This window comes from Acipenser ruthenus, chromosome 2 (genome assembly GCF_902713425.1).
Source record: "Acipenser ruthenus chromosome 2, fAciRut3.2 maternal haplotype, whole genome shotgun sequence".
NCBI classification, from domain to species: Eukaryota; Metazoa; Chordata; class Actinopteri; order Acipenseriformes; family Acipenseridae; genus Acipenser; species Acipenser ruthenus.
The window spans coordinates 17,802,363-17,866,330 of NC_081190.1; the positions used below are offsets into that span (position 1 = coordinate 17,802,363).

At 37.9% G+C, this 63,968-nt stretch overlaps 2 protein-coding genes across 5 annotated transcripts; one reads left to right on the forward strand and one right to left on the reverse strand.

Moving 5' to 3' along the window:
- The first annotated feature begins 6,456 nt into the window (after positions 1 to 6,456).
- LOC117400844 (interleukin-6 receptor subunit beta-like) lies at positions 6,457 to 40,856 on the forward strand. 2 transcript variants are annotated; one of them, XM_058990380.1, is made up of 19 exons: positions 6,457 to 6,508; positions 6,601 to 6,647; positions 21,841 to 21,965; positions 22,152 to 22,217; positions 24,259 to 24,339; positions 24,919 to 25,224; positions 25,717 to 25,852; positions 29,834 to 29,991; positions 30,332 to 30,486; positions 30,721 to 30,880; positions 31,133 to 31,215; positions 31,692 to 31,908; positions 32,766 to 32,957; positions 33,313 to 33,414; positions 35,510 to 35,656; positions 36,061 to 36,201; positions 36,858 to 36,954; positions 37,494 to 37,575; positions 38,068 to 40,856. In XM_058990380.1, exons 5-19 carry the CDS (start codon positions 24,273 to 24,275, stop codon positions 38,734 to 38,736), a joined length of 2,712 nt encoding a protein of 903 aa, XP_058846363.1. In that variant the 5' UTR covers positions 6,457 to 6,508; positions 6,601 to 6,647; positions 21,841 to 21,965; positions 22,152 to 22,217; positions 24,259 to 24,272; the 3' UTR covers positions 38,737 to 40,856. The 2 variants fall into 2 exon arrangements, with proteins under 2 accessions (XP_058846363.1, XP_058846368.1); XM_058990385.1 differs by lacking the exon at positions 6,601 to 6,647 and having other exon boundaries at positions 6,490 to 6,508.
- A 714-nt stretch (positions 40,857 to 41,570) lies between these two features.
- LOC131697988 (interleukin-6 receptor subunit beta-like) lies at positions 41,571 to 59,324 on the reverse strand. Of its 3 annotated transcripts, none has more exons than XM_058990387.1 (17): positions 59,164 to 59,324; positions 57,464 to 57,526; positions 57,274 to 57,321; positions 56,963 to 57,086; positions 56,261 to 56,323; positions 54,537 to 54,694; positions 53,879 to 54,021; positions 53,107 to 53,272; positions 51,035 to 51,111; positions 49,959 to 50,157; positions 49,329 to 49,511; positions 48,055 to 48,156; positions 47,560 to 47,697; positions 46,705 to 46,842; positions 46,072 to 46,156; positions 45,673 to 45,754; positions 41,571 to 43,626 (listed from the first exon to the last, which is right to left on the reverse strand). In XM_058990387.1, the coding sequence occupies exons 2-17, from the start codon at positions 57,513 to 57,515 to the stop codon at positions 43,084 to 43,086; spliced, it is 2,301 nt and encodes a 766-aa protein (XP_058846370.1). In that variant the 5' UTR covers positions 57,516 to 57,526; positions 59,164 to 59,324; the 3' UTR covers positions 41,571 to 43,083. The 3 variants fall into 3 exon arrangements, with proteins under 3 accessions (XP_058846370.1, XP_058846376.1, XP_058846373.1); XM_058990393.1 differs by having other exon boundaries at positions 59,159 to 59,324; XM_058990390.1 differs by lacking the exon at positions 59,164 to 59,324 and adding an exon at positions 58,724 to 58,816.
- Positions 59,325 to 63,968: the final 4,644 nt, after the last annotated feature.

A 63,968-nucleotide genomic window follows, 5' to 3' on the forward strand; every position in this document is an offset into this window, starting at 1 on the left:
TCTGTTTCTTGTCCTGATAACGTGTCAAAAAGGCCAGCTGTTTTGTTAACAATCAGTATTATATGCTGTATTCAGGGAATTCATGTTTCTGAAAACAATTTCCAACAATCAAGTTACAGAGAATGTTTTATTTTGTTCACGTTTTGCATGAAGTTCAGAGAAATGTTAAGAATAGAAGGGGTTCATCTTCTCCTGCAGTTTCCCTGGTTTGCAATGACAAAGGTGCAAAGAGGGATCTAACTGCCTGTAAATGTAAATGGTGTGGATAAGATTCTGGAGAAAAAAAAAAACCACACACACACATGGTGAAGCAGGATCACATTTCCCAAAATGTGGCTCTGTGACTCTGAGACCATAACCCCTAGGTATTGCAGGGTTCACAATTTCACCAAGTCATTGTCTTGGACAGAATTGTAAAATGGTCTAAAATACAGTTCAACAAAACCCGTTTTTTTTTTTTTTTTAATGCAACCTTACACAAAGCGTGTGAGGGTCGGAATGAAGGGATTTGGTGCTGATCGTTGCAAGTTGCTTTGCTCAGGTTAATAGAAATGTATATATATATATACATACATACAGTGTTGAAGAAATCAGAAGTGTCATTTGAATTTCTTTTTTTCTGAAGGGGAAAAACAGCCACATAATAAAACAAATGAAATAAGAAATACTAAAAGAAACAACAAATTAAGTATTTTTCAATGAATTCTAGTTTATTTTACTATTTTATTAACCCTATCTAATCTTAGATTAGTGTGTAGGGGATTACCAAAATGAGTCACTATACAAGATATTTCTCTATCAGAACCTGTTAGATCTGCTGTCCTACCCTCTTACCCATCACTTCTGAACTGACAAAACAAATGCATAACTAATGTCAGAGATTGCATATGGATAACAAATAAATAGTATTACCTCAATAGTTTAGCCAGGTGGCAAGATTATCGTTCAGTGATTTCCATTCATAGTATGCAGTACATTCTTCTAAATACTGACATTTTTTAATTCAGAGCAAGTGGTATGAAGACAGCTTTTATTTGCCAGTCAGATACAAAAGTAATCGCCATTCTTAAATTCTCATTCCCTCAAGACCTCATGTTTTTATAAAGGGATATGTTATTGTTACAAGTCAGCAAAAAGGTAGTGTTAAGGCAGAAGAGGTTTCCTGAATAAATAATATCAGCAGTGGAGTTTTCTTTCATTAATATGCTAATTTAACAAAAAAGAGAAAAAAGCATAAAATGAAATAGAGGGCAGTGAATTAAGAGAATTCTCAAACAGTTAAATAACACAACGGCTCTGTATGTTTATTGGTACAGTTATTATTTTAAACAGTTTCTCAAATAGAAGTGACTATATAAACAAATTGTTTTTTCTTTACAAAATTATATTTAATATATATATATATATATATATATATATATATATATATATATATATATATATATATTAAAGAAATACAACAAACACTGTTCTATTCTACAGAACAAGTAATAGGATAAAAATGATCTAGCATACTTATTGTTCCTCATAACAAAGGAGAATATTCACAGATTATTTCTGAGAACAGGATTTCATGCACACCAGAAGGTCACCCTTTAAGGGATTTCCAGGCAGTGCAGTTCCAGTAAACTGAATCATCTGCGCCTCACAGTGTTTGTGCCTGCGTGGGTGGACGTGTGACAGGCAGTGAACTGCACATGGTGCAATATTCACTGGGGCTGTTGCCGTGATAGTTTGGATTCTCATGAAAGCATTTTAAGTAGTGTGATATGTAGGCACAATTGCCTGGAATTAATATTTTTGATATAAGTACAGATCTGAACTAATCTTTTGGATTCATTCTTGCTCACACAGTATGTAGGGGATCATGTGAACTATTGACTGGAGTAACTTCCGAGCACCCAACACAAAGGAGGGGGTAGGGAGCTCTCTGACCAGTGGACTTTAACTGAACCTGACACAAAGGGGCACTGCAGGATCGTAATTAGATCGGAGCATCCGATCAGAATTTATGGAGGAAACGAAAGCTGGAGACAGCAGAAGGAAGTCATGATTAGATAATGTATTCATCCCATGCAGGGTGAGACAACACATTGTCCAACACAATGGAAGACAGATGTAGGGGTAATGTATAGGTCTTTATGTGAAAGTCCTATAAGAACTGGCAACTTGCAGCCAGAACTTTTGAATTGCTTTCTCATTTGGTTCCCAAATTGGTTTCTGAGACTAATACGGCTCCATAAGAGAAGACAGCGTTAGTTTTATACCTCTTGACTGCAAGAAGATTCTGTACCCTGCAATAAACGAACGTCAAAGAAAGCTCAGTGTTCAGGACTCCTGCTGATTGGAAAAAGAGACGTCTGCGAGTATAAGTATAGGGTTCCCTGACCGATGTGGTGCTGCCCTCAAATAAGGTGAGCCCGCAGTCTCCAAAGCCGGGAGTGGAGGGGCGTGCCGCAGCGAACCTGTGAAGAATGAGAATAGATGGGTTAGTTGGGACTCGAGCACTTAGAGATTAAAGCGGGCCACATCCCGAAATGTTAAACATAGGCTAGAGCCTCACTGCGGTGAGGTAAGATAAGCGCATGAGCTGCGAAAGGATAGTGTTGCCGGGGGTCCCCTCTGACTCACGTGGTGAGAACCTCCTTTTAATGAGGTTGAGGAAGCACAGCTTGACCTAAGGTCGGGGAAGTGAGGCTCACTTACCCCCCAAAGAATTGACCCCCGGCTCCCCGCAGAACCACAACGTGAGACAGACAACAGAGCATGTGCCAATGCATAACATAGATTCAAGGATGAAATGAGACTAACAGAGAGCGTTTAGAAGGGTTAGTGTGTAATGGTTTATGTGCTTACCTGCCCCTCAGTGGAGAGGAAACCAACCCCTTTTAAATAGGGGAAAAACCTCTGGTAGCCCCGGCGGTCAGGTAGCCCCTACTCCGGGCATGCTAACTATTTTCTGATGGGCTGTGGCAATGTCGGTGGGAGATGGGCGAATGTATGTATCTACTGCTGATGAAGTCCAGCACCCCATACTCTTGATTAGGTGGAGATTGATGTTAGCGCCGGCTGCTCCTATCCTAAACAAATGAATGTATAGAATTGAGGTGAAAGACCAGCTCTGGAAACAAGAGTGGCTAAATGTGATGAAAATCAGAGAAGTCATGGGTGATAGGCGAAGCAGGTAGGGTATGGCCGCTTAATGTTGCTTGCAAGCGGGGAGGAAAGACTGGCTCTGTGGATATAGCTTCGCAGTAAGAGTTGAAAAGGGACAGGCGATCGCTGCTGGCAGGAATATTGATGCCTTTATCTCTTTTTCCTATGCCTTTGTTTAAACAAAAGGAAGAAGCAGGTTGAAAAGGTAGATTCCTATTGCAGTCTGAATGTTTTAAAAACAAAAAACACTAGACAGGGAAGGTGTGCGTGATAAGGGTTTAAATAGGAGCTTGGTAATGATAAGCAGCAATTAAGGGTTCCTGGCCCCCCCGCCCCCGAATTCCATCAAAAGGCTAACATTTAAATAAAATGATTATGATGAGGTCTTAATTAACGTGAATGAATATTCAGATTATTTAACAGATAACTAATAGATTGTCTGTGTTTAGTTGGTGATGTATATGGTAATGGTCATATAGTTTTCATTCAAGTTGATTAACGCACATGAATTTGAACTATTGTAATTCTTCAAATTAATTAATTGTTTAAATTAATTATTAAACAAACGTAATTAGCCCCGCAGATATAAACAAGAATACAGTTAAAAGTTTGAGTTGGTGTTTGTGGAAAAGACATACACATATGAAACACACATTATTTATTGAATTAGTCTCTTATGACCATTTATTTTTTCTACCCAATTCGCGTCGCATCCCGTTTGCACCCCATTTACAGATCAGGAGGCCAGCAGATCACCAGACAACCTCCATTCCCATGATCAAGCCAATTGCCTATTTTCAACTGTCAAACCTAAAGCAACAGGTCAAGCTAGTGAAACATGAAGGTAAGGGCCCAGTCAGGTACAGCTCTGCCTGGACTCGATGGATGCCTGAGTCGCTGAAGCGCAACAAGGTGATTTAAGGCCAGTTGATTTTCCTCCCTATTCCACAAGGTCAATGCAGCAGGAGCAAGATTAAAAAAGTAATGAATTCCACCCTGCACTCCCCGCAGTAGTTGATTAGTTCCTGGAACCACTAAAACTTTCCTGCTCACCTACAAGCACAGGTCCCGAGTGCCTCCTCAACCTGCTGACCCTCTATGTACCTGCCCGCAAGCTGAGGTCCTCCGACTCTGGCCTGCTTGTTATCCCCAAGCAAAAGTGCACCACACTTGGAGAACGCTCGTTTAGCTTCATGGCTCAGACTCTGGAACTCTCTCCCAGCTTTGGTGTGTGATGCTCCCACCGTCGCTCACTTTAAATCAACTCTCAAGACCCACCTGTTCTCTCTTGCTTTCCATGCTTTTTAAGCCTTCTGTCTGCTACTAATTCATGTATTATGCATTTTCCACTGTATTTAATGTACTATTTCATGTATTATGCATTTTCCACTGTATTTAATGTATTATGGATGTTCTTGTTGTTACTGCATCTTGTAAAGCGCTTTGTGATAGTGGTCCACTATGAAAGGCGCTATATAAAATAAAGATTGATTGATTGAAAACATATCTATAAACTTTGTTGTAAATACACATCATAGTGAAATCAACCATGAGGCGTGATTGTTATAAAGGTGGTTAGTACCCTTTGTTATTAGGCCCTTAACCCTAACACATCTTATTATCTTTGTCAAAATGCAATTTCTCTCCTGTAGTCATCCAACAGATAATATCTAAATCACTCCTTCAAAATGACAGGGTGCTCTATAACTTGATATCATTAATATAAAACCATTGTGTGCAAAAAGTAAACACTGCTTACTGATGTTTTTTTTTAGTTAGTATGCCTAGTTATATTAATATGGGTATGAATATGTATTTATTTTTGTTCTTTTTTTAAGTATCAGCTGATGCTAAACAGTAAGTCAATTTTTTCAGACAAGTCTTCAGGCTCGTTTTTATTGCTGTGTTTCAATCATCCATGCGAGACAAGTCTTTGTGAGACACATACTTTGTATATACTATTTTCATCAGCTTTTTTTATTATGAAAATGTAGTTTTGATAGGGAAAAATACTTTTGTCTGAGCACAGCATTTACTTTTTAGCTGTATAAAATATAAAATCAAATTTTTTTTTTTTTACTTTTACATGTATCGTGTTTTGAATAGAGCTGAGGAACTTTCTGCTTAACACAGTATGTTTGTGTAAACTTAAAAGTCAGCACACTTACTGCAAGAAGCCTGCCAGTATTACAGGGATTGCAAGGGCTTGTTTTAAGGACCACCCATCCTTTTTCCTGCTAGCTAGTACAGGCGACACAAAGAAAACTGCAGCGATTGACAGGAACTGGAACATTTTAGATTGTAAGTATTGCTCAAGAAGACATCCTTCTCCTCTGATTACAATGGAATAAATCAAGTGACAGCATCCTGACCTAACCCCATCTGAGTTAACTTTCTGTGCCCTGTTCCTGATACAGCTCCCATGTGAAAATACATCGCATTTTCTTTACATAAATATGGGACAAAACAAATATATATCAGCCGTGTTGAAAAATCTCGATCAGATGGACTGCTGTCTTCACTCACAAAGTTGATGTTGCACCAGTTATGTGGAGTTTCATCCCCAAATATATTAAAGGAAATATGTGGAATGTCACTCATCTTTGGCTGTGGTTTTGTAACTAATAACAAATAAAATGGCAGTTTGTCATGGAATTTAGAATGTAGTGGTGCGTAGTGAAGCGGCTCTTTAGTATGCAAGCCATGTTATATGATCATTAACCTGGCAAAGTAAGTATGTGTTTTGGGAAAGTCTGTCTTTACCTTTGACCTGTTGCTGCAGGGTACTTCAGTGCCTTGGTTTTAGGTTAATTCTCTCTCTCTCTCTCTCTCTCTCTCTCTCTCTCTCTCTCTGGATGAAGGCTATATTTGCATCCTGAGCCATTCTAAAAAAAAGGGCATAATACCAGAGTTGTGAAATATAGAATAATAGATGGGCTTCTATTTCCACAGGAAACCTCTCTACCCTGTGTTACTGTCACCTATACAATACTCAAAAACATACACCTATCGTTTTTTGTTTGTTTGTTTGTTTAGAAACACACTGAGATAATGTGCTTCACACAACAGTGTTCATAGTTCATTGTTGCATTCTAGGAACAGCACTAGAAACAAAGTCAACAACGTGTCTGTCTCTGTCACTCCTGTTGTTGGCTCAATGTATTTTAAATAAATAAATAAAATAAATAAACGGGGCGGAGAATAACGGGAAATTTCGCGTAGACTTGTGACGGAACGAGCTTGATTGACTGCAGCACTAACGAATCAGATTCCGAAGAATGTTTTTTGGGACGGATTTACAATACAATGCGCGACATTCTTGCGCATGATAGGCAGACGCCCATAATTGCTGGTGAGCTTGTTTAGAAAAGTCAATGTTTTTCCGTCGTTTATTTATTTAAGTATAGAATGTAATTAAATACAAGGTGTTATTTTTTTTATCAGGAATAGTTTATTTGGTTAATTGAATTTGAAGAACATAGAACGAATTGGTAAGTTTGCAGTCTTCATTTTCAGTACTGTACAATGTACGTAGCACAGACCATGCCACCACCAGACCAGCGCAAAAACTTAGACATGTTATGCTGTGTGTAAGGCTGATATGTTTTGTTTTGTAATTTGTTTTTGAATAACCTCAAGTTAATAACATATTTAAACGTGTACTGTTTGGATTTTGTAATCGATCATATTATTTATCGCGTATTGTTGCAGTTGGTGTTTTAATTGATTTTAGCCTACCGGAGGCTACAGGAGCGACGGGATTTTTTTTTTTTTTTTAAAGGTTATTTTATTTTAACATTTATTTTTAAAAAATCATAAACATTTGACAAAAAATGTCTTCGAATAGATGGAAATTGTGGTGCAGTGTGTCACTGAAATAATGATGTGTACGTCCACTTCGGAGGCTCCGCGTTTTTATTTTATGAAGTATCGCAAAACATACTATAAAATATATAATCATATAAACGCATACACATATGCAACACGAATCAGAGTACATTGTAGTTATGTTACAGGAACACTATATTACGCTAGAATGTACAAATATACTGTACTGTAAGGATTTAGAGAATAAGATATCTTGTATGTAGATAACTTACAAATACCGCATTCACGATAAACAAAAAAAACAAAAACACACACACACACACACACAAAACAACTGTGATAATGTGTTGTATAGATTTAAATATACACACTCACGCACATACACAGTCTATGTATTCCCAGATTAATATACACTTGTTAATTAAAAATGTGTCTGTGGGCAGTTTCATCACAATTTGAAAATGGATTCTAGATACATGAAACAATTTGTGTCACATACAGACAGACAAACAGACCCCACATTCCCCGAGATTATGATACCGTATAACTTGTTCTAAAGAGGGTTCCAGTGCATGCCTGCATAGTATAAACCCTACATGCACACCTGTTCAGGCAGGTAAAGGGTGTGAGTGGGCAGTTCATATTTTAATAATATAAACAAATAAGAGCACCGTATGTCAGTGTGGAACACACATTTCTGTTAAGTGTAGTGTGCGTGTTTCCAATGACTCTGCCATTCCAGTCCACGTCTTTAACTATTTCATTGCACAGTACTACAGAACTACACCCATCCACACTGGCTTTGTTTAAATATTGTAGTTCGGTGATACATTATTGGCTACAATACTGCGATTTATGATTGCAGTGTGTTTGTGTGATTTTTGAACAGTAAAATAGTGTATGTATATATATATATATATAATATATCTTTGCATGTCCTGGGTTTCAGAGTATCCCTGATTACGTATAAAGTGACTGCTCCTGAATCAATGGCTATTTAAATGGATTTGTTTGATATGAATAAAACAGTTGTGTTGCGGGACAGTCTATTCTAGTGTTTCTCAAATGAGGCCATTAAGATGATTTTGTGCAGCCCCAGCAAACGCCAGCTTGTAAATGATTTTCCGGTTCTGTTGGTAAGGTTTTATAATTGCTATGCTTTTATAATTGAGCCCATTTAATTGCTGTTGGTGTGATCTTGGCTTGTGATTCTTCCAGATGCTTTGTTTTATGTACCTTATTTTGGCTTGCCATAATGAAACCATGCTGTGCGGCCACAAAACCGTTTGTTTTTTGAGCCACTGGTCTAGCCTGCGTCTCCTAAAGGCCCACCTGGCACCGGGAGAGAGGCAGCAGGCAGTTGTGGTGTTTAAGAAGTAGAATGACTTCTTGTCAAGTCGCTTCATTTGTACAATAACGGCAGCCACCCCACAGCTGATACACACTGGACATGACAGACCCATAACAGGCCACTGGCACATCCTATATTTATACAATTTGTGGTTTGATACATCAGATTAGGGGTGTATGCATGCAAAAGAAGAGTGGTGCAACCCATGCCGCTGGCGGTCTACCAAAATTGCAATTTCGCCAAAATCGGCAAATTGAGGGGTTACCGCAAAATTCACCTCTTTAGGGGCCAATGCATACCGGACAAGTACGGCGGGAAAAAAAAACGTGTTTAAATGAACTACTCTGCGACGCAAACTACGTATCTTCCTTCTGTAGATAGGCTTTTATTTATTCCTTCGCCGTCCTGTGTGCATTGTACTTAAGCAAAAAAATAATAATAAAGTCCTTAGACAAATAACATTTACAAAAAAATACTCTAAAGCTGTTAACGTTCTTGTTTACTGTTCACATGACAACGATGTTTTAATCACCCTATCAGTGCATCTGTACTGGCTTTTCTGTGACCTGTACTGTATAGTAGGGGGTGGGACAAAGTCAGTGCTGCGTTGTTTTGATTTAGGTTTTCAGCATTGGAGGTGAAATACCAGAAATGGACGACAAAGCAAAAAAAAGTATATTTCTTTAGAGAAAATACGATCGATCGCTATTTAGCTTCAGAATCACACATTAAACTACTACAGAGGCTGCTGAACAGAACGTAAAGCAAACAGCTTTCAGAAAACAAACTGGAAAGTCAGCGCAGACTAAAAGTAATCTTGTCGGTTGCAGCCAAGTTAAATCAGTACTACAGGTATGATCAAGCACAGCCACCTCGCTTCAAACAATCTGCTGCTTACTTTTTAAACGCAGTTAGCATTTTATACCTGAATAGGCATGTTTTCTTTGTTTTGACTCAATACTAATAAAATAAATTATTGAATGGTACAAATAACATGACAACAAACCAGATACCTTTGGTTAACCAAGTTTTGTGACTGTTTCTAATCAATTTCCACATCTGTATAACTTTGCCTTACACTTCCAACCAACTCAGTGGATGCAGAACATGCAGTCTCAGTATGGGCAAGACTCCACACCAGACAGAGAATGTCGGCAGCAACTGCTGGGGGATGTTGCATGCTTGCCTTTAACAAATGAATGCACTCTGTTTTAGTAAAGAAGCACCACTATTTTTAGGCTGTTATAAGACTCTGAAATATTGTCTGCTTAGGTTTATTTAATATTTAAACAGGACCACGAAATCCTAATTTTATTCCATAACCTACCTGCGAAAAATACATAAATACCGCGATTTAAGTAGACCCCTAGTGATAACGTGTCTAAAAGTTGCTTGTCACAGACCTACAAAAATAACGTTATCGTTTTGAAATTTGTTTTAAGGGCTGTCCAACAAAAAAATTGATGCAAGTCATTGACAATAAGGGGTCTAGTAAGCACTTGTCACCCAGCTGATAGGCTGAGGGTGGCACACACAGTGCTTTATCAAAACAGCATCAGATCATTGTCCCCATGCAGTAGAGGCTGATTTGATGGGAAGCCTTTATTGCATGTATATTGTTGCTGTTTTCGCAAGCACAAAATTACATCACAGAATGCCTGAAATACATGGAAACATCAATATGCAAAAACTTCAGAAAAAAAAGAACACATTATTATTGTCAGTTTTTCTCTGTAGACCTGCTATACACAATTACAATTTTTGCTGTCCTTGCTAATTCAGAAACAAATAATTAGATTTTTTTTTTTTGCATGGAAGTTTTATGTAATACAGAAACTCATTTTAGAGAAGTTGTTGCACAGGGCATTTCGTAAACCGCAACATATACATTTGTGAAGGAAATGGCAATTCAGTCAAGCAAGATCTGCACCTGATTTTGTAAACTTTTCTTAGATTATGTATTTTTTCTTATTGCTAACATGAATAAAATTGTATGGTAGGTAAGAGCAGTCCAAATGTGTAAGAACATGCCCACAGTTACAGAAGTCCAATCTCTGTGCAGAATCAACACTTAATAGTAATGAAATCATTAGCTTAGATACAATGAACAACATTAACTCTAGCAGCATTGCAAAGAAATAGCCTACCAGCCCTAGGGGAAGAATATGCCTATTTCAAGGAATATTGTGGAAACATATTCATACAGTACATATTACACATTTCTCATTTTTATCACAAAATGCTGAGTACGGTAGCAGAACATACCCCTCCAGACAGCACCCCACTCTGTTGGGTTGTGGTAGTAGAGGAGCACCTCTTTGAACAACACTCAGCACAGCTGACAGCTGCATTGTTGAATGACTCTTGGAAAAAATGTCCTCAAATTCTGTGCCTTTGATGTTGCCCCTTTTGTGTATGCACTTTGCAAATGGTTTTGCATGCTACTTCAGTTACCATAATCTGTAGTGCACTCATATCTGACACTGTGGCAGGGCAATGGGCAAAGCCCTGCTGATACATGTATTGTTTGGGATTATGTAGAACTGGTGACTGTATTATTTTGGGGTGTATTTAAAATAATGGTTTATGGCGAGATATTGTTATGATTTAAAATGTATTGTTGTGGGTTTAAAAAAAAAAAAAGAACACATTGTGTTATTGTTTAGCAGCGTGGGTGGGGTAAAGCACCATTCTTCTAAATGCAGGCAGAATTTGTCCATCTCCAGCTACCCCCATGTCTTTATTCATTTAAAAAAAAAAAGACGGCCACATTCTGCTGCCAAACAATGGGCTTTAACCCCATCCATGGTGCCAAACCATAACAAAATGTTGTATTTTGTTTTAAATAAACCCACATCAATACATTTTAAATCATAACAGTACATCCCAACAAACCATTATTTTAAATACACCCCAAAATAATACATTCACCCGTTCTACATAATCCCAAACAATACATTTATCAGCAGGGCTTCACCATGCCCCATTGATTTACACATAGGGCTTTTCTGTCATCATCCATTTTTCCCTTTTGTAGCAGTAATGTTACAAAGCTGCCTTTGCCACATTTTCATATTTTGGAGACCATTTCAAGTACCAGTAGTGACTTTGTATTTGCTCGGGTACTGTAGGACCGCTGGGTAAATGTGTCAGCAACCATGACATTGATGTTGAAGGGAATCAGTTTTACTGCTTTTAAATGCTGTATTCCTTCAAATTTACCACCCTCAGTTTTGAGGGGAAAATAAAACATAAAATTACGCTCTTGTATCGTACAAAACTGACACGAAACAGTGTTGTAGATTAACCATGGATCTCGTTTATTGTGCTGCATACTTGTGACAGGCTAGCTGCAGGGATGACGTCAGGCCAGAAAGAATCACACACAGACAGGCAGTACTTGCAGTGAATCTGAGACGCGGCAGCGCTCAGTGTTTTAATAAACAAATAAATAAAAGGTTGAACAAAACACAGGACACGGCACTTTAAGCCAAAATAAATAGACAAACAAAACAGACTAACACTTAAACAAACGGTGGACTAACAGACAAACAAACACGGTGAGTAAGAATAAATAAATAACAATTATTCTTTTAGTATATCAGTTTACTTGTTCTCCTTCTTCACAACCCATTCTCCACTCACCAAACACACAACCCCGAGTGAGTGCTTTGTGCATCTATATATACTGTTGTGCCGGGATTCAATTAGTAATTAATTATTCACTTGAATCCCAGCATGTGAACTAATTATGTGCAACCCCGTGCTCACATATTAAATACTTTAAATGCACGTGAAGTGAAATGCAATCCCTGTGCCTAAATACAGTTTTAAACACTCGTGCTCATTACCCACATTATACCCCGTGTACCAACTACAATACACCAACATTAAGACACGCAACATACAACATAAAACACAAGTGCACACAGGGGCGGGGCACATTGCCACAGCACTGTATAATACTTAAGATGGCGTCTCTGTCGTACACATACCACCACTCACTTACGGCATCACACATCCCGGCAACAGCAAGCACGACACAACACTCAAACGGCATCAGGCAACATGTAACCCAGCAACCACAACAGCATTGAACTGTGGTATTGCTTGGCATGTCGAAAAATATGGAGGTCTGTCCAAGCTGGTACTGTTTGTCAGAAATGCTGAAATTGTTTGTCAGAAATGCTGAAATTGTAAACATTTCTCTTGGAATTCCTCAGGAAGCTTGGTTTGTCTTTTCTCGGCAGTCAGTCCCGTTGCTGTTTGTGTACCTGGATAGTCACGTCTTTTGTTGATGCTTTTAATACATGCATCACTATATTGTACTTGAATTTAAGACGCAGGCTATTTTTGAGAAGCAAAAAATGGTTTTTAAAGCGCATCTTAAATTCAAAGGAATACAGTAGTGTCTGTGTTTAGACCTGTCACTGTTTAATTCCAGGGACCTCAATGGGACAAAATGCCCTGTTTGCAGAAGAAGACATGTTTAATTACAACCAGTTGGTTTGAAACATATTTTACACTAACTACACTAGGAAAGTGGAAACGGTAGTGCTGATGAGAAATTACTTACGAGATTTGGACTGGTAGCTTTCTTTTCTTGAAACTTTGTACGCTTTCCTGCGGTTCGTTGATATAGTTTTTTTTGTACAAAACCACAGTACAGTATGTAACCAAACCACATAGACACTTCATTAGTGGAATCTTTATAGCCAGCATAAAACCAAAAAACTCCTTAGGTACAGTACAGTATGTGAATACTACACTGCTATTTTACACATGGATGTACAGTGCCTTGCGTAAGTATTCACCGCCCTTGGACTTTTCCACATTTTGTAGTGTTACAACCTGGAATTAAAATGGATTTAATTGGGATTTTTACCATTTGATTTACACAACATACTTAACACTTTGAAGGTGCAAAATATTTTTTTATTGTGACACAAAAGTTAATTAAACAAAAAAAAGACATTTGTTGGTTGCATAAATATTCACCCCCCTGAGTCAATACTTGGTAGAAGCACCTTTGGCAGCAATTACAGCTGTGAGTCTTTTTGGGTAAGTCTCTACCAGCTTTGCACATCTGGATCCTGCAATTTTTGCCCATTCTTCTTGGCAAAATTGCTCAAGCTCTGTCAAGTTGGATGGGGACCGGTTGGTGAACAGCAAGTCTTGCCACAGATTCTCAATCGGATTGAGGTCTGGGTTTTGACTGGGCCATTCTAAGACATTCAGGTTCTTGTTTTTAAACCACTCCAGTGTAGATTTGGCTGTGTGTTTAGGGTCATTGTCCTGCTGGAAGGTGAACCTCTGCCCCAGTACCAGGTCTCTTGCAGACTGAAACAGGTTTTCCTTTAGAATTTCCCTATATTTGGCTCCATCCGTCTTGCCCTCAATCCTAACCAATTTCCCAGTCCCTGACGATGAAAAGCATCCCCATAACATGATGCTGCCACCACCATACTTCACCGTGGGGATGGTGTTCTCAGGGTGATGAGCAGTGTTGGCTTTGCGCCACACATAGGGTTTTGCGCTAAGGCCAAAAAGTTCAATTTTGGTCTCATCAGACCAGAGAACCTTTTTCCACATGTTTGCTGTGTCTCCCACATGCCTTTTGGCAAAATCCAAACAGGATTTGATATGGGTTTTTCTCAGCAATGGCTTTCTTCTCGCCACTCTTCCATAAAGCCCAGCTTTGTGGAGCGTCCGGGTTATAGTTGTCCCATGGATGGTTTCTCCCATCTCAGCTGTGGATCTCTCCAGCTCCTTCAGAGTTACCATTGGCCTCTTGGTTGCTTCTCTGACTAATGCCCTCCTTACCTGGTCACTGAGTTTTGGTGGACGGCCTTATCTAGGCAGAGTCGCGGTTGTGCTATATTCTTTCCATGTTTTAATAATGGATTTAACGGTGCTCTGGGGATGTTCAAAGTTTGGGATATTTTTTTATAACCCAACCCTGATTGGTGCTTCTCCAGAACTTTATCCTGGACTTGTTTTGATAGCTCCTTGGTCTTCATGATGCTGTTTGTTTAGATATGCTCTCTAACAAACTCTGGGGCCTTCCAGAAACAGGTGTATTTAATCTGAGATCATGTGACACTTTAATTGCACACATGTGGACTCCATTCAACTAATTATGTGACTTCTGAAGGCAATTGGTTGCACCAGAGCTTATTTAGGGATGTCACAGCAAAGGGGGTGAATACTTATGCAATCAAGACTTTTCAGTTTTTTATTTGTAAATAATTGTGAAAAATATGTAGATTTTTTTCCCCACTTCGACATTATGGACTATTTTGTGTAGATCAGTGGCAAAAAATCCTAATTAAATCCATTTTAATTCCAGGTTGTAACACTACAAAATGTGGAAAAGTCCAAGGGGGGTGAATACTTATGCAAGGCACTGTATATGTTCAGTGAATAATGGTGATAATCTGCTCTAAGAGAACAATGTTAATTTTGATAATTGTACATACTAAGATAGCAAATGATTTGGTTCTTAAACCTCATCAAATAAACTATGTTTATATTTCTGAACATCTGAATCTGTGGCCACTGAACCTCTGAATTCTAAGTTAACAGGTGTGAGGAAAATATAGACTTAAAGTGAACAAGTACTGTACGTCAGTAGCATACACACCCAAAGGCTGTAAATTCAAAGAGCTACAGTGGTAGCATCATGAACAAGCAAACAGTACTGCACCATGAATACTTCAGTACAGTACTTGTCTATGTTTTCCTCACACATGTTAGTTAGAATTTAGAGGTTAGCCACAGATTCTGACGGCAGGTAAACATGTCCCAGGTGTGAAGATAACAGGAAGACCATTTGCTTTAACTGTTCTACTAATGCAGTGAAGTGTGTATCTGGTGCATTTCTTTGCTGTACAGTACCTAGATGAAAGATCAACATTATGTAAGCTATGGAATTAACATTTTTCTTGATCCAAATAGTTTTTGTTTTTATTAGTTTAACATTAAAATGCATTTAAATAACTGTGCATTGTCCTGTACAACCTCTGTTAGTGTGTGTATGTGTGGCATCACTGCTTGTGTAGTTTGTGAGTGAAATAATGAAGGTTTGATGCAGATCTAGAAGATTTGCTGCTTCTTTCTTTCTTCTTTCTTCCTTTATTTATTTTTTTATTTTTTTATTTTTTTAAATGCCACACAAATACAAAACATCACATCACCATTTAGGTCACTGATTTTTTTTTTTACAATTAGGCTGAAATGAACAAAGATTTCTATTTTCATTTTAGGGGATCATACATTTGCAAGTATATTCTAAAGAACTACAGTAATGTCCTATTTTTTACAGCATGCGGTTCTGTGTGGTTTGACTAATTTTCGGACTGATATTTAATTCTTTGAGATTTGTATTAAAAACAGTGTACATTTTTATTCTTAAAAGATGGCTTCAAATGACCCCTTTATTGTCTTGATAATGATCTGTCTAGTGTCACTGGTACTTTGTAAAGGCAGAATTAAATAAATGGGGGGTAAACGGCAGTTTATTATCATTAGCTACAGTAGGTATTATTATTATTTATTATTATTTATTTCTTAGCAGAATTAACCCACTCTAATGTCTAGACTCTAGTGTCTCTTCGCACTATATGTGTGTGGTATTTAGTGATGTGCATGTACTGTAAAAAGCACCCTTTATGAATCACTCTTAGGGGAAAAAGGGTTGCGATTTAGAGGCAAGTCCAGAGGTCACGCTAGCTTTTCTGTTCATGCGTTCCTGAAACGCACATGCAAAAATGAAATGCGAGTTAAAAGTAGGATCGGGGATGAACAATTCACGTAATTTGTCAGCTCTGTTTGAAGTAAAATTAATGGGACCAGAATTAGACTCAGGCAAGATATGAAGGGAAAAGCAAAGATTGTTTTGTAATTAACAGCTTTTTCAGAGTTTAATTATGAAACAGAATCAGCTGAATTTGTTTAAAGGGTCGTCACCTGATTAAAAATAAAAACCCCAAACTTCAAGCCCTACTTGTGTGTGTGTGTGTGTGTGTGTGTGTGTGTCCAAAATACTTCTTATTTCTTAACAATATGGACTTCTGTTAATATGGGGCATAACACATTATTTTACAATAAAATACAGTTTATGGTGGGATACTACCATATTAATTTCCACTGTTAATTGCGCTGCTGGGAACTGTAACTGAACTATTTTAATAGTAATTTGGGACCAGGGGTCACAAATGGAGATTAGATAAAGGGGCATTCAGAACAGAAAATAGAAGGCACTTTTTTACACAAAGAATTGTGAGGGTCTGGAACCAACTCCCCAGTAATGTTGTTAAAGCTGACACCCTGGGATCCTTCAAAAAGCTGCTTGACGAGTGGGATCAATCAGCTACTAACAACCAAACGAGCAAGATGGGCCGAATGGCCTCCTCTCGTTTGTAAACTTTCTTATGTTCTTAATAGTATGTTTACGCGTCATGCCCGACTAAACATGAAACGGTACTTTAGTGTGGACGCTTTGAGCTGGGTTAATTAAAATGTTTTTGAGTACGGTTCTCGAGATCAGCTATGTAGTGTGGACAGGGTTGAAAAGTAAATATCCTTAATATTGCTGCGTAAGCCAAATATGAGTCTTACTGCTGCCACCTACAGGACTGGAGTGTACCATAATCATGCCTGTTATATTGCAGAACAGTTTTTTTAAAACAAGCAAGTATATTACGATAATTTTGCTGCAGTGTAATAATTACCACGAATATGCATGTCTGCGTCCCTTTCCCATTATGTGCGTCCCGTGAACGCAAGACAAAGTATTATTCCGTCCAATGGATACATTTTGCGTTAACGCACCTCTGTAAGTCATAGGTGGGGATGGAAACAACCTCCGATTGCATAGCAGTTTGAGCCAATCCTGGTTTAATAAGTCACACCTGAGGAAGTTGTTACCTGTACACTGTGGCTAATCAATCTTGTATTAAATCCTGGAATGGGTGAAACTGCTGTATTATGCAGTGGGAATTTTCATCCCTGGTCCTGGGTATTTGGATCCACAGCAGTTTAGGCCATTTATTGTCTCAGTGCCAAGTCATGAATGATGCATTTGAATTCTGATTGGTTGGGCTCATGTAGGCTTATCTTAGAGCTGGCCACTTAAATGTCATTGTACTTTGCTTGTACATTGCTGGGCTTAAGAAGTTATTCAGCGTTATTGTGAATTGAACTGTCGGTCATGAATTGGCCATCCCTCTGTATGACAGTGTTTTCAGAACAGACCATTGCTGTAAGATACAGCTTGCATGAATGCGCTCCAGTCGCTTGGTTCTCAGATTTGAGCTCATGTCAGAGGGCTTACACAGGCTGTATAGACATGATTTCTGGCTTTTGGTTGATTACACTTAAGGCTTGGGAAGTGTATCCTGGATTGTTTGCTGCTTTCCATTTACATTTTACATTATTAGACAAACTCCCATGTGAGAAGTCACTTGATTTTATAATATCTTTAAAAAAAAACTTTGTTGACACTGATACAGTGCTTGTATTTTCTGTACTCGCTGTACACTTTTTTATTTGTTTTTTCCTCAGAACTGTGGTTGTATTAGGTCTTCCTCTGTTGTCTATTGATGAGACTAAACTGCATATAGACAAAATAACCGTAATTGAGAATTGGGTGCCCTCTTTATGAGCTTCTACACTACTGTATTCCCCTTCTCTGGGTATTTTTGTATTATTTTTTTATGTTAAGAGTTACAGATTTCTGATTTATTGTGTTAGTCACACATCTGTGGGAACGGCTTATTACACATACTGAAGAGCCTACATTTCACACGTATTGGAGGACGCCTTACTGTTGTGGTCAGAATGGTACATGCAGATTTGAAGTTTAGTTTATTTGAAATGTATGCTTTTTAAAGTTCACTTACAGCCATATTAATAATAAAATGCATAGTACTTACATTTTATAATATTTTTCATTGTTCTGTAATTAAAATTTGATTTCAGTGTAACTGCAACTTCAATAAAAGCTGAGCTTTGGTAGTTGAAACAATACCGCCATTGATACGTGTTTCATAACAACTTTTAAAATGCCTGACATACTTGCATCTGACTTATCCCAACAGCCTGTAGCCCCTTCATTAACACTGGTAACGGTAGCAAACAACAGAGAGGCTGCAGGTTGACAGACTGAGCTCAATGTCTGATCTAAAAAGACAGTTGCAAAGAGACCGTTAACAGGTTTCGAAATTAATCTGCATCGACAATGAAAGTAAAAACCACCAGGTAAAATAATACCTGAATGAAATGACATTGCACATAATGGAACATATGATCAAACCCCCAAAAACGCCTTGGGGCAAGACTATCAATTTGTAATGTAGATTGTACTTTTGGATTGAATCAAACAGGAAACCATAACAGGAAGTTGATTGAAGCATCACAAATGCAGCTGGGCTGATAGTTATGGCATTTTTTTTCTTTCCTGTAAATAGTGTATAAATGTTGGTAGAGGCAAGTTATTTGACAAGTAAATTTAAAAAAAAATGTGCGCGGTTTACCTCATTTATGAAGTATTATGGCAATAGAGCAGATTCAGACAAACTAAACTTCTGTACATGTACTAAATGCCAGTAAAGAATGGCTTCTTTGGTGCTGCATGGCCAAACCTGTGCTGAATTTGGTCCACAAATTGAGCTGGGTTGACACTATATGGACGCCATTTGCCTTGTAGCCCCTCCATGATCTGTGGTGGCAGCCCTATAATTAAGGCCCTGCGTAAACCACGGGCTGCGCAGAAATTGTGAAATTAACCCAATACCACCATTTTTTACAATATTCGCCACGTACATGGTGTTGTGCAGTGTTTATGTCATGTGACTATATGCAGTCTTAAAATACTACACACTGTAAACAAGAAAATGGATGTCTCTAAAAAGGCTAAAAATGTGTCTGCACCAGATCACGTAAAGCAGTATCCAGGCTGGAGTTTTACATAGTGCTGGAGGTAAGCTCTTCTGTACGTCCTGCAACGTTATTCACAGAGAGAAAGGCGCAAACCCAGAGCAGTAATGCGACTGATTTACTTGCAAATAAACAAAAAACGATGACTTCAGTGTTTCAATAGTCCACTAAAAACCGTGAAGCACAAAACACATTAACTTTTGACCTGACAGAGGCATTTGTTTGCACAAATATCCCTCTTGAAAAATTGGACAACCAAAAGTTACCTAAATGAGTGTAGCAAATGGTGGAGTGAAGACTGAATATTGATTTTCTTTATTTGCGATTTCACTTATATTTACCAATATATTTGCACAAATAAATGAAAAAAACATACCCATTTGTTTGAACCAGTCTCTTGGTGCTGGACTTCACAATTAAAACCTAAACTACGTGGGCCTTTTGGTTTTCTCCAGTTTACTGTAATGCTGTTCCTTAAGATGGGAGTTTCCAAACTAATCACAGGTGGCTCCAGTATAACTAAGGTTAGGCTAATGGTAAGTATAAACTTGATATTGAGAAATTGCTGGTATCGTTAAAAAAATAAGCACAAGACAGAGGTCAGATAACTTAACTCCTCAAAAGCACAGGTTTATTTTTCTTTTCTTAATAGTCCCGAACATTTTTTAAATAAAAAACAAGGATGACATACATATAAAGAGAAAAAACATTTGTATTTATTTAGTAAATCGATTTTTATTTTGTATTAACTTGTTGGGGTTTTAAACCCCTATTTATACTCTGGACATTGTCTGAGAAGGACAGGAGCAATTGCTGAACAGTCTGTACGGTGGAGTCTGAACTGCTTGTTACTGGAGCATCATTTGAGCCGACAGGGAGTGGATTGGCTGGTGCGGTCGTGACAGGAACAGGATTCACTGCTTGATTGGCTGGTTTTGAGTCTTGTTTGGAGGATCCAGCCGTGGATAGTATTGTAGACCAATTGTGTTTTTGTTGAACATTTGCTTTCCAATAGTTGCGAATTGAGCTTTCATTATGGTGTCCTGTTACAAATAAGATTTCTTTTGTCTCCAGACCAGGTCAGATAGAAGTTGAACAGCTGTTTCTCTCACACAGTGTTTTGTGTACCTTTTTGGTGAGACTGGCTTTTTGACTGAGTAGCCATTAAGTTTAGCTGTAAGCAGGAATGTAATTTTTAAAAAGCCAGTATACAAGCGGATTGATTTTACATTTGATTCACAGTTGGTGCTGAGAGGTTCCAGCGGGCATCTACTGTCTATTAGAGCCCACTAGAGCTGGAAGCTGATTGGCTGACTGTACTGAATCATCACAAGCCACAAACTTTAGGTCATCTATGGTGTGTCTGTTCCTTGTAAAGTTCTGAACTATTGGTTCATTTACTTTTCTATTTCTTATATTTGATAGGTAGTTCTGTATTCTTTTATATGATGTACCTGTCTCCTACATATTTTATTTATTACATTTTATGCAAAATATACCGTATACAAAGTTGCTATCCTTGCATGATGGATTTTTTTAAGACCTGAATATTTATTTTCTTTATTTGCAATTTCACTTTTATCTTTACCAGTATATCTGCACACTTTACATGTGCTTTTACATGATTCAGTGTCCCTTCATGTATCTATGATCTCTTGTGGACTAAAATGTCAGCCAAATTTGCATCCCTTCTAAAAGCTACGATCGGTGCTTTCATTTTTTTCTGAATTATGAAGTATACGTAAATGCTTCCAAACTATTTTTGAAATGTTGGGTAGTAATTTAGAATATGGTATTATGAATGGTACTCTCTTAACCCTCTCTTCTCTTTTCTTATAATCAAGTAGTTCATTCCTGTTGAGTTTGTCAACATTTCTTGGTTCTGTCTCAATAATTTGTTCTTTATATCCTCTTAATTCCTTTCTCTTTTTTTGTAGTCATTTTCATCAGAACAGATATTTTTATTAATATATTAATATATTATTATTATTTTGGATTTCGTTAGTTAAAGTGGAGAATGAACAAATAAAGTCTAGCATTAGAAGTGCTGTATAGTGTAGCTGATGAATTCTTCTTTTAATGCTGTGGTTGGCAGTCACTGGGTTTCAGTGAACAGTAATCCGCACCACAGAGCCAGCACATGGTTAGATGTTTTTTTAACAATTGTCTTTTGAGGCATTCCTCAAGAATAAATTGTGGTGAAGATTGCTATCTGGGCACTAGACTGAGGTTTGCTTCAAGGTAATTCCACTTCATTAAAGACTAATGCATTTAGAACATTATTATAGTTTGTATACAAACCAGAGGTACAAACTCAATTATAAAAACAGGAACAACCATTTGGAAAGTAATACATTCTACCAGAAATGTACACATTTATTATACATGAAGAAATAATGTGGGTGTGGTAATAATAATAATAATAATAATAATAATAATAATGTATTTATATAGCGCCTTTCATAGTGGACCACCATCACAAAGCGCTTTACAGTGGTAGGCTGTGAACTGTGCATTATATGCAGAGTCACTTACAATAGGACACTGATTTAACATCTCATCCACAGGATGGAAGCACAAGGAGGTTAAGTGACTTGCTCAGGTCACACAGAGACAGAGGTGGGATTTGAACCGGTGACCTTCTGGTTAAAAAGCCCTGGACTTTAACCACTGGACCACACTGCTTCCTGTGGTAAATTAAACATCTGTGCTTATTGTTTATTTGTATTTGCTGTGTGTTTAATGGGGTCAAGTCAAAAGTAATTTTGATGACATTAAAAGTAATATATTATACTTGACCTGTTTACCATTCTTGTTTGTATGCAAACTTGTAACCCTGTTTGGATCTAATGTGTATGCTGTGTTGTTATTTTTTCAGGTGTTCCTTGTTATCACAGTAGGTAGGGTGATTGATGTAGATTTCGCTCATGCTGTTCTTGACCAGGTGAGTTTTTTTGTATTATTCTGCAAGTGGAACAGAATGTTTATTCATAACATGGAGCTTGGTACACAGGACTGCAATGCATTTGCTGGGTTGTGCAATACTGGAAAGCCCTGCTGAAAATAGTGCACAGCCTAGAGTGAACACATAATGTACTTGCCAGTACAGCACTAGAAAAAGACAGCAGCATATCAGGTTGGCTCTTCATCAAAACCATGTTATTGAACAGGTCTTAGAGTCAGGGAGAAGCCAAAAACAAACAAAAAAAACTTTTAAAAAGTAATGTATCAAGATTCTACAGGAAAGGGGTCTTATCAACTTCAAAGCTCCTTTTTTACACACTATACATTATATACTTCTGGTGTGTTATTGTATTTCAAATATTGACTTTTTCTTCTGCTGACATGCAAAATGGTTGGTTTAAAAAAACAAACTGGAAATTTATTACATAAGTTTATACTCATTGGTAAGAACAGACATTTTTTGTAAATGAGTAACAGATACCCTTTATTGAAGTCACACTCTACAGCTGGACAGAAAGCCATTCCATAGTTTTACTGTAAACCCAGATTTGGACCCATAAGTTGCGTAAGTTTAAATTGTTACAATTACACATTTGTATAATTAGACAAAGCTGCACAAAGCTAAATCTGGAAACCCACAAGTGAAAGGCCATGGTGACAGGAAGCAGTTTCCTTTCTTTAATCTTATGCGATAGTAAATGGAACACTGCTCCCCCTGCTGTGCCGTGGTATACATTGCTAATAAAAATGTAAATGTAAATTAGAGTTTCTATGTATCTGCTAATTTTTTTTGTTATTTTACATCAGTTTATTTATAACAAGTTGTTGCTGCTGAGTTTTAAACTTTTTTGCAACATTTATGTTTCAGACTAAAAATGTAAAAAATTATTCACACTGTAGGCATACAAGTGTAGAATCTGTTTGACCGCATTGATATTTTTAAAAATGGTTCAAAAGCTTCAGCAAAATTCTAAAAGTTTTTGTGTTTTAACTCTATTAACACCTGGAGTTGCTGCAGTTGTGATTGGTGGGTCATTCCTCTGAGAAACACAAGGGTCATTCCAGCAGAAGTGGATACCAAGGGGGTCACTCGGCCACTTGCATCAAATAAATACAAACATTTTTTTTGTATTGGAAAGCCCTTGAGACGTGCATTATAGTTAGGGTTTCTGTTTTTCGTTTTTTGATTTCATTTTCCGTGCTTATTTTTAGCTATTCAAGTTTTATGCAAGTCAGTTTTTTGCAGGGCTTTTGCTTTTTATATACTATATGAAATTATTGTTTTCGGTTACTTTCCAAAATGCCTGGGCTGTTTTTTTCTGTCACAATATGTATAGTAACTCGACAGTACTTGCACACTTCAGTTGTACCTTCTTTCCTTTTGCTGTCTTCAACAACGAAATCCTTATGGTCACGGGCACATTGTTCTGGGGTTTTTCTGTGTCTTGGGATTTTTTTTACATTTTGCTACAATATGCTATTCTGTTTTGAATTCTCGCTAACTGTAATATAGTTCAAGCTCACCATGTGAGTTACACAGCTCTCCTTTTGTACATAACACCTGTCCTGGCAGCATGTTCTCAATCACTTGTGGTTTATGCATCATCACCATAAAATGCTTAGTATCAGGTTTTTTGGTTTAAAATGTAATCCTGTATGACATGATTTTTATATATATATGTTTTCTTGAGGGCGTTTTTACCAGCAAAACACAACCAACCATTTCTTGTGGTTTTCTGTAGAACTGCTTTTGTATGTAAACTTGCAGTTGAGTGATGAATTTGCAGCGCACATCCTGTGCTGTACATTGTATATGTTGTAACCAAGCCAAGCTAGTGAGTACAGCCATTTTATAATGTGTGGTATTCATCCTAAAGTCTTGTCAAGCCATTCTAATGTAAAGTAACATTTACATATTAAAATGATGTAGCAGGAAAGGGATAACTTTGGATTTTCCAGTCATTTTAATTTTTAAATGATGTTACATTTATTTTTAAATTGTATATATTTTTTTCCTCCAGAGAAATCAAGAAAGATGCACGTTTCTCAGAACCTGTTGGTGCTGGTCCTCTGTGCTCAACTCAATGTGTTGTGTGTGATGGGTAAGTCATAAGCTACGTATTTCCTGATGTTAAAAAAAAAAAAAAACCCACTAGATAGGTTATTCATTTGACCCCAGTTTAATTACCACAGTGTATCTAAACTGTAGGGATTATGTGGGTTTATATATATTTCTAAATTTATATGTCAGTAATATTTTCTTTTAATTTATGGTATTAAAGTTAGAGACTTGCATTCAAAACCTTGTTACAATGAACTGCCACTGTTGCTGTCAGCAGGAAAGAACGTGGACGCTTGTAGTGTTGTTTCCTCTATTAGAGGTTCTCGGCCATATTCCAGACTCGTACTGTCAGAATCCCAGTTCAAATCATGTTGAATTGATTTGCTGTCGAATCACATTCAGCTCCATCCTAGTGGCATATAGAAACAAGGCATTAGGGTAAATATATGAATAGTTTTTGGTAGCATTGTGTTGTAAATATTCTGAGGTACAATTCACGTTCACCAATCAGTGTTTTGTAATAATTGATTGAAGCTTAATGAAGGTATTCTTTCCCATTCCGTCAGTGTATTTTTATTTTTTTAAATACACATTAACGCCAGTAAACTGTGTCTTGCAGGTGGGCTTGATCTCCAGTGTGGTGTAATTGAACCCGTTCCTTCAGCAGTGGAACTTCACACCGAGTTCACGGCTACCTGTGTTCTGTTTGAGTCCTGTATTCGTCAACATGTGGCTAATGCTGACGACATGTACTGGAAATTTCAACAGCACAAAGTTCCAAAGGAGCAGTACACAAAGATAAACGATACAGCTATCCGCATCACTGTCAACATCACCGATGAATTAAACAGCCCCTTAACTTGTAATGTCATGTTACATGGACAAGTGGAACACAATATCTACGGAATTTTTTTAAACAAAGGATGTAAGTATTTATCTCTATCGTATCAGCAAACAAATCTGATTCTAAAATGTATACACTTTAATAAATGTAATATTAGCAAATACCTTCTGCTATATGATGGATGTTTAGCTTTTCATAATTTTTGTGAAGTACTGTAGCTGGTGGTATGCATATTTTATTTTTATTTTTGTCTTTTTTTATTTGGATCATATGACAGAAGATTCTGCTGACTGACTCGGAAAGCACACTTAAATCCAGATATGAACTACCATTAAGTCCTGTTTCTTTTCTCAAGTGAACTACGCCGAATTATGTGTTCCAAGTCATGTTTGCAAGCAATGTTTATATGAAACACAAGCACACGCACACACACGTTCTCCTCTTCAAGAGGAATAAATAGTAGAGATGTACAGAAATCCATGTGAATTAAAAATGTGTTGTCTGTTAAGGATTTCTTGTTTTTAATTACAAATCTTAATAGGTACAATATTTCTAATTATTTTCTTGTTTCAGTTCCCCCTGAAAAGCCTCAGAATCTGACATGCATTGTGCATCAGGCTGGTAAAAGCCTCTCTGATACTATGCTGTGTACCTGGAATCCTGGGAGAGAATCACACTTGGACACACGATATACACTCAAAGCACAGACGTATGTATTGTCTCGAGTCAAAGTGAAAGTACAGTATTGAAAACTAAAAAGATCAAAAAGTAAAACCATATGAATTTGGCTAGTGTGTTATGATTTCGAATTCATATATAATTAAGCGTTCCGTGAGGGGTGCTTAGGCCTATATGTAATTATCATTGCAATGTGGCTGTTACTTCAACTGCTAATATCTCATAAACCATTTCAGCTTCATACTTTCTATGGGTTATGGTGACACTATGCTCCCGGGGATTTTCGTTTTTGTTCACAAAAAAAAAAAATCTGTTTTTAAATTTATTTTTTTATTTTTTTTAAGTTTGGAATCGCCAATCATTTTTTCTCATTTTCTCTCCAATTTGGAAAACCCAATTCTTCTTATTTTTTTTTTTTTTACATTTCAACCCGGCTCACTGCTGCCACCCCCACGCTGACTCGGGAGAGACGAAGACAGACACGTGCGTCCTCCAAAACGTGCGCCGTCAGCCGTCTGCTTCTTTTCACTCTGCAGGCCCGCCATGCAGCTACCTCAGAGCTACAGCGTTGGAGGACCACCCAGCTCTGGGCAGCTTGCAGTCTCGCAGGGGTCGCTGGTGCACGGTGAGCCGAGGACACCCTGGCCGACCTAAGCCCTCCCCACCCGGGCGCTGCTCGGCTAATTGTCGCCGCCTCCTGGGTCGGCAGTGGAATAGCCTGGACCGGAACCGACGACCTCCAAGCTATAGGGCGTGTCTGCACTTCACGCAGAGTGCCTTTGCCGGATGCGCCACTTAGCAGCTGAATTATTTTTATTGATTACAAAAAGTACATAACTGACATAGAATGAGAAACTTTAACCCTTTTGCGGTCCTATGTCGGACCTGGTCCGCCATTGCAATTATTCCTATCAGGTCCATTGTCGGACCCTGTCCGACATCATCAAAACAACGCAAAAAACGGGTTTCTAGTCGTTTTTTCTCCGGAAAAAGCCGAGAAAACCATTCAGTGGCCGAGTGGGAGCGACAGGAGCCGAGACAAGTCGAAAAAAATAAATAAATAAAAAAGGGCGTATCTCATGAATAGTCATACTTGCCCCTGGCATCCCATATGGGCGGTCATAAGGAAACAAGCTGGCTGATACATTTTAAACCTGTTTGACTGTGGGGAAAAAAAATACTTTTAAACAGCGTGTCTAAAATTAACTGTGCGTGTGAAAATAAATGGGACGTGACGTGCCTGACGCGCACTTAATAAATGGACTGCAAAGGGTTTAAAAAGGAAAATAACACAGGAAGTCTTTTTACTTTTGTTTTATAAGGGAGCTTTGTATAACTTGCACTTGTGTTAATTTCTGCAGGAAAATAGTACTTTGTATCAGGTTCCCAAACTTTTTTACCTGAGGCCCACCTGTTCATTTGCATTAGGCTCACTATTAGCAGATCTTAGGAAAAATGACAAATTTAAAAACAATTTTAAACAAAGACCTTAGTAGGCTAATTCAAAGATAAGGCTGATTCATAGATAACCTATTGTAGTGCGAATCATGTGTGACGTATGCAACCGTTGCCATCTTCACACAAACTGCAACCATGGCAACAGGCATGAGGAGGTAACCGCAGCCATGCAAAGTGTGTGATCTTGGAGAACGCTCGTTTAGCTTCATGGCTCCGACTTTTTGGAAGTCTCTCCCAGCTTTGGTGCGTGATGCTTCCACCGTCTCTCACTTTAAATCAACTCTCAAGACCCACCTGTTCTGTATTAGAAATGTAACTGGATTCATTAACCCTTTGCGGTCCATTGTCGGACTGGGTCCGACATTGCAATTATTCCTCACAGGTCCTTTGTCGGACTGGGTCCGACATCATTATAGCAACGCAATAAACGGGTGTCTAGTCGTTTTTTCTCTGGAAAAAGCCGAGAAAACCATTCAGTTGCCGAGTGGGAGCGACAGGAGCCGAGACAAGTCGAAAAAGAAAAAAAAAAAAAAAAGGCGTATCTCATGATTAGTCATACATGGTATCAGGTATCAGATAACGGGGGCGGTCATAAGTAAACAAGTTGGCTGACTGAATCAGCGCACAGAAAACACGAACATTTGCAGAGCTTTTTTGAGATGTTATAGTAATAAAATAATGACTTGGATCGCATTATTGAGGAGTTTGGTGATAAAACGAGTGATCCGGGGATGATCGATCGGTATGTACGACTATTATTATTATTATTATTATTATTATTATTATTATTATTATTTATTTCTTACATAGGTGAACGCTATAGAAAACGAAAGGGTGGGGCGGGGCTGGAGATGCCTAGTGAGTGCTTTGTTGATATGCAGGGCCATTTAAACCCGTTTGACTGTGGAAAAAAATACTTTTAAACAGCGCGTCTAAAATTAATGGCGCGTGTGAAAATTAATTATACCTGGCGTGCCTGACGCGCAATTAATAAATGGACCGCAAAGGGTTAATGAAACTGTGTGTCTTGAGAAACAGGGCAAACTGCTGTGTCTTGAAGGGGGCCTCTGGCTTGCAAAATATACTGAACTATGTGACCTACTGATTAGAGGACTGGCGCCTGAACTGGATTAGGCTGAGCGGACAGTTGAATTATGTACAGATAATTCACATGTGCAACAACAATCATTTTGACGGAAGGAAGACATAAACTAGCGATGTCCCAGTAGAAAAGGACATTAAAACATCAAAGGACTGTGAGTTTTAAAAAAGGCAAGATGCACAAATGATCTCATGAAAGTGGCTATTTAGCAGAGTGAAAAAGACTATAAATATCCAAGCAAAACTGGACATTTTGCACTCCACATCGAATGCTAAATAAGGTGCTGTCACTCTGCTACGCAAAGCTGCAACTCCGGGAATCTGAAAACGGAACCAAGAAGAGGAAGCAAGCTGCAAGCGTGACAACTAACACAAGCAAGGAGACTGAGGCCCGGCTGGATGACTGCCGTAAAACTTACAGAGACTGTTATTAGACAAACCTGTCTGGGTCTGTGTACACCAAATACCACAGTATCCAAAATAAACTGTGCCCTTCTACCTGCGTAGCTAAAAGATTCAGCAAAGAGGACAGAGCGGACGGGCGCTGTTGTGGATCCTATACCGAGGACTGAAGACTTTGTTGCAGCGGTTTGTTGATTCTTGAAAGCTTTTTTGCAGAGTTTGATCCAATGTGGGATTGAAGACTTTGTTGCGGAGAGGAGAGTTTTTGTACTGGACACTTCAACAGATTGAGTTTCCAAACCAGCAGACCAAAAGTCTAAACTTCAAGGAACCATTGAGTATAACTCCAGTTGCATTTTCCTTTCATGGAACTAAATTAATTAATTGTAACACATTCACATAGAATTGAACAGTTAATTATTTAGCTTGCACACTGCCTGTGAAATAACTTTTAGTGAAACTTGTTGAAGTAACTATAAGTAATCTACCTCATATTGTTGTATGAAGAATTTCTTTAAAAGTACACTTGCCATATACTTACTCTGTATACCACTGATAAGCTTAATGTGATATATTCTGCATTGTTTCAGTCTGAGGCTGTGATTGTATGTGGGGGCGTGTGTGTGAGCGAGCTACTACGTGGCAGCTTGCTCGGGTGCTGTTTGTGTGTGAGGAGACAGGCGGTGTCATATTTCAATTGCCTGTTAGCCAGCATGAGTGTATTGAGAGCTTTTTGAATTGTGTTTGTGCTTAGACACTAAGATGTCTTTTCTGATTTCTGTTTATTGTTTGTGTACTTAATAAAATACTACTATTTATTAAACATTCCTTGTGTCTGCGCGTGAATGTGTGTTCATAGTAAATCCTCGATCTTTGTAACATGTCAATTAAATATTGTTAGTAAGAGAACTAATCAAGTTATCAATTATTGAATTGTTCCTACAGGGGGAGCACTGTAAGTTGTGAATCTCAATTGATAGACATGGGCACTTGTAATTTTAATAGTATTTAGTATATCTGATTCAAAGTCTTCTTCATCTTCCTTTTATAGGATTACTAATACTTATGAAAATATATCCAGAATTGACGAAGGCGAATTAAAAATGACAACCATGCCTGTTTTTGTCAACATGATGATCTGGGTTGAAGCAGAGAACCAACTTGGAAAAAGCACATCAAAACAAAGTTATTTGGATCCAGTAGACGTTGGTAAGTGTACAGTGGAGGATACCTGTCACTGCCTCGTTCACTTGGCTCTTTTGTAAATCTTAAATATGGCTGACCCATTGTTCCACCTAACCTGACATTTTTGTACTAACGTTGCAATGTTTTGACCTGATTCTTTCATACTTATTTTAAATATGATAACTGCAAATAAAATGGCATACATACAAATCCTAGAATCCATATCTTATGATGATTGCATGTTGCGATGAAGTAAATTATTATTATTATTATTATTATTATTATTATTATTATTATCCTTTTTTATTTTTTTTATTTGTATGTAGCATATTCATACATTTGTGTTTTGTATTTGTTTTTACAGTGAAACCGAGTCCTCCAGAGATTGAAAAGATTAGTTCTGAAAAGGAGTTTCCCAACTCGTTGGTGGTGTCCTGGAATCTCATTTTAAATCCGCTTCTCTTTAAACTGAAGTACAACATTCGTTACAGGAGCGCCAGCAGTTCAGACTGGACGGAGGTAAAACATTTTTGTCAAAAATATCTAAGCATTTGGGATGTTTATGTTGTGCAAAAGTAAAGATAAAAAAAAATCCAAAGTAGTTTAAACTGTGAGCAGTATGCTTGTTGCAGTGCATTGATTTATTTGTAAATATTATACCAGTTTTAATGCATTTTATAAGAAGTTTCAGTTATTGAAATAAAAAGGCATGTAATAGTTACTAAAGTGATATTCACTAAACACTGTTTACAGGTTCCACTGAGTGAAACAGGAAGCAGCATTAAGTCATTTAGACTTCAAGACCTTAAGCCCTATACAGAGTACCGAGTTTCTGTCCGGTGCATCAAAGAAGATGGTTTTGGCTACTGGAGTGACTGGAGTAAAGAAATGAGTGCAACAACGCCCGAAGCCAGTAAGCAACTCTCCTTGTTCTTATTTTACATTTTTTCCTTGATTTACTGTTTTTTTTTGTTTGTTTTTTTTGCTTTGTTTTAGCGTGTTCAACAAAAAAAAATATTATCTCCATTTAATGAAATTTGAACTTAAATTTGAAATCCATGAGAGAAATGTGCATGTCTTTAGTTGATTATTCAAAGAGGAATCCAGTGAAATGTATTAAATGTATTTACTTCAGTAATGTTTATATTTATTTTTACTTTTTAAGAACCTTCTGGAAAACCAGATCTCTGGAGAGTTATTGGCCCTTCTGATTCTGACAAAAATCGACTTGTAACACTGATGTGGAAGGTAATCCATCATATGGTACTTTGTTTTTATTAAAACAAGGAGAAACCCCTTCATACTAAAGGGCTCAGATTTGCAACTCTGCTGCGCCTTGTTATGAACTGTCCACATAACTTTAATGGGAGGAGGAAACCATTGTATAGGTGGCCAAGAGTAAATCCTGCCTACAATCTTATTAGTAGACAACCTTGACAATTCAATTCTAGTATTTCTACAGGTCAAAATGACTTCAGAAACCATAAAACTTTTCTTTTTTTTTCCAACACGGTATTTATTTTCGGTCCTTAAAGGGTTATCTAACGATAGTAGGCACTCAGATAAACAATCGTTGAATACATTACTATTAGATTTACATTCAAATCTTCATCATTTCTTTAATTCTGATTCTGATCTGCATCTTGAAAGTTACCAATTAAAAAAAGTTTAATAAAAGTGATCAATGCGATTTTAAATGAAGCATATTTTGTCTTTAATTACAGGAACCAGATCCCTCTGTTGCAAACGGAAAGATATTGGGATATGAAGTAGAGATTGAAGCGGGACGCTATCCTGCAGTAAAACGCTTCACAGTTAATGGAACAAGTGCAGACTACATGTTAACAGAAGGAAGAACCTATCGTATAACTGTCGCTGCCTTTAATTCAAAAGGACAATCTCCTCGTGCATCGTTGGTTATTCCGGCAGACAGTCAAAAGGGTATGTGTGACGAGTTTGTTTTGTTTTTCAGAATGTACAGTAATCCATCGCATATCCGACTGCGGTGGGACCAGAGTCAGGGCGGATATGTAAAAAGTCAGATAAATGAATCCTGTTTTAAATACCGTTATACACAGCTGTAACAATTACTATATTCACACAATTATTGTTTTGAGATTCAGCTTTTATTAGGGAGCTCCCCTAAATCCATTGTTTATAAAGATACAAGGTATTAATGCTTGTGACAGAGTAGCCATCTGCCGTGTGGATGCGTGCATTCGCTGCTGAGTGATAGGCAGGACATCGAGACGGAGGTGGAGGTTGATACGCCCCCCCGCTGGCAAATTTACATATCAACATATCAACACACTGAACAGCTCACGTGACGCTACCAGCAATGGCAACGCATGGAGCACATACAACACAGTGTATGAAAACTTTGGTAGGATCTACAATATCTGAACTAATCTTCTCTGTTCAATAATAAACTAATGTTGCTGAAGAGGTTGAAATGTCCAGTAGAAATTAACCATTTCACTGCCATATTGTTTTAATCTCTGGACATGACTCCTTTGTCATTTTTTGCATTAGTTTTACAATTCACTTTGTATTGATTTCTTTTCCATTTCCTTTTCAGCAAGTTTCTACATGCTTTTGATCATTTATGCTATACTAACTATATGCACTCCCTCTTACATAAACATATAATAACTAGGAGATGCATATCCCTATTGATGGGGATATACCACAGTGGAGGCACTTTTTAGTGTTTGACCTATTCGCTATCTGGAGCTGCTTATCTAATTGTGGTGAAACTTTCTAAGCATTATTATATTTAACTCTCGCTGTTATTTCAGAGCGTCCTCCAGTGGAAGATTTGAAGGCATTTCCACAAGATGGCAAATTGCGGGTAGAGTGGAAGGCCACTCCTAATATAACGGAGTATGTTATTGAGTGGTGCGCAATGATGGAGGAAGGGGGAGGGTGTTCCACTGAATCCATTGAATGGCAGCGTGTGTCAGCATCTTCTATTAATACATTCCTAAAAGGTAAATAATCAACCACAAAAATGACTTTATGTTAGTAACAGACTTGTCATGGGAAGAAGATCAATGTAGTATTGCTTGATTTGAATCCTTTTAGTCTTTTTTGAGGTGGTTGGATTTAAATACTTAATCCTGTTATTGTATTAACTATAATTATTGAAAGAAAATACATTTTCAATGACCGTGAGAGCCTTTTGCATCATTTAATCATAATGTGGAACATTAGAAATATATTCTGTAACTTGGATATATAAAATGTTTTTGATGTTGTATACCATAAGTCTATAAGTTGGTAAGATAGGTTGCACTTAGTAAAGTTATTTTTCACTCAACATGCCATATGTGTGTTTTTCCTTAGGCGATATTAAACCTCTGAAGCGCTACAAAATCTTGGTGTTTCCGGTTTATTCTGGAACTCCTGGTGCTTGCCGTTCAGTTGAAGAATATCTGAAACAAGGATGTAAGTGTTCAAGTAGCCTGTACAGTATATTCCAGTATATTTGATATACAGTCCAAACTGTAACTTCTATTACTGGTTAGAAAATAGCTGGTGTATATTTTCCCTTAACTCTTAAATTGCATGTCCCTTTAACTCGAAGGAGCATTTTTATCCCAATTTAATAAGGGAAAATGAACAATCCTGGTTCATAAGGTCGCTGAATCCTGGTTGCAGCTTTCCTATATCTGTTTTCTTTTATGTTCTCTATTTTACACATGGATGCTGTCCAGACAGCAAGGCGTGTTTCTTTCAAAACTGCACATTTTGAGACCTATATAGTGAATCAAAGTAGAGTCCTGCACGGGTCCGATTTTTACAACTCGCTTCCGACCCAGACCCGCTACTACAGGACCCGACCCGAACCTGCAACCCACTGCAGCACCGTCTTCTTACTCCCGACCCGCTTTAATAAGATCTGTAACCTGACCCGAATCCCCAACCCGCTGCAGCACCGTCTTCTTACCCCCGACCCGACCCGCTTTAATAAGATCTGCAACCCGACCTGAACTTGCAACCCGCTGCAGCACTGTCTTCTTACAAGCAACCCGACCCAACCCACTTTAATAAGATCTGCAACCCGACCTGAACCTGCAGCCCGCTGCAGCACTGTCTTCTTACCCGCGACCCGACCCGCTTTAATAAGATCTGCAACCCGACCCAAACCCGCAAGTTTTTGTCCTTTACCTGTTGCTTGCATCAGCTGACTCTCACACTCTCACATTCACACACATATATCTACCATTCTCCACAGATTGAGTTTATACAATAGGCTATACAGCGTGGTAGCTTTCTCTAGTGGTCTGCATATATTTTAACATTGTAACATTAACTACGTCTACTTACTTTACTATAAAATACCTGTCTCTTACTTTCGTGCCACCAGTTGAAAGGAAGCTACACCTGTGCTTTCGCAGAGATGTACCAGACAAGTGGCAAAACAAACCGAGAACAGTGCTTAATCAGCTGACTCCTTCCTAATCGCCTCCTGCTTTATGCAGGAAATATCGGTACATTTACCACCTTTTTTTTTTTTTTTAATTTAGTAATCGGCAGTTATTTTATTAATTTCTCCCAATTTGGCGTATCCAGTTATTTTTAGGCTCGGTTCACCGCTACCACCCCCGCGCTGATTCGGAAGTGGTGAAGACGAACACGCTGTCCTCCGAAGCGTGTGCCGTCAGCCGACCGTTTTTTTTCACACTGTGGACTCGCACCGTGCAGCCACCTTAGAGCTAGCGTTGGAGGACAACGCAGCTCTGGGCAGTTTACAGGCAAGCCCACAGGCGCCCGGCCAGACTACAGGGGTCGCTGGTGCGCAGTGAGCCGAGGACTGACCTAAGCCCTCCCCCCTCCCCCCAGGCAGTGCTTGGCCAATTGTGTGCCTCCCCCTGGGAGCTCCCGTCTGCGGTCGGCAATAGAATAGCCTGGACTCGAACCGGTGGCCTCCAGGCTATAGGGCGCATCCTGCACTCCACTCGGAGTGCCTTTATTATTATTATTATTTGTTTATTTAGCAGACACCTTTATCCAAGGTGACTTGCAGAGACTAGGGTGTGTGAACTATGCATCAGCTGCAGAGCCACTTACAATTACATCTCACCCGAAAAATGGAGCACAAGGAGGTTAAGTGACTTGCTTAGGGTCACACAATGAGTTAGTGGCTGAGGTGGGATTTGACCCGGGGACCTCCTGGTTACAAGTCCTTTTCTTTAACCACTGGACCACACAGCCTCATTTACCAGATGCACCACTCGGGAGCCCCACATTTACCTTCTAATACGTTATTTGGGAATGGGTTACAGACGAGTACGCTGACAGGACAGAAAACATTTTTGGTGATTCAAATTAAAAAATCTGAGTATTTACATTTTTTTGACCCGCACCCGAACCTGCAAACCACGAAAAAGTTCACATTCCGACCCAAACCCGACCCGATGCAGGACTCTAAATCAAAGTGCACAACATGTAAGATTTATGAGGCTACAACCACTTTGTCTTGCTGTTTGTTTGCTTGTTTTATTTATTTTTTCTTACAAATTTTTTTTTTTTGTTTTAGGTCCTACAATTGGTCCTACTGTTCGAACAAGAAAAAAAGAAAGAAATGGAGCTTTGTTAGAATGGAATTTGATTCCATTTATGTCTCGAAATGGATTCATAAGAAATTACACAATATTTTACCAGGCTGAAGGTGGGGTTGAAGAATGTAAGTAAGGAGATGGCTCCTTTTTACTTTTTAAATTATTTTTATTTTGTGGGGCTGCGATGCAGGGCTATCAGAAGATTGAAAATGAATCACTGGTTGCTACCAGGTAATGGGTTATTAAAGTGCTCGGCTGATCTTGGGGAAATATTTTAGAATTTAAGCGGCATCCTTTGCTTGATCTGCAATTACAGATTAATATCTCGTGTTAATGCAATATTCAATAATAACTTGTTATTATTTGTTATTATTACAAGGATGGCTATTGTTAGCTATTAATGCATGCAAGTGAAAATATCACAGTTTCAGCTACATTTCCTCATGCTAGCCCTGTAGATAGTAACTGCTCTTTTAAAATGTATGTAATTCATCATTTTATTTTCTTTCTTTCTTTCTTTTTCTTTTAGCAATAACAGTTGATTACGCAAACCGTCAATATACTTTAACTTCACTCAGCACTAACACTATGTATGCTGTGCACGTAAGTGCAAATACTGACGCAGGGAGCAAAAACGGATCTGAATTTACATTTACAACACTGAAGTTCGGTAAGTGATTCTACACAGTGTATTAATCAATGACTACAAAACAAACAAACATACAAAAAACCCCTCTTCAAATTCATCTGAAGCGAAGTTCCTGTTCCTTTACCCGGAGCATTTACAACGGGAAAAATCTGTTTCATCACAAGGGTGTTCCCTTAGGAGAAGTGTTCCCTTGGGTGGTGTTCCTATAGGCAGAGACTACTGTATTATCAAATCAAACTAAGTGCGTGTTCTAATTCAGTGTTTCAAACGCTAGTGTGTCTACCATTGGTTTGACAGCTTTAATCTAATTGTTTTGGCAGGGCCAGGCGATTTTCAGGGGCAGTCTATTAAGACAGGGCTGCAGCTATCAGTAACTTGAACAGACAGTACTGAAAATGAACGATTAAGTGGGTTGTTACAGATTATTTTCCCTCCAAACGGTTAGCTGCCATTCAGTGTCAATGTATCTGATCTATTGGGGCACCATATCATATTAACAGTGGAGGTGAGGAAGGGGTTGGGGGTTTGTTATGGCTACCACGATAAAGCAGATACATCTATTTGTATAGTAATGCAGTCTACAGCAGGCTGTTTGCCTGTTAAAGTTTATGGAAGCACAGAACCCCCTTTAATGTCAGACCAAATATTGACTGATTTTTTTAATTTTTATTTTTTAGCACCCGGAGAAATTGAAGCTATCGTCGTGCCAGTTTGCTTGGGCTTCCTGTTCACCGCTGTGGTGACACTGCTATTGTGCTTTAACAAGCGTGACCTGTGAGTCCAGACATTGCAGTCCTATGTGTCTTGAAGAACGTGGTGTGTTTTTGTATCCCTGTGAAGACGCTACAGTCTGCGCATTGGGTGTTGTGTACAAGAGCCCTTTCCAGCCTGTAGTGGTAGTCCTATGATCACCTTGCCTATTTTGGTTTTATTAAGTTTCATTGCTTAATTTCACAGCAGCATCACAAAGTAATTAACTGAAATGTACATTAGCACCCTGTACATCAAGTACCAGTATTGTATACAGTAGTTTCACACCAGTAGGTTGTAATTTGTAATTTGCAGGTTCCTTGGTATTCAGCATATACTGTATGGACACTTCTTGTGTTAACCCAAGTGGCATCAAAACATATCTAAATTCACCTCATCCATAACTTTCAAATGTGATTCTTTTTTTCAATGTCTATTTTTACATTCCCATTTATGTGTTTTATTTTGAAGCCATTAAAATAAAGAACATTTTCTGACTAATGAGTTGATATAGTTGATTTAATCTAAAACATGTTTTTTTTTCTCCCCTTCCTTTCTTTTAGGATTAAGAAACACATTTGGCCACAGGTGCCTGATCCTGGGAACAGTCGTATTGCAAACTGGTCACCTGATAGTCCAGTTCGGGTAAAGAATCCTTTTTATATGTTGTTATCCACAGTCAGTTTGAGTAAGTAAAAAAAATTGAATAAAGGGTGTATGTCATGTTATTTAAACACATAGTATTTTCCAAGAGAGTCCTATTTTCCATTCTTACCATACTGTACGTCCCCTGGGTCACACCCTCAGTAAGGACCCTGTTTTGCAAAGCTCTAGTGCAGTTGCATGTCATGTTTGCACCAGATTACTGGTGTTGCGTAGATGAGAATTACTCAGTGGGTTAATGAATGGATCAGTAAGGATCTGCTCTATCGCCTATCACGACATGGTCCCATCATTTGAACTTGAGTGGTCCTGTTCATTTACACCTGCAAAATGCAGGTCTAATCTGATACATAGTTTAGTAAGGGAAAGACAGCTGAATAGGATTAATTGTGTTACGACTTTTATTTTTATTTGTATTTTTTTGTCCAACCGTAAAACATTGTATAAATGTAGAAACTTTTTTTTTTCTTTCAGCATAACTTTAGTCCAAAAGAACAAGTTTGCCCAGAAGGTATCATTACTGACTTCAGTGTAATAAATATAGAAAATGACAACATTGACGATTACAACAAGGCATCAGATTCCCTGAAGAAGGGAAAGTACACATCGGAGGAGCACAGCAGTGGGATCGGAGGCTCTTCGTGCATGTCATCACCCCGACAGAGTGTCTCGGACAGCGACGAGGCTGATTCAGCACAAACCACTTCCAGTACGGTGCAGTATTCCTCAGTGGTGGCGACCAGCTACAGGGGACAGTTACCATCAGCACCCGTGTTCACAAGATCAGAGTCGACCCAGCCGCTGCTCGACTGCGAGGAAAGGCCGGAAGATCAGCACCTGTATGGAAACTTAAACGGTTTCAATAGAGAAGGACAGCTGCAAAACAGCGAGCAAGGGGTGAGGCATCCTAGCAGACTGTACTTCAAAAGACCCAGAATGATAAATGAAGATGCAGACCCGAGCTGTGATTCTTTGGGGTTTTGCCCAGCCGACGAGGTAACTCTGCAGGACTCTGCTGCCACAGGTACTTCACAGCCTGACCGTGAAAGACAAACTGTCCCCAGGAATGGTATTAATGCCAGCCTGGAAAGAAACGAGACAAAAAGCTACGTGCCACAGCAGAATGGTTACAGGGCACAGTGAAGAGAAGGCCTGTGTTTCTTTTATCAAGTCCGGAGTGCCTCTGTTTAAGAAACAACACACACAGAAAAAAAGCTAAATGAACCCTTGATGTGGCAGGGGGCTTTGCATATAAACCAATAGGACTGTACTGGTGCATTGAGGGAGACAGAATTTGACATCAGGGTCTATTCAATTAATCTAAACAAGGGGTGGTCCTAATAAGGCTACTTTTTACATTATGTTACATAAACATAGTAAAGTCTGCACAACTTTTTCGTTCCTGGTTATCCAGCATTTTCCAACAGTATATTTTTAGCATAAAGTTGAGCTTATTAAGAAAAACTGAGTAGGTGGGGAAAGCTATATAAATCTTCACTGGATCACACTGACAGGAAAAAAATGTGGAATTTTGTTCTAACAGTGAACATTTAAGTGTTTTATGGGTAGCCTGTAATAGGAGTGAACTGATTGTATTGTAAGCTATTTTGATCAGCCTCAGAATATTGACCGGTTTTATGTTGTTTTCTTTATGTAAAGTTTCAAATTTCACTGACAGCTTTTAGGCGTTGCGCCAACACTAATCTTACCAGGGGTGGCTGGTGACCTCCGAGTCAGTACTTTTTTTTTGTTTGCCTTACCCACAGCATTCTAAGGTCATCAATAATCTCTTGTAAAGGGATAACATTTACAATAATATTGAACATTTAAATAGTTTTTTTTGTATTCAGTATTATTTGCATTAGAAAAATTGGGATTTTAAACGTGATTTCTCACATGATTTTCAGCTTTAACATCACAAATTAACATTGACAGTGAATTAAAGCAACAACAGGTTCATCAATAACAGTGAGGGCATTGTCAGAATTTTGTGATTTCAGTTTTTACCGTTTTAAATGTAATTAGGTTTGATTTAAATTAACTTATGTACACCGCAGGCACAGCGAACAACACAAAAGTGTAAATCTAGTACAGGCTTCTATTTTTTCCATTCGGTTTGAGTTCGTGTGTTGGAGTAAGAGTCATTTTTTATTGAATTGTATTGAAAAAATAGTATTTATGACTTTAAAAATGGGTTGTATAATTTAAAAAAAACAACTTTTTTTTCTTTTTCCACTCCAACAAAACAAATCATTGTATATTGTTTTTCTTTATTAGTCATCAGTCATTACAGTAAAACAAAAAAATACCTACAACAACAGGGAACAAACTGACTTTTTAGTTGTAAAAGTCATTTTTGACATTCTGAAAGGCTGTTACTGTTATACTCTAGTATGGGAGACAATTAAAGTTTCACATTTTCCCTTCAAATATGTAATCTCAAACATAATGCTCTTCTGCCAGATGAAATGACCTGTTCTTATTAGCAATTTCAATTTTTGGTTGTGGCTTCCCTTCAGATTTTATCTTGAGTTTTTCGGTATCTAACGTGGCAAATGGGAGACTTAATCAGCTGATCAACTGCGTTATCCTGCATTTGACATTTGACCCCTTCACAAAACAAGCACCAAAATAAAACAATAACAACATATTGTGTGTTTCTTACCACTGATGCGATGCAAAACAAAACAAAGCAATTTCAATCCTCACTCCTACATTAACTGCACATGATACAACTGCTTACAGCAGCACTTTAGAAGGGGGCAGGAGGATGTGGGTCGCTCCTCCAATTAAAACTCGTGCTCAGATCATGTGATCTGCCACTGCTAGTACTGTGTTTAATGGGAGACGGGAGGCTTGCCTCCCTTTGTAAAACAAAACAAAATTAAAACCCCTCCAAGACCAAAACACCATCTGCCACTGTTAGTACTGTAAGCACATGTCTCTCAGCAGCCAGCCTCCACTGAACCTTACTGCTTTAAACCAAAAACCTGTAATATTATAAGTCATCTTTTATTTACAAGTAATCTTTCATTTTCACAAAGCTCCTGTCTTGCCAAGGCATATTAAACAATACACAGATAGTGCATGTTCATAGTAATGTAAATAGAACTTATTTTTTTTGTTTTACACAATTATTTTAACCGAAAACCTGTTTTAACAAAAAATGTACTCAAGAAATAAATACTGTAAAATAACCAATGATATCAGCTATATCCAGCATTTGTCTTTTAAGAATTGTATCAACATTGTTAGTTTTTTTTTTTTTTAAATGTTATGCCCAGCAACAGCAAAATAGTGGAAAGAACTGATCTGCAAATTGCCATGGTGGTCTACTTATTAAAGCATCTGGGCTTGCAATGGGTTGGCTTACGGCTGTTTCTTTACCAAACAGTCGTCTGGTCCAAGAAACTACAGTACTCAACATAATGTGAATGTCAGTCATGGAATACTCCTATCTTCTAGACAATGTCTGTTGGGGCAATTTAAAAATATGGTAAAAACTGTACAGAATTAATCAATGGAGGTTATGATGATTGATGTTAAGAATTTAGAGAATACCACTTTCACTCATCCTCTGGGTAAAGGATATGAGTATTAAGGAAAGGCTGAGGAAACCGAACCTATTTAGCATCAAAGAAAGTGTGTGTAATGATGCTGTTGCTGCTGATTGGTTGGGATTATTCAAAATCTGTCTGGATGCAGTACTGACAGCACTGAGCATCATCAGGCAGAATGGCCTCCTCTCATTTTTAACTTGTCCTTGCTGCTTAAAAGGTGCCATTTATTATAATCTGTTTGATAAAGTACTGTAACATATTAAACACAGTGTCAGACACCAAAAATAGAATGAATCTCCATTGCATATTTGTAAGAATTCACCAGGGACTATAGTGATGTATGTAACATTAAATCAAGATTAACCACAAGCAAGTGTACAATGAACATCTTTGTTTATTTTTATATATTTACACAGTGAACCAATTGTAACAAAATTCTGTTACCCCTTTAATTTGCTAATCTGGCGATGTCCATTTACTCACAATGCATTTGTCTTTTGTCCTTTTCTACAGCTGTACTGGATACAACAGAAAATGAACTGCAGTTAGCAGTGACCACAAAAGTCAGTACACCACGCATTTACCAGACAAGCTAACCTTTGTTCCAAGAGTACTATGTATTTTTTAATATGTACACAAATAGCCAATTGAAAGTTGTAACTTGCTGTAAATTCTTAGTATTGCTTGCTGTTAACTTTAACCTAAAAACTAAAGAAAGAGACACAAGAGGCCACATTTTATAGAAGTTTACCGTTTAACTAACAATCTTGTAACAATAAATGTACGTTTGGGTAAAATAAATAAATAACAAAAGCTGTAAAAGTATAAAAAATATGTACTATTACTGAAAAATAACTAAATTAACATAGTGATACCATTACAACAGCTGTGTTTTGTCCTGAGTAAACTTTAGGAGAACCAAGAGACCACAGTATTATTATTTGTTTATTTACCAGATGTCTTTATCCAAGGCAACTTACAGAGACTAGGGTGTGTAAACTATGCATCAGCTGCAGAGTCACTTACAACTACGTCTCACCCGGAAGACGGAGCACAAGGAGGTTAAGTGACTTGCTCAGGGTCACACAGAGTCAGTGAGTGAACCAGAATTTGAACAGGGGGTCTCTTCTTTAACCGCTGGACCACCAGTATTGACAACATAATACTACACAGTTGTTATGGTAGTATCTATTTTTTGCACAATTGTGATACTACTGGTTAGTCAAAATGTGAAACAATTGTGGGTCCATTCTACCAATATCTCATTAACATTGCCCTTCATATAGAGCCTCTGGATGGGAATACTTAAGCTGGTGCTGAAACACAAACAGACACACTGCTTGAACAGGATCTGTTTATTTTGCACTGCACAGGGCTCTCGGGTGCGAATAATCTTCTAGCATATGGACTGACACAGCATAGCAGTCCAGAGAAATGCAGGGGGACTGTTGAGTCCTTAACAGCTGTATATGGGAATTTTAGCAAATAAAACGGGACTGAAATAACATGAAAGTTCTTATTTTGGCAAACAAGCAATGGGAATCTAGTAATTTTATTATATACAATAAACACCCAGTTTTTAGTTGGTAGCAAAAGTATTTTCACACCAGAATACTTGTTCGGCCCAATTATCCTTCTGATTGCAGTGCACCAGTATCAGGTTTGCCTTTGATTTTTCCTTTTAAAAATAAATACATAAAAATGTAAATGTTATGAAACTAGTCCAGAGAGTTAATTTGATCTAAACCCGACTTGCTAGTTTCATATATTACAACTCTGTCTAATTTAACCGTTCTGCATTACGCACAACAGCATTATGTTTTGTTCAATTTGAAAGATGATTTTCTTGGTGGTGACGTTCCGCTAATGCATTTGTTAATATATGTTTAAACTAAATGAGTGGTAAAAATGATTATAATGTGAAAAGTTTCTACATGGGTAACCGGGTATATGGGAGGTCAGTGCTGTTCTGAAAAGCTGCATTTGTAGTTCCTTGTGTGGCAGTTGCTGTTACCTCATATTCTTTAACATATGGCTGGGTGCTTACAAGCTGAGAAGGGGGCGTATCCCCTCCACTTGTTGCTATGGTGTTACACAGTAGGTCCACCCTGGTTTCTATGACATGCAGTTGACCAGCAACCTGCTTCAGTCCTGTGGTTTCTGTCGCTGTTGGACTCGTAGTTACATCCCAGCTGTCTTTGGGAGCTAAAAACTCAGTAGTTTGAACCATGGATATATAATCCTTGTTAGAAAAGAATTGCAGAAAATTGTTACTCTTAGCAGAATGCTGGTCTATGTCTTCTCCAATGGTAGGCACAGGCTGGTATGGCAGGGGCAATTCTGCAATATATGAATCAAGAAGCTGTTTTTCTGAAGATGAATACGAATGGTCTGAGTTAATGCTATCACTAAGATGTACATCACAAACAGAAGAACCATCATCAGGAATCAGTACTGTCCATTCCAGTATATTCTGAAATAAAAATAAATATAAACAGATTAAAACAAAAAAGCCAATTCATAATTGTAGGCTTAAAACAAATGCAGGTTGTCATTTCATCAGCTACTCTGAGTAGGAAATATTATTTGAGTTTTCCTGCTGGAGGGTCTGAATAATACATTTCCCAATCTGAGGATTTAGTATTAAATTACAGGTCAGCGGTTAAATGGTGATTTATGGTTGAGGATTAGGTTTATGTGCAGATGTTCCTGGAGCATTAGCCTCTGGATGAGACAGCCTTCAAGCCCCCCATGGAATATGGCAACTTGATCACAGGAATAAAGAAAGTTCACCAGGAATTCTGGAAAAAGCATATCTAAGTGGTGATCCAGGTCCTCGGGGAAACGCGAGACTCACCTGCATAACAGTTTTAAGATTTTTTTGGCATTTATTTTTTTATTTAAAGTGCCCAATTATTTTACCACTGATTTTGTCCCCAGTTTAGAATATCCAATTATGTTCCCTCACCGCAGTAATTCCCCACACAGCTCAGGAGAACTGAATATTTCAGTGGGTGTCCTCCGAGCCCACAGCCAAGCCAATTTCTTCTTTTACACCCAGGAACTCGAGAGTGGATGTCAGCGAGCTACCGGTCTCTGGAGGACAAAGGCCAGCCCTGAAGATTTCAGCCTGAAATCACCATGCGCCTGGCGAATAGGGTCGGCTGTATGATTCACCCTGCACGCCACGTGGCCATACTTTACCAGGTGATCCACTCAGGGATCCACACATTTCTGATTCTAATAAGAGATCTATTAGTCTGACATGGCTTCAATTTCTGAACAATGGGGGTTTCATCCCCTGGGTTAAATGGCGACTTGTCTTCTTCATGCACTGATGGTGGAAAAACAATACAATGCCAAGCAGTGACAAATAAATACTCCATGCTGTGCTTTTCTAAACCTGTACTGTCTACAGCAGCCACAATAAAAGTTCACGGGAATAGCTTAATAGTGGGTAGGACGACACAATTCTCCAGGCACACTGTTCAAGTGGAAACAAGTGGCATTTGGGGCCCTGTAGCACGTCTGTTGCTTGACACAACACAGTGCACACACGGTTGTTTTTTCCGTTAGTGGTTTTCTGCAGATTTTGACATTCTAGGAACGCCTGGTACACATTGGTCAATGCAGCAACATCCTTCTGCTTTCTCAGGAGTGTTGCTGAATAGCTGCAAACAACTCATATAGGTCTGGTGGATCACATGACATCTCGTTCACATACATGGCAGATTTTCTAATTCTACATATATCCCAAACAACTGACAGTTACTGCAAGTCTTTATCGGGGGTATTAAAAATAATCTGTGTACCACAAGAACTGTAATGATTTGCAATCGCCACAAGAAGCCACTGGACTCCAATGCAATGAGAGTCTTACTTCCATCCCTGAAACAGCAAAACAAAACCTAACCCTTCCAACAACGATTTCTATAATTGATTCATTGCTTCAAATGAAGGAATTCCTTGGAGCTAAATTATTTATTATGCAACTGTAATGTGTAATGGTGTGCACTGAAGTTTACTTATGACTGTTGTGATGTGTTATTGCTGTGGCACCCTGGACATGTCTCAACTCAATGTGGTTATCCCAGTATATATAAATGGTAAAAAAAAAAAAATTAAAAAGGAAGAACTGTAATGACTTAGCATCTCAACTTATTGAACTGAAGGGAAAGGCAAGGGACGACTTCATGGTTCAAAGTACAACAACTGAGTCTGAAGGGCATGCTCTATAGTCAAATGGGAAGTGTGCGCCTTACACTGATGTCAGTATGCATCTTCAGCAGGCTCTTTAATGGTAAGACTTCTGCCTCTATTCTATGTATAGGCTGAGATGCCCAGCCATACTATATGTGAAAACGAAACTTAATGTAAAACATTGTCCAAACAAACAATCAAGCAACAGGGTATAGCTGATAAACCAGCAACCTCTTGATGAACAGCACATACCGTATAGAAGATACATAGAGATGATACTGTATGAAACTGACTTTGTTAAATAAAACCATTGTTTTACCTGAGGATGGTATTTATCAAGCCAATGTCCCAGAGAGCTTTTGGAAGGGTTTGGAACAGGGGGCCAAAACTGTTCTTTTAATCTGCAGATACAAAAAAAAAAAGAATTGTTCCTCCCCACAATGAAGCTGTGCAGAAATGACCAGGCACACTCGTCTCATTAGGTATGCAGGTCCCATTGTTTGATAGATGAATATTGTTAGTACTGTATTACTACTATGCCCAATAGCATTTTGGGAATGTCTACACTTTCAAACACCTCATACAAGCTACTTATACAAACCATGTAGAACATGTCATAATGACATTCTATACACCATAGTTATTTATAATTCGGGTTGATCAATATTATTCTGTGAGTGATCATGTAAATAGTTATAAGAAACATAACAATACTTACACAGGCTTCTTTACGACACAGACTACTCCCAAGAGGAAAATCATGAAAATAAACGGTAAGGTTACTGACGCAATGGCTTCTGTTGCTGCAAAAAATCATATAAAACATGATTCACTTACTGAGACAATAGTGTGAAATAGCAATAAGAGCTTCATTAAGCCGACCCTTTTATGTTTCAAGCCTAACTTCCTTTAGCACATGCACAAGCTGATGGATTCTAATGGATTCTAGTGCACTTCTGCATGTCCGTTTCGCTGAGACTACACATACATTGAAAGAGAAAACAGGAAGGTCAACACTTACAGAATGGCTTTTTTTTCACCTGAGACCCACCTTTTGATCTCTATTTGAAAACACTATAGAACTCGATATATAAAATATAAACACGTCAAGCTTAATGTACTGTACAGTGTTAATTCAATAACAATAATGCACTAGACACTAGTTTAATGTTAGCTTTTACTGATGCATAATTAAATAGCTTTATAGGTGTATTATAAATCTATAGCCACTCTCTTCTAGAGAAATACACTCAATATTTACTGATTTACTTTTACTTTTTTTAACATTATTTTGAAGATCAATATAAGTTTTAAAAAATGTAGCCTCCAACCCAAAATACAGGTTTCTTACACAATGAAGTAGTGAAGATCACATCACTGCTTTTAATACTTCCTGCCTTGGTGCTGGCTTTTAAGTAAACTCTGTACTGTGCGCTGGGCAGCAGAGACTGCAGAGTGCACTCCAGCACATTTGAGTTGACAGTCTTAACTAGGAAACAAAGAGAGATGTAAAAGCAATAGATTGTGACAGTTACAACATGCAATTCAACGCTGAAGCACTATTGTAGACGTGGACACTGGGTAACCGCTCAAGCACACTGTAACCATCCAGGACGGGTGCTGCTTCTGTTTTACCACCACACCTGACACCTCAATATCCTCTCAAGAAAACAGAGTGTTCTCCCTCAGACACTTGAAACTGCATGCCCGTCACAGAGAGGCGTTTAGGGGCAATACACACAGAAACCACAATATTACACAACACAACTGTGCCACAATAATAAATACCATTTAAAACGAGCAAGGTTTTGTTATTCAGACTGAAAATAACAAAGCCTGAATACCATGGAATGAACCCTGTAAATCAAATTCTACCTCTGAGACAAAGGAACAGTTCTGCCTGACTACAGCACTGCATATAGAAAAATACAAAGAGTATTTGATAATAGTAAGAAAATTAAATTAAAGGTTCTAATTTTGATGAAATTACCAGTCCAGGGGGAAAAATCTAGGCCACAATGGGCCAACACTCACACAGTAGAAAGATAACAAAGAGATAACTGAGAAAGTAAACGTCAAATGTAAGGGAAGGGGGGGAGAAGTCTCATTGACTTTTAAGTAAAACATCGATCAGAGGTAGTAATTTAAAGGAGAGTAAAAACTTAGCAAAGAGTTTTGAACTATCAAAAGTATATTTTGTGCTTACAGTGTTGTTCTTTGTTGAGGAAAATGGTGTAGTTAACGATGAAACCATTTCTTTGGTCCTTTGGAATCTCTTTCCATTTGATAGTAGCCTCTGTGGTCTTAATGTCAGATACTTCTGGTGTATGAATTTTCCCTGGTGCTAATAAAAATAATAGTAATAATAATACTAATAAACAAAATAGTATCTAAAAGAGAAAACAATTGTAAGTTTCATATTTTTATTAAAAACAGTTGTGTAGATAAAGCCAAGGCAACTGAACTGAAGGGTGTAGTCAGTATATTAAGAATGCATTGATCAATTAAGTGAAAATGATGGTCTCTCTTTCCTATCTTACCGCAATTGCTGGCTGTCAAACCAAATATCAGTAGAAGCAGCAGCAGAAAGAAAGGGTGAGTATTGAAAGGCATTCATAGACAATCAGACAACTGGGATTTGGTATATTGTGCAAAGCTTTCTTAAATTCCATTCTTTCAAATGATAATATTGTGTCCTTACCTCCTTCCTTAAGGTACGCCTCAGTTAATATAGGAGTTCCAGCGCCTTGCTCATAAACAGGGTAGACAGAGATGTTGTAACGTTTCAGTGGTTCAATATTACCTGTGAAAGCAATACAGATGATATGAGTGCATTTCATTTCATTATAAGAAGAATCTAAATGTAGAGATACAAGTATTCACTCTTAAGGCACTGCCATGTGAAGTGTAGATGAGTCATGTTAACAGGAGCTTGCTTTTTCAAAGCTAGTCATGGCAAGTTGCTGTTCTTGGCTGGGGGGTGATTAATGAGTACTGACTGGCCTTTGCATTGCTACAGGCTGGGGAGGGGAAATTGTTGGTTTGCCTCACTGTGCAACAATGAACCTCACTGATCACGTACCAGGACAGGCAAGGCAGAAACTAGACAGACTGGACTCCAGGGTTCAGTAGCTTGTAAACATCCACTGCTTAGGTTAGCCGGGTGAAAACGATGTAAATTGGCCAGAATGATTAGCTGTTTTTCACATGATCCCTGACAAGTATTATGAGATAAAAAACCTCACAATTAACAGCTTGCTAACAATGTTTGTATGCTAGCCAAATAAACAGTTCTCCACATTTGCTCTGTTAATTGCATGGATTTATAATAATTTAGGCCCCTTCTCAATGTATGCAATGTTTATCCAAGAGACTTAAATAAATATATTTTACCCTGAAAGAGAACTTTGAGTGGATCTCATGAAGCTGTCGTAGGTTAAAACATTCGCATTGACATGAAGCCGTTTTGTTTCTAAGTGTGCAAGAATGCACTGTCAGTGTGGTTTGACTTTTTAGGAAATACCATGGTTGATACGATACATCTGGGATGTGTATTATATTTCTACTGCGTACTTCCCAAAACGGATGTAGCTTTCTTGCAGCATGTTCCAGACCCGGTATTTGATTGGCCACTAAACCTCACTGTCACACTTAACACATATTATTCATGGTTGCTCAGACTTTGTTTACAACATTTTTCCATAGATCAAGCGTCTGTTAAATTCCTCTTGATCAGAATGCATTCCTCACAGGTTCAGTACTTGATACAACTGGGTTTGCATTATCCATTACGTTACAGGTACTGTAGATAATATAACAATAAAGTAACCAATTAACTTGAAATACTAGGGTCTATTTTAATCTGAATAACACTGTTTACATGAATTTGATATCACTGGTTTTCACCAGTAGTTGTGATTAAAACAGAGCCCTAAGACTACAATGTTCTCATTCTAGTAGTCTAGGGCCACGTACCTGTTAAATAAGTTGTGAGGGTGGTGGTGTTAACATGCTGCCAGTCTCTGTCACAAACGGCCTCTGTACCCACACACCAGTCAATCACGTATCCAGTTACTGCCGACGGAGGAGCTTTCCACTCAACCCACAGCTGATTGTTTTTAGGAAAAGCTTGTACCACTGGTATTACTGGTAGAACACCTAAAAATCAAATGCACAAATTACCAGTCCATGTAAAGAAGTCAACCAAAATATACTGTATACTGTTAGAATAAATGATTGATCATGAACAACCATCACATCACAATGTGTGATTAAAAAGGAGGTTTTGTTACGTAACATTTAACAAAACTCTGTTGTTTTTAATGAGAAATGTAAGCACATGTGTGACTGTTGACTATAACTCAACAAATCCAAACACAAGTTTGTGTTCCAGAGTGTATGATACTGTGAACATTAAATAGATTTTATTTTAAATAAGAGCTCTTTGAGCATTCAGTACTCAGTACTAGTCAACAGAGAAGATCATCACCATCAGCAAGCAACACCATGCAAGCAACACGCTAAGGGGGGTTGTTAATTCACTCGAATCGTTCTTAAAATATTGCAGCTTATTTTAGGTTAAATTGATGTGAAAGACTGGCTTACCCTGTTTGGAAATTGCAGGGATTCTCAGCGTGACTCCAGGAGAGTCCCCAGCGGAGTTATAAGCGAACACAGTAACCTCACAAGCTTCTCTGCTCCGGGGGAATGATATCTTAGCTTCAGTGGTGTTCATCCAAGGCTGATTTCTTCTATTCACTTTGTATCCAAGTATAATTCCATTAGCGTCAGAAACACTTAAAGGCTGCAGGCAAACACAGGAACATTCAATTATCTTAAATATCTGTAAACATATGTTTACAAGTAGGTACTCATAATACCCCTCTGCATCATTCTCTACCGGTAGGGCGTTCATAAGAATCAGTTCAAGTGAACTGCTGTACCTATTCTGTACAGTACTGGTATGTGGGTAAAATAATGTGGTAGTAAAATGTTTTTTTTTTTTTTTAACTGGACACCACCTGTAATAAAATAAACTTAAAAACAGCTGTGTACCACCTGTAAAAGCACTATGTCAAAGCATGTGTCCTGTATCACTGATACAACCAGAGGTTAAAACAGTGAGGTAGTGAAAGGGTTCATTTTTACTGGACGACACCAGTCGAACATAACTGAAAGAATCATAGAATACAGGTGTGTACCAAACAATATAACTGTCTCTAGACAGTCGAAACTTAAAATGTTACATGACATCAATTTGGCAGCCATATTATGTCAGAGGTCAGTGTAGCAATCACCAACACATTTCGCATACAGGGCTTAGCTATTCTTTCAGAAAACAAGTCTCTACCCCAAATAGTTTGAGATAAAAGACTGTCACGAAAGGGTTCATTTTTCTGGTACGATACCGATGATCAAACTAGATAGAGAATCACAGAATACAGCTAAGTTCTGAGTATATAGCCAGTATTAAAGTCAAAGAGCTCTTTAGTTGAATGCTAAGATGTTTGTCTTTAAACCGTCCAGCCCTTGTCTTTCCATTCAATTTTCTGGGATGAGATGCCCATTTTAAATATTATATGAACAGTTGAAGTAGCAGCAATGTCAGCAGTTGCTGGCAAAAACATATAAGCTCCCCTTACGGGAATCATTAACTAGTGAGAAAACAATCTGTGAATTACCTTCCATATAAGATAGATTGTTCCTGGGAAGCCAGGGTCCTCCATGCTCCGCCAGAGATCCACTGCTTTTGAAGGCCCTAGTGGCAAAAATAGGAATAATTAATCGTCTTGTATTTTTTATAACGGTTACACTATTGAACCATTTAAATATGAATGTAAAAAGGACTGCTTATTTTTCAAATTACATTTACATTGCATACACTATACAGGAGTTCAATTGTAATGACATAACAGGACCCAGATGACTACTTCACCAAACCACTAACATCCACTTTGCTGTAGCCAGCCAAGATGGCCCAGCAGGACAAAAGTCTACATTTTCTAGATCCTTCCAGAGCCAGATTAAATGACAAAGGGGGCCCTATGCTAACCCATATTTTGGGGGCCCTATGCACAATAACTTGTGAAACGGTGTTGTAATTAACAGCCTGTAGGTAAAGTGTAACTGCAAGGAAAGCTTTCAGTTCTATGTCAGATGCATGTTCACCATTTAGACCTTGCAAAACAAATACAATGTATAACACATACTGATCTTGGGCATCAGTCGACTCGTCAGTGACCACTGACAAACAACCAGACTGGTTTACCAATTCCATAATCTCCTGCTTGTGATACTCGGGTAAGTATTCATGTCTCAGATGGGCTGATAAAGGAATCGCTCCACCATTTGATACACTCAGTCTGAAGAATTTACGTTACTTTTTAGTTGTCCAATTTTTCAAGAGGGATATTTGCGCTAACAAACGCCTCTGTCAGGTCAAAATGTAATGTGTTTTGTGCTTCACGGTTTTCAGTGGACTTTTGGAACATGGAAGTCACCGTTTTTTGTTTCTTTGCAAGTGAAGCAGTCGCAGTACTGCTCTGGATTTCCACCTTTCTCTTTCGGTGAATACTTGAATCTAAATTCTTGTAAACAGACGATTTTCGGTAGTGATCTACAGTAACATTGCAGGACGTACAGAAGAGCTTACCTCCATCGGGGTGTAAAACTGATACTGCTTTACGTGATCTGGTGCAGACACATTTTTAGCCTTTTTAGAGACATCCATTTTCTTGTTTACAGTGTGTAGTATTTCAATTTCCCGCCTAGATTGCATATACTGTAGTCACATGATATAATCACTGCACAGCACTACATGCATGCCGAATATTACACGCAGACACACAGCAGAGCTGTACAGTTTAGTTAATGTGATTTTTTTTATTTGTATGAAATACAAATAATTATGAAAATGTATTTTTATTTCTTAAGAATATTTTAAAAATCGCTGTATTTGGCTAATTTCATGATTTCTGCTTAGTATATAAAGAAACAAATGCTATGGACTTAAACCCTGCTGCAGAAGGGTGGTCTCCCCCATTAAACACATTTACTTTTACCTGCCTTTTTGTCCTAAAATTCAAACCCCCTAATTAAAAAGGTAAGCTTATAAACATAAAGAGACATACTGTGCACATCTGAGACAGGACAGGTTATTAAATTGGCCCTAAAACTGAAATAAATTAATGCGTAAATTGAGCATGATTCATACATTTTATTCTGCAGACTGACACCTCTGACGTAGGACTAGGGACGGATATTTCCCAAGAGGTAGTGGGCGTAGAGCATTTGGTATTGTACAGTAGCGGGAAGCTGCTTGCGTGAGAGACAGACTATTAATTGAGAAGGAATACCTATCTGTCATAATATAAAATAAAAAATCAACCAAAAACAAGTTTCTGTGTGCCCACACGCAAGTTTTAGAAAATTTCCCAAAAACGTCGACCTCGCGTGGGCCCCAATTCTGCTGGGGGCCATATGCTATAGAGTAATTTGCGCATTGGTTAATCCGGCTCTGGATCCTTCATACCAGTACATACATACATGAACTGTAGCAAATGAGCTTCTTTAAATGCACATCAAGTAAATGTATTAAGAAACAAGAATGATAATACTAAACAGAAACAGCCCCAGAGCAATTGTTCATGGCATGCCAGGTGCCTGGGCAAATCACAAATTGTAAGATATCATCAGTATAGCCATTGTAATGCCTTCTATCTATAAACCCTATTACTGTACTAAATATACCTACTGTCTTCCAAAGTTTGACCGTATACGTCAGCACTCCATTCAGACCAGTAGATTGTATTCCCTTTTCTAATACAGGAAACAGCAGCACTGTAGTTGCTGAACGGCTCCAAACCTCCAATGTGAAAACTTGCTTCTTTTTCATTCTTTTCCATGGGTATGTTCTCAACCTGTTATTAAAATCCAAACTATTAAAGGGTTTGCTTTTTGTGTTTGTTTGAACCATTCTCATAGCTGCACTCATGCTGTTGTTCCAGCAGTAGGATTATACATTTTCTGAATGGCTGCCTCTATCTTGCTTTGAGTAGGCTTTGGTCTTTGGGAATTTGGCTGGTCTTTCAACTCTGTTGCTCAAACCTGATCCAATGTAAAGACTAGCACAGAAGCAAGTAGAGTTGAAAATGTCACCTGAACTCAAACATGGCAAACAAGCCTGTAACCATCGCGTTCTCACGAGTGCTGTCGATACTGAAGCACGAACTGCGTGAGTTTGCATGTGTTCGTTCTAAATTGTTATTCCCGCATTAGTCTGTTTATAATAATTAGGCAGTCATATTGATGGACTGATTTTTTATTTTTTTTTCTCAAAGAGAACATAGGGGTACAAGCAGCAACAAGTTACATGTTACAAACCAAGAATTTCTGGAAGCAATATTCGTTTATTAAATTACGACACTGACTGTAAATGAACCAGCATCACCACATTACAAAGACAAAAAAATGCATATGTCCAACAGACTAGCCAAAAAGTAATAATAATATGAAAATGTAAATACCTGAATCCACTGGCCCGCAGTGACCTTTTTGTATCGGAGTATACATGTTACATCGAATGGAAAAAAATCTTGTCCCTTCCAAGTCAAATTCAATGAATTCTTTGCCGCAATGATTTTTGTAATTACCGGAGTAGATAATTGTACTGAAATTCAGAATATTTAATTAGCTACATTTCATTAAAGCTTCTGGTTAAGCGGATCTTTGATAAACTACTTTTTATATTTTAAGTATTTAAGAATAGATAGTTCAGTGTGGATCCCTTCTAATTAACGTCCGCATGATTATAATTCAATATGAATTGCAGTGATTTCTAAGAAGTTACATTGTAATACTGAAATAATTACCAAATGAATACAGAATAATGAGCCCATACTGTAGTTACAGTGCAAATTCTAAACATTCACTGAAAGCAACCCAACCCCAATCAAAGCACTCTATTGTTTTGTAATACACGCATCCAGGCTGATGCCCAGCTCAATTAACCTATCTATCACCAATAATTAATAAAGTACCAAAGCTTCAGTTATTTTTTATTGTAATGTGTTGTTTGTGCCACAACCACAAAAAAAGACCTGAAACCTTAATATTATTTTTTAGTGTTTAAAGATGATATAAAGATGTGTTAGCATAATCAAATGAGAAATCGTTTTACGTTACCTGCATGCTGTGTGTCAAGATTGTACTTTTCTGAATCTTCTTTACCCATGGTGTTCTCAGCTCTTACGGATATTAAATATTTAGCAGTGAAAATAAACACCCCACATCTAACAGTACACTCTGTCTTTGACAGTCCACAGGGAAATGTAACACTTTCACTAGGAGAAAAAAGAACAGTGAAACTGTAAAAGCAAATGAATAACAGACTCTCCTTGTTTTAAATTGAGCATATTAATACAAAGACATGGGCTGGCATACATGTTCACGTGTTTAACTTACTGTAATTTACTTCAGAAAACACAGCACCAGTGATATTGCAACCATTCCAGAGGCATGGTATATATGCTAATGGTGTGGTGTGATCAGACGGTTCCCTCCTACAGTATGTCTGAAAGTTTGATTAAATAGCACCATAGAACAGAGAAATTATACGGGAGAAACTAATTGTAGCTAACAAAAGAATTCTGTAAATCTTTCTGTAAAGTTCTTATTCTGTAAAGTTTTTTATTACTGTGCAGCTACATACTGTAGGTCTGCAATTTGCAGTTTTGAAAGAAGCACATTATAGCAAACGTGTACTTTATTTTTGTTTTCAAATGTGATGTCTAGTACTACTTTTAGTTTGAAGAAAGTTCTCAGCTTCTATGCCTTATTTTCAAGATATATTACATCTCAGCAGTGTCTTCTGGGTCAAATCATGGCAGTCATTAGGGGAAGTATCTGGTTAGTTAATGACAGGAAAGAAGCCGTTGAAAGGGTAGGGACAGTTATATCCTCTTGATGAAATGACCAAGCAAGTGCAACACTAACTGAAAAGCATGGGTTGCAAACAGAGATGTGTTTAACCAAGTAAAGTACCATGTGTCATGTTTTAATATAAAAATCCATGTTTACCGTAACATGTGTTTCTTTTAAAATTGGACATTAGACCGATATAACAAACTGAAGAGCAAAACATGCAATATTTATGGAATGTTGATAGGTGCAATCTCTTTAAGATGCAAAGGATATGGATATAATTGAACCCTTTCAAACAGTGCTCGTTGCAGAGATCAAATGTACAACAATAAAACATGTATTTAATCAGTTTTTCCTTTAAAAGTCATAAGGAACCAATTTCAGTTGCAGTAAAGGCTAGGGGTGTGCTGATACTCCTACTCCTACTCCTAATTGCCTTTAAGACGCTATTAAATAAATCCATTTATAAATGTAAAAATATCAACGCCCCAGATAAGAGAATAATTCACTTCCAATCAGCTTTTAAAATACTCATTGCGGAAGGTAATTGCCATTGATTGGTACTCAATTGTAAAGATGAGGGGAGGACAGCTTTTCTTGTTTTGAAATCAACACATTAATGAATAGATGTATTTATTAGTTGCCAATAAACACTTCATCAGTTACAAGTACAAGTAATAGTACACATACAAGTATGATCTTTTAACATATTTTTACATCTGCTTGAAATGATTATAACTGAGATTAGTTTTTATTCCTGCATTCAAATTAAATTGGAAATGGTTGTCAAATAGATTCAAAATATAAAAAAAGCAAAATATGCAATTAGCTTCTAAAAATACCTAATGAATGCTGTATAATACAAACTTATTCTAAAATATAAAATAAGAGGAAAAAAATATTCAAAATTGCTGTTGTGAATGTATGTTGTACAAAACAAACTCATTTCATACAGAAATACATTTAATTGTATTGTAAAAATGTACCTTGATGAAATAATGGCCTTTGGAAAACAGTTCTGTACAGGAGTGTCACTGAAGAATTTATTACTGTAAAAAAAACAAAAAAACAGGAAAACTAGTAGACAATGTTGTATCTACAAATGCAGCATGTTAAGCCACTCCTCGTGGTAAAAAGCAATGTATTTTCAATACCTCCTAATCCATTTTTTACAAAATAATGTATGACCAACACATGTTGAAAACATGATTAAGCAGGATAAAAATGTTCATTTTGGTTATGTAAAGCTGAGGGAACACAAAGCCACTTTTTCAGGAACAGTGGCTTGAACCCTGGTTCCAGGAGACTGGGAGACCTAGTTTAAGGCAACTTTGCTCTATTAAACCCCAAGTCTCCCCTGGTGTGCCATGCAGTGACCTGGAACCTAGTCTCCTGAAACTGAGTTCCAAGCCACAAAGTGGCTTCGTGTTCCCTCAGCTTAACACCATGTTGTTGTCTGTGCCTTGAGAACTGGGAGGCAATGAGAAACTCAGATATCCTTGTTAGAAATCCAAAACATTAAAATGGTAAATTTCTATTGAGTGTTGTGGAGGGTTGGATCGGGACCAAACCGACACAGTTATCTAGTATAGCCTCCTGAGAACACATGTACTGGTGCTCCATAGACATTCTGCAGCAGTAGATAGCACTGCTAAGGTTCTGTTTATGGGACCTTGGTGGCTGCTTACCGATAATAAATTAAGCTGTACTCTGTTTGCTGGTTTTGTATATTATTTCCAGGATTCCAGCTGCAAGTGATGGTAGAATTCAAAAAATAGGTGCAGGTGATGTTTGTGACTTTTTCTGGAAGGGCTGTTGATACATAATAATAATAATAATAATAATAATAATAATAATAATAATAATAATAATAATAATAATAATAAAGAGGAAGCACAAACCATTTATTTATTCCAAAGGAGAGACCAGAAGAAATAAGAAAACTTACTAAAACAAAACAATGTTCTGTGACTAAAAATCCTCACTTTAATTACTGTACCTGGTTTACTTTCCATTACTGCCAGGTCCTTGTTGGCTTGCAAAATGCCTGTTTGAATTATGGACAAAAGAAGTTACGAAAAGATAAATAGCAATAATAATATATATTTTTTTATGTATTTGTGAAAATAAAATGTTGTATTCAGTACTGTATTTTTAAGATAGAAAAAAATTTAATGTTTTAAACCTGCCTTTATTAATTGCTGCACACAGAAACATGATGAGGCTGAAAACAAGCTGCATTGTTGTGGTAGCTGAAAAATATAAAATGGGGTTAAAGGTCAGCTGCCCCCCTATCGCATTGCATTGTTCACAATTGCAGACTGCATCTTTAAGAAATGAATACTTTAATTAAACAGTGATAAGAAAGGTATTGAAAAGCTGATGAAGGTGAGGGAAATGCCGTTAACACGTGTTTTATTACACATACAGATTCAATCATTGCATCAAGTTTGTGACTGGTTAATTTATTAAGGAAAGAAAATACATTGTAGGTTATATGCTAAATTTAACAGCGCATGTGTAAGTATAGCTTTAATTGTGGATTATTCGAATTTCCAATTATTATTTTGTCTGGTTGAAAAAAAATCTGCCTGGACATATTTTTTAATTTTTTATTTATTTATTTATTTATTTATTTATTTATTTATTGGTATTGATTTTCAAGTTAAAATTGTTTATCCAGTATACTACATGCTATGCTGTTTGCTAGTTTGGGTCACAACGTAAAACATCCTAAAAATGTACATTAATTATTACATGTTGTTTTGTTATATTACAATTCTGTTACAGCTTTAAATAACATATTTTTATATATATTTTTTTTTAATAAATGAGAGAGAGAGAGAGAGAGAGAGAGATAGAGAGAGAGAGAGAGAGAGAGAGAGAGAGAATTGGAATTTCATAGCTTCCACAGGTATTGTTTAAATATGCTTTGTGAAAAAATAATACGTTTTAGTGGATCAACTGTGTGTCATTTTCACTGCGCCAGTTTACCGTGTGCCACATGCAGGGCGATATCAGTAACATCTACAAATATATAGTATCTCCAATAAGGCAACATTTTCATTGTAAACGTCTGAGATTGCAAAAAGTACTGTACCATCAACATTCTCTGAATCACTGTTTTAACCTCACAGTCTAACCCGCTTATACAGCTCAACCATTTACAGCTATATGTCAATACTGCGCTATGGTGTGTTTCAAATCTCTTGCATACGATGTATGATTGTAATTACTAAACACTTTTTAAAAAACACTCATTTGTATTTTACAGTCTAAATACATGCATTTTCGTATGTTTTGTAAAGTTTGTTGAATTAATAATTTAGTAGCCTACTACTGTACTAGATTAACAAACTCCACTTTTCTGCCTTCAGTGTCAGTCTAGACCACGTATAGCACAGTGACATGTAAATGCTAGCCAATAAACTACAAGGAATTGAACATACCTATTTACAAGTTGAAATAAACAACTAGCTTGAAAATATCTCCTCAGATCCAAACGCTGTCCATCGTTCCTCTAACGCATGCTCTTTGTAATGCATGTTTTAACGGTTCACCATAATACTAGTAAATGTAAAACTCTCAAGAAAGGAAGTGATTATGACACTAGATTCATATCAATGGCAAGATCTATTCAAAACGTTTAACTGATCTGGGCGACCCTATATGCTCTCAATGTTTGACTTTAGCAAATAAAATAAAAAGAATCTGCACAAGGCGTTATGCTAAACTAAGACACTGACGTATGTCCCTATTTGAAAGCAAGTGAAAAAAGTAAAATCTATCTATCCTGCCTATATGATACAGCATCTATATGTCTGTCTGATAATATTTACTACAAATAAAAAGAAACTGATAAAAAAAAAAAAGTGATCATCTACCTCACCTGTCTATTAGACCTCATCCGATTCCTGGCAATTTTTTTTCTTCTTCTTTACTGCAAAAATGGTTATTATCAAATCCAATTACGTGGTGTAGCCTACACTTTATACCATGTATGTAATTGTTCTGCTGTTTTCTTCCACACAAATGTCTGTTTAAATGCAAAATCACCTACGTAATAAACTTTGGAGTTTTGAATATCTAAATATGTCTCAACATGCTTGAAACGCCTACATCTAAAGCCACACGTTTTGCATCACCAAAAATTTTAGGATTGAGACATCTTTTTTTTTTTTTTAAACTATTGGTACATAATTTATTATTATTATTATTTGTTTATTTAGCAGATGCCTTTATCCAAGGCGACTTACAGAGACTAGGGTGTGTGAACTATGCATCAGCTGCAGAGTCACTTACAACTACATCTCACCCGAAAGACGGAGCACAAGGAGGTTAAGTGACTTGCTCAGGGTCACACATTGAGTCAGTGGCTGAGGTGGGATTTGAACCAGGGACTTTCTGGTTATAAGCCCTTTCATTAACCACTGGACCACACAGCCTCCTGATTTAGATCTTTTAGTCAATTCTTTTTCATTATTTATTTATTTTTTGTAAATCAGCTGCTGCAGCAGTTTCTTCAACAGCTCATAAAACATGATGCTGTCTGTATTTTTACTGCTTATGATACTTATCTTGGAAAATCTAAATGTGCCAGTTCACTTTGATCTGTGACCAGTGGCGGCGTTAGGGACATGCAACCCACGCAATCATGGGGCCCTGATGCAGCGAGGGGGCCCCCAGCTGACCATGGTGACAGGTTATTTATTGATTGATTTATTTACATTTTATTAACAATATGCACAAATTCAAAACATGACAATACAACAAAGGTTGTATTGTATTTGAGTTCAGGCTAGGGGAGGGACTCTGCTGGTGTCCAGTACTGCCGACTAGCCTACAGAAGTTTGTGTCACCCTCTCGTATATGTCAGACCTGGTAAAAAAAATCTTACTACCCTTTTCCCTTTTTCTCAATAGGTCACCCGAGGGTCTGGGGAAGGTTTTACAAACAACATCATCACACAGTCTCATTAAAGTTATGATTATTCAAAATCCAGCATTAATATGGGTATGAACGAAGTAAATGGCGGCCATATTGGATGCTTTATTGGTGGCCATTCTAGTGGCCATTTGTGAACGTGTGGGTTGCAGTACGAAGTGAAAGGGTGATGTAGGTGCTCCAGACAAAGACAAACACAAAGTTCACGGTACAATTTATTTTATTCTCCTTGACCAGTACTTAAATGATAAAACTGGTTCTACCCAGCAATGGGTATTGCCAGTGCCAAAACAAGGGGTTGCAGTCCCGAAATAATAATTCCAAAAACACAAACACAACACAAACACAGACACGTCTCCGGACAGTGAGTGCTCAGGTGCAGGTGCGGTGCTGGATACAGTGATGCCGGTTAAGTGCAGGTGCGGTGAAGTCCGGGTGAATCGCTGGCCTCAGGCTGCAGCTCCCAGATCCGTCTAATCAGTCTGACAAAGACAAAACACACACGGTTGCAAAACAAACAAAACACTTAACTCTCCTTCAAAACAGTCCTCGTTTCTTCCCATCAACCACAACAAAGGAACCGATTATGGCGTCACGTCCCCCTAAAGTACCCTCAGCTCCGTCCCCTCCGATAGCTAGTTCAATCACGTCTCCTCCAATTCATGAATGAAACTTTGCTTACCGTACTAGGGCGGGGACTCCTGCTACCGTGACGCCATCCCTTTCCTGAATGGCCGGCTTCCGACTGCCCCCGGAATGAACTGCCGAAACATTCAGTACGGGGCACGCAATTCCTGCTGTACAGTGCTCTCACAGGTCGAGAGGGAGATTGTTGATTCTAATTACATTACTGAAGGCAGATTATATCTCAAATGAGGGCAGCAATGTGCATTCTGAGAAGCTAAGAGAACCGTGTGACTTTCCAGTTTGTTGTTTTCTCTTTCGCAGCATCAAATCTAAAAAATCCTGAAAACTGTAAAATGGCAGGGGAAATAATGGGAGGGCACTGAGGTTGACAAATAGTTGGTTTACTAGACCCTTTAATGTTATCGCTTCAGCAATAGGACTACTTCTCAACCAAACCACTGTCACTTTACCACTGTCTCAAATTGTCACTTTACTTTAGTATAGCAGTAATCTGTGACAAAAACTGTGCATGTAGATTAATACCTGTTTTATAAACACTGCTGTTCACACCCACCACCACATGAGGGCCTCCCAGCCACACAACAGCATAAAGCTTACTGAGAGACAGGAGAACAACAAAATAGATCTTCAGAGAGAGGAATAAAACTTAATGTAATGGTATAAACCCAGGATAACATTGCTCACTAGCAGTGGAGTGCCGTGACAAAATGGCCTGGGGTAGCAGAGTCGTCGCAACCCTAATCAATGTATATTTATAAGCAATATCGTGCGAACTGCAGTGCTAACCAAGGAATATTCATGTTTCGGGGTTTCTCACTAATGATTGGTCAGCTGTCAGCTTTGACTTTCCCATTGGTTGCTAAAGCAGGTCCTTCAAGTGAGGCAGAGAATACCCTGGGAGATTTATGGCCCGCCTCTGCTCACTCCTGATTAGTCGCCTGTCTAAAAAAAAGGACATTCTTCGACTCGCCTATTGGTTAAACTCACTCAAGACCTTCAACTGAAACGGAGAATACCCAGAACTGTTTTTTTTCTAATGTCTGGTCGTTGTTTTAGATTTATGTGGGGGAAATGCAGATCTCTTATTGGCTGATCACATCCCCTTTAGGAAACCCCTAGACTCTTAAAAAACCTCGAGTAAACCCTGTAAGTCATCTTGGATAAAGGAGTCAGACAAATGAACAAATAATAATTAGAGTAGTATGTTTCATAGTATAAGCAAGCACACTGTACGCAAGTGAGTGAGGCAATGTAATGTCATTTGACTGATGGTTTACTTGGCACTGTCTGGTCAGCAGTGAATACCTTGAAGGTCCTGACGGCACGCCACTGCTCACTAGTAACAACAATTTAGCAAATAGTAACTACAATTGAGCTACTCCTTTGTGCAACAATTTTTTTTCTTGCTAGTTTTATACAAACAGTTGTATTCATATCAGAAAATGTGCTTTTGCCTTTGCAACAGCTTCCAAATATGGCCCCAGTTGTTATACAATAATGACAAAAATCACATGGTACATCGTTAAATTTCAAGACATATTGTTAATTAAAAACACCGTCTATTCAGAAAAAGAATTGAAGAAAAAAAATGGTGCAGGTGTTGTGGCCATGTGTAGAACAGCAGAAGCAACTTCCAGATGGGTCTGGCAGAAATGAAAAGTCAGATGGCTCAAGACGAGGCCTGATGACTTTGGTTGGTGTGCCATCTCAAGCATTTTGTGGATAGCATCAAAATAAACGATGATGGATGGTATACATCTGACAACAGAGCTAGTGGCAAGTGCACGATCTGTTTAAAAAATTGCAGTAACTGGAGCCTCAAGACCATGAAAATATGTGTTAACAACTGAGAAGAGATTTTGTCAAAGAATTTGTCAAAGCCCAAAGGGCACCCTGATGAGATGAAGGAGGAGCCAGACCAGGACACAAGCCAGTGTCAGGAGCCAGGGAACTTGGCCTAATCCTGAGGAGGAGTTGGAGGAAGGCTGAGGCACATCCACACAGCAAGTATTGAAGAGAGCCAGCTTTATGGCCAAAACTTTCCAATCTGTCACTAAGTTGCTGGGGATAAGACTGCTCACAAGTAGATGTAGAAGAACACTCCTAGATAACATACCATATGGAGACACTTGCAGACAATATCCCCTGGAAAAATGTCCAAAGTTGATTAGTCTAAAAGTTGATTTGAGTTTCACCTACGGAACCTAAAGAGGTTGGATGTTGGCATAACGACAGGATGTACAATTTCTGTCATACTATTTGGTGCAGCCATGAAGTAATGGCTAAAGCTAAGGTTTACAATTTTAGAAAAGCAAACTATGAAGGTATGAAACAGAGACTAACAGAAGTAGATTGGAGTAAAATAGAGAAAACATCCACAGAAAAAGGATGGCTGTTTTTTAAAAATGTAGTACTAGAGGCGCAAAACAATTACATCCCAAAAGTAGACAAATCTAAATCTAAAACAAAATGGCCAAAATGGTTTAATAGATCAATTAAAAAAAATATTCAGTGAAAAAAGGCACTGTACACAGAAAGAGTACTTGGAACTGCAAACACAAGTCAAAAAGGAAGTTAGAAAGGTCAAGAGAGACAGAAATCAATATTGCTTAGGGGGCTAAAACCAATTCCAAAATGTTTTTCCAATATTATAACAGGAAGAGAACATTCAAAGAGGAGGTTAAATGTCTAAGAGACACAAATGGCAAAATCATAGATGAAGAAAAAAAAATAGCAAATATATTAAATGATTACTTTTCACAGGTTTTTACAAAGGAGAACACTGACAACATGCCCCACATGTCGACCTGTTCCTATCCAGTTTTAAATAACTTTAGCATAACAGAGGCAGAAGTGTTAAAGGGACTAGGAGCTCTTAAAATAAACAAATCCCCTGGCCCAGATGAGATCCTCCCAATAGTACTCAAAGAAATGAAAGAAGTTATTTACAAACTGCTAACCAAGATCATGCAACAGTCTCTTGACACAGGGGTTGTACCGACAGACTGGAAAATAGCAAACGTAATACCGATCCACAAAAAGTGAGACAAAACCGAACCAGGTAACTACAGACCAATAAGCCTGACTTCTATTATATGTAAA

Excerpts from the sequence above, each read along its gene's own strand:
- LOC117400844 (XM_058990380.1), top strand. The coding sequence starts at position 24,273 with ATGCACGTTTCTCAGAACCTGTTGGTGCTGGTCCTCTGTGCTCAACTC. Across the intron at positions 29,992-30,331 it reads TTTGGATCCAGTAGACGTTG|TGAAACCGAGTCCTCCAGAG; the intron begins GTAAGTGTACAG and ends TTGTTTTTACAG. Across the intron at positions 32,958-33,312 it reads TATTAATACATTCCTAAAAG|GCGATATTAAACCTCTGAAG; the intron begins GTAAATAATCAA and ends GTTTTTCCTTAG.
- LOC131697988 (XM_058990387.1), bottom strand. The coding sequence starts at position 57,515 with ATGCAGCTTGTTTTCAGCCTCATCATGTTTCTGTGTGCAGCAATTAAT. Across the intron at positions 57,322-57,463 it reads GTGTGCAGCAATTAATAAAG|GCATTTTGCAAGCCAACAAG; the intron begins GCAGGTTTAAAA and ends TAATTCAAACAG. Across the intron at positions 43,627-45,672 it reads TTGATAAATACCATCCTCAG|AATATACTGGAATGGACAGT; the intron begins GTAAAACAATGG and ends TTTTTATTTCAG.